The sequence below is a fragment of the Lactuca virosa genome, chromosome 8, assembly GCF_052849685.1.
Source record: "Lactuca virosa cultivar CGN04683 chromosome 8, Lactuca_virosa_CGN04683_v6, whole genome shotgun sequence".
NCBI lineage: Eukaryota > Viridiplantae > Streptophyta > Magnoliopsida > Asterales > Asteraceae > Lactuca > Lactuca virosa.
In genome coordinates, this window is record NC_136433.1 from 16,393,176 (window position 1) to 16,465,264 (window position 72,089).

General features: G+C 37.0%; 4 protein-coding genes and 1 long non-coding RNA gene across 6 annotated transcripts; 2 read left to right on the forward strand and 3 right to left on the reverse strand.

Annotated features, from left to right (window-relative positions):
* Positions 1–13,603: 13,603 nt before the first annotated feature.
* On the forward strand, positions 13,604–17,202 carry LOC145133530 (acyl-CoA-binding domain-containing protein 6-like). Its single transcript, XM_079068466.1, has 13 exons — positions 13,604–13,952; positions 14,578–14,680; positions 14,791–14,868; positions 14,969–15,088; positions 15,196–15,262; positions 15,332–15,393; positions 15,486–15,625; positions 15,717–15,843; positions 15,956–16,070; positions 16,151–16,239; positions 16,326–16,409; positions 16,507–16,857; positions 16,941–17,202. The coding sequence occupies exons 2-13, from the start codon at positions 14,585–14,587 to the stop codon at positions 17,076–17,078; spliced, it is 1,467 nt and encodes a 488-aa protein (XP_078924592.1). The 5' UTR covers positions 13,604–13,952; positions 14,578–14,584; the 3' UTR covers positions 17,079–17,202.
* Positions 17,203–18,356: 1,154 nt separating this feature from the next.
* On the forward strand, positions 18,357–19,643 carry LOC145130119 (RNA-binding protein CP31B, chloroplastic-like). Its single transcript, XM_079064967.1, has 4 exons — positions 18,357–18,363; positions 18,879–19,136; positions 19,228–19,331; positions 19,416–19,643. The coding sequence occupies exons 1-4, from the start codon at positions 18,357–18,359 to the stop codon at positions 19,641–19,643; spliced, it is 597 nt and encodes a 198-aa protein (XP_078921093.1).
* Positions 19,644–30,976: 11,333 nt separating this feature from the next.
* On the reverse strand, positions 30,977–33,130 carry LOC145128501 (putative CoA ligase CCL5). 2 transcript variants are annotated; one of them, XM_079063299.1, is made up of 3 exons: positions 31,614–33,130; positions 31,421–31,523; positions 30,977–31,338 (listed from the first exon to the last, which is right to left on the reverse strand). In XM_079063299.1, the coding sequence occupies exons 1-3, from the start codon at positions 33,077–33,079 to the stop codon at positions 31,213–31,215; spliced, it is 1,695 nt and encodes a 564-aa protein (XP_078919425.1). In that variant the 5' UTR covers positions 33,080–33,130; the 3' UTR covers positions 30,977–31,212. The 2 variants fall into 2 exon arrangements, 1 of the variants encoding a protein (XP_078919425.1); XR_013716941.1 differs by having other exon boundaries at positions 31,323–31,338; positions 31,421–31,509.
* Positions 33,131–46,809: 13,679 nt separating this feature from the next.
* On the reverse strand, positions 46,810–48,929 carry LOC145132810 (putative CoA ligase CCL5). Its single transcript, XM_079067722.1, has 3 exons — positions 47,403–48,929; positions 47,210–47,312; positions 46,810–47,123 (listed from the first exon to the last, which is right to left on the reverse strand). Exons 1-3 carry the CDS (start codon positions 48,866–48,868, stop codon positions 46,998–47,000), a joined length of 1,695 nt encoding a protein of 564 aa, XP_078923848.1. The 5' UTR covers positions 48,869–48,929; the 3' UTR covers positions 46,810–46,997.
* A 15,046-nt stretch (positions 48,930–63,975) lies between these two features.
* Positions 63,976–65,104, reverse strand: LOC145134954 (uncharacterized). The gene is made up of 2 exons (XR_013719437.1): positions 64,417–65,104; positions 63,976–64,342 (listed from the first exon to the last, which is right to left on the reverse strand). It is a non-coding gene; the product is annotated as an uncharacterized LOC145134954 (long non-coding RNA).
* Between the last annotated feature and the right edge of the window lie 6,985 nt (positions 65,105–72,089).

Here is a 72,089-nt window from a genome sequence, read left to right on the forward strand (position 1 = left end):
TTTTGACTTTTGATTTGTGATTCCAAATCTGATGAATGGTCCGAATTTTTCTTTGTCTGAGTTGGTGATCTTTATGGCAAAGTATGGAGTTTGATCAACAGGGTTTCGATAGGTGTTTGGGTTTTGATAATTTGACAGGGAAAGAACGAGAATTCGATGGGTGTTTGGGATTGTGCTTCTTCCACAGGAAAAGGAACAGAAATACCAACGGGTTATTGTTCTTCTGGTTTGCAGTTGTACTCGAGAATCAAGAACTGGAGTGTTCTGGCTTGGATACAGGTTGTCCTTTTGGTTGTTTATGATAGAAACTGATGAGGAGGTTTGTTTTGAATCTGTTTATGTGTATTTTGAAAATTGAAGAATGGAAGGATTGTTTTGATTCTGTTTATGTGTATTTGATAATTGAAGAATGGAAGGATTGTTTTGAATCTGTTTATGTGTATTTGATAATTGAAGAATGGATGGATTGTTTTAATGGGAATCAATGTAGGTAAAGGTGTTTGGGATTCTCTGATAGATTGCAGGAAACAAGGAAGAAAAAAGGAAGGAATAAAGCCATTCCCCTACAGTGTCAATTGGCTGTCAATTTATTAGTGTCCATTGGCTGTCATCTTATTAGTGTTTGTATATTCCTCTATTTGAATTTGATATATTATTGGAAGTATTGGTGTATGTACGTATATAAGGTATTTGGTTTTTAGGATTTTTACACAACACGAAATTTTAAGTGTATATTTATTTTGAATATATACACGTTACATATCCTACATGTATTTAGATAATTGCAAAGGTAATTAACACACACACACATTTATATATATATTTATATATTTATATATATATATATAAATTTGAACTTAATTATATTAACCATGTAAAATTTATTAGTTTGTTAAACCTCGGCTGGTTAAATTAAAAATACAAACACCTATACTTAAGAGACCCCAATCTACGTGCCATTGGTCTTTATTGCATCGCGGCCCACGGGGGTTTGATCGTCGAACTATGACCGAGTTGAACCGGTTTTTACATTATCCCCCTGTTGAAGGGAATTTCGTCCCGAAATTTAAGAAAGAAGTACCTTAAGAGAAAAATGTGAGCGTGCCGGAGTGGTTATCGGGCATGACTAGTTTTGTGAAACTTTGCCCCATTGGGTTAGCTAATTATTTTCAAACTATATTAATCATCAACCGTCTTAACCACTTAGGATGTTAATGATGTATACCGTCGTGGGGAACATACGATGCTTTGATTAGGGATAATCGACTACAAGATAAGTTTTGGTATAGATGAAAAATATATATGGACTTGTTTACGGTTTACAATATTGTTAGGTTTTCATATTTAGCGGTATGAAGTTGTTTGATAGCGACGAGAATGATTGATTTATTCTACTTTGCTGACATGGGAATTAAGGGTTCAATCATTTCTTCGTACATTTAAAATGCTAAAGTATGACATTGTTAGAATTATAACCGAGAAGGGAACTGAATACAAAACATGTTTCTCTTCCAGATGTTATATAGGTATGATAAATCTAGTTTGTCCTTATACGGTTGAGGTCTTCCTTAATGAATATGCAACTCACTAAACCTAATTCTCACTCAAACATAAATTTAAAATTCTGAAACACAAAAGAAATTGACATAAATATTGGTAGTAATGTCAAAGTATGATGTTTACAAGAGGTTATATGAGACGTAACTACTAATGATGTCAAGTTTATTCTATTACCATGACTTGTTGTTATCATGTGAGATGAAGTATGTTGCCCCAAATGAGATGCAAATTTCATATTCTCAGGGTAATCAAAGCTTGTTGCGAAAACGGGATAACAAATTTGTTACTAAAAGGAGATACACTTTTAGTTGCTAGAATGAGATACCAGAGTTGTTGTTAAATTGAGTATACACGATTTGTTGACAAAACGTGATGTAAGACTTGTAGATGTACCAAGTCCCCATTCATGAGTTCATATCCCCAGCCTAATGACCGAATTATGCCCTAGGGACTACTATATGTATCAAAAACATAGGGTATAAAAAGGTAAAATGCACTCAAGCGAATCGTGCAAGTGAGGAGTTGTCTACTTCTGGCTAGCGTTATCCATGATGACCATATACTCAAATGAGTTAATGATTAGTGTGAACTGATTCCAGGGACTTAAATGTGATAAGACCTCATGAATTTACACTAGCATACACATACAAAGCAGCTTATAGCAACCAAGTTTATACGAGTCAAATAATTATAACAAACGTAAGTAGTTTAGCTACAACAAGTCATGTTTTCTTTTGCATGATTGAAGACTTGTAGTATGCAGTGAAAAGAATTTACTCTGAGGTATATGGGAACTGATACGTCGCTTAAAAGTCAAGGATTTGCAGGGTAGACATGTGAAGCATTAAATGCCTGCGGCACCCAAGTCAAGATTGTAGCAGTATATACTGATACGTGTGTGAATGGAAGAAGAGAGTTACGGCTCAACGAATATTTATATTTACTTCATCTTTATTTCTTATTAATTAATTCTCCCACTTCACTTATATAAATCCTCACATTCTTACTGCAACTTTTAATTTCTTCCTCACAAATGGATCCACCTGCAGATCATCAAAACCCCATATATGACCTCGATGGGTTTCCGTGCTTTGATCATCAAGATCTTTTCAGGTAAATATACACGTCACTCATTACCCTATCTTTCGCACAGAAAATGATTTTGTCTATATTGATCAAAACATGGTTTGGATTTGTAGTGATCAAAAGAGTATTTCATCGGGTTGGATTTGATTATCTTGAGTTTTGTTTTTTTTTTTTTTTTTATTTTTTTTTATTTTTTTTTTATTCTGACAGTGGTGACATGCTCGACCATCATAATTACGAGTTGTCAGAAAAATTGCCAGAAGTGCTTGATCAGAACTTTTCCACAGTACTTAACCAAGATCAAAACATCATTTCTAGAAATGAGTTTCACGATTTGGATCCCCTTGAAGACATAAGCTTATGGGATTGTTGGGAGGATGGTAATTTACCATCGGTTAGTTTCAGGGAAGACTATAAACCCGGTGGTGATGCTACTGGTAGTTCTAGTGCTGCCACCACTGATCACGGTGGCCGGAAGGTGGCAAATAGATTGAGACCATTGGAGTTTGAAGAGATAGCGAAGTACTTTGAGATGCCGATAATCATGGCAGCAAAGGAACTAGGGATAGGGGCAACATTGTTGAAGAAAAGATGCAGGGAGCTAAACATAAACAGATGGCCTCATAGGAAACTTAAGAGCCTTGAATCCCTCATTCAAAATGCCAAGGTAACTACTCTAATAACCTTCTATACATTACTCATGCATGTATGCATGCACTTGGTAACCATAGTAGTTTTGGTATTTTCTAAAATTTTAATTATTAGTTTCTTTATAACATAAACATAGGCCTTAGGCATATGCCACATCGAATCAATTGTTTTACTACGATTTCTGATTTATATTTACATAAACTTAACTCATTGTAAATTTTATGAACTCACCCGAAAAATATATTGCATCTACCTAAAAAAAAAACTAGGAGTTGGGATTAAAGGAGGAGGTAGAGACGTTAGCAGGGCACAAGAAGATGATGGAGAAATTGCCAGGTATGGAATTGACAGAAAGAACAAAGAAGCTTAGGCAAGCTTGCTTCAAAGCTATTTATAAGAAGAGAGGACTGAAAAATCCTTAGTCCTTACCTTTTCTTTTAGCCATTTTGTTATAATTAGTGGATTTTAATCTACATTGTATGTGTTTTTCTCTTGATAAATTGATACCCTTTTTAGTTTCATTGTGTTTGTCTATTGATTTTTTTTAATGCAGAAAAGTTTGTATAATTTGGGTATTATAGTTTGTATTATGTATTTAGCTATATTCTAGATTGCCGACACGACTACTCTGACGACTCTAAACCAGAGGTCTATATAAATAGACTTATGAATTTAGTAGGAATAACTTGATTATAATCTTGTGATTTGTTCCATGTCTGATCCACTCATAAGATTCACTCGACATGCCCCCAGTTATGTGTAATTAAAATTTTATTAGACTGTTGATCCTAATGAGTCTACCCTAAGTCCACAACCAAACAAGGAACAAGTCAACTATGAGAAACACGCATATGGACTTGTGAGTTATTTGTAAATTGATTATGGAAATAAAGTTTTTAGATTTGTTGAAACTTCACAAACGTACTTAGGCACATGCTAGTCAAACCCCAGATAATGTAGTTGATCAGGCTACATCTTCCCAGACTTGACTATATGTCTCTAAGCCCACCTGTGCTGTCCAACAATCGTAATATTTTTGTTCTGTACTTGTGACCCTGTTCTTTGTATGAATGTTGGTAGGTATACTTTAATTAAGAAAAACATTTATTTTCTAAAGGTATATTTATTTGGAAAATGCACAAATCAGAGACTAGTAGTCCCAATTGTGTTTATAGTTTGTATATCTTATGTGGTTTGATACACTTAATTCACTATAAACTGTGCTCTGATACCAATCTGTCACACCCCCAAACCGAGGATGGCGGAAACGTCCGGGGGTGGAGGACTTCATGTATAATATCATAACAACAATTGCAATAGTAATTCAAGTAAACACAACCAACATATATATATATATATATATATATATATATATATATATATATATATATATATATATATATATATAATTGAAAAGTTACATCATTATGATTTACATGTTTATAAATCAATTACAATACATGGACAAGATAGGAAATGTTTGACGTCTTAGCATGCCATTCTCAACAACACTTGGTTACCTGTTTATTGATTTCCTGAGAATACAAGTGGTTTGAAAAAGTGTCAACACAATGGTTGGTGAGTTCATAAGTATTTGTTTTGTATTATTAAATGCTTTTCACTTACAAACCTAGTATTAGTTTCCTTTTGAAATTGGCAAACGATTGTATTTGAGATAATGGTTTATAAAATTGAAGGTGGATTAACAAAGGATAACAACAACAAATAGTCCTCACCCTATACATGTACATATGTATATGTATAGGATGGAGCATCTAATCATCATACACACTCAACCACGTGCGATCAATCACCTTAGCGTCCCAAGGTGGGGTGGTAAACCCAATAACGCTATTATTGTCCATAACGTACCTCAAGAATACGGGCATAGTTATGGAGATTAGACTAAAAATGATAATGCACTACAAATACATGTAGCGTAAACAAAACAAAATGACAATGCACTACAAATACATGTAGCGTAAACAAAACAATAATAATAGTGCACTACAAATACAAGTAGCCCAAACAAAACAATATTTATACAAATACTGAGTTATGTATAAATTATAGAAAACTCGTATGGTGATGTGCAAGTAGCCATTTGAAAATCAAGAACTTGAACTACTTGCACCTTGTGTTGTTTTGAAAACTAAAATGTTTAAGTTTACCAAAACCGGTCGTGATTGAAGTTCAACTTTTCTGATGTAATCTATTGAAAACGTTTAATTATGATATTGATGATTTAACTTGTATTCCCCCCCTTAAAACTTAATAAAAATATAAAATGTAGGGGTATGAACTCACCCTTGAAGCGTGAGTTCCATTGGTACGGTATTTGCATTCCTTTGAGAAACGATAATAAACATTCCGAGTGAACCGCAAATTCATAATTCTTGAACCTTGAAGTATTACCAGGACCGTTTTGTAACCGGTTTACAGTATAAGGATTGTTTGTAAATTATTTTAACCAAAGTGGGACTGATTGGGTAAACATAATTTCAAAGGAGGGGTTAATATTGACAATTGAAATCAAAGATTTGGGGTTTGGACTGAATTTGCAAAGTATTTGTAACAAGGGGTTAAGTTTTGATAGTTTAAAAAAAATGGGTTGGATTTCCGTTTGACCGTTGACTGGGTCAAACCCGGTACCCGTTTTCTTTTCGGGTTGTAACCCTTTACCCGACTACGGATCCGATATCTAGAATATTAGGGTCTTTTAAACCCGTTCCAATCAGTTTGATCGCGTAATAAGATCGAAAGGGAAATCGTGTTCTCTTCACAGCCGACTCGAAGAACACCAATGAACGGGGGGGGGGGGGGGAAGACGACGGGAAATCGAACACCGATGAATCGGACGGATCGAGCAAAATCGTCGGTCGATTGGGGAAGGATCGACAAATCGTCGGCTGATTGGGGAAAGATCGAACACATCGTCGGCTGATTGGGGAAGGATCGACAAATCGTCGGCTGATTGGGGAAAGTGATAACTCCTAGAGCAAGTAGAGAGTCCAGGAGAAGGTCCAATACGTCCAATCACGTGTAGCAGCTTTCCAAAATCTGGACCTTCCAGAAGATTATGAGATACCTGAATCATCCTGGGATCGTTCCTCCACGTATGTTCCTGATTTTACGATGAAGGCGTTGGTTCTGTGCCTACTTTTGCTTGGTCTGATAACTCCTGCCGGTGTCCTTCGAAGATTGGTTTAGCAGGTTTTTCAAACTATGATAGAAAACCTGAAAATTGGAGAAAGCACTCAAGCTTTTCATCGCAAGGAGAGCCACCGATCGCATCGGGTTCGCCAACCTCGTCACCCGACTCCGACTTCCTGGCGAAGACTCCCCCTTCGTCGTCTGTATCAACAGCCCGGGGGAACGAGGCAGCAGCTCTGGCGAAGTTCGATGATGAACCGGGGCTTGCTTCGTCTCGGAGATAGAAGCTGAAGGCGGACCCGACGATCGGTAAATCACGAGGGTAGCGGTGGGGTTTCTCGAGGGCAGTCACGAAGGGGTGGATTCTGTCTTCCGGCGGCTAGAATCGAGTGGTGACAGCAGCAGTGTTTTTGCGGCGGTGTTCGACGACTCGGAAGGGGGCAAGATCGATTGAGGTAATAGCTATTCCAAATCTTTCAATTGACTCTGAATCCTTTATCTCATCCTTCATTCTGTACGTCTTTGGGTTTCGATTTACTGAAGATCATGTTACTTACATTTTGACTTTTGATTTGTGATTCCAAATCTGATGAATGGTCCGAATTTTTCTTTGTCTGAGTTGGTGATCTTTATGGCAAAGTATGGAGTTTGATCAACAGGGTTTCGATAGGTGTTTGGGTTTTGATAATTTGACAGGGAAAGAACGAGAATTCGATGGGTGTTTGGGATTGTGCTTCTTCCACAGGAAAAGGAACAGAAATACCAACGGGTTATTGTTCTTCTGGTTTGCAGTTGTACTCGAGAATCAAGAACTGGAGTGTTCTGGCTTGGATACAGGTTGTCCTTTTGGTTGTTTATGATAGAAACTGACGAGGAGGTTTGTTTTGAATCTGTTTATGTGTATTTTGAAAATTGAAGAATGGAAGGATTGTTTTGATTCTGTTTATGTGTATTTGATAATTGAAGAATGGAAGGATTGTTTTGAATCTGTTTATGTGTATTTGATAATTGAAGAATGGATGGATTGTTTTAATGGGAATCAATGTAGGTAAAGGTGTTTGGGATTCTCTGATAGATTGCAGGAAACAAGGAAGAAAAAAGGAAGGAATAAAGCCATTCCCCTACAGTGTCAATTGGCTGTCAATTTATTAGTGTCCATTGGCTGTCATCTTATTAGTGTTTGTATATTCCTCTATTTGAATTTGATATATTATTGGAAGTATTGGTGTATGTACGTATATAAGGTATTTGGTTTTTAGGATTTTTACACAACACGAAATTTTAAGTGTATATTTATTTTGAATATATACACGTTACATATCCTACATGTATTTAGATAATTGCAAAGGTAATTAACACACACACATTTATATATATATATTTATATATTTATATATATATATATAAATTTGAACTTAATTATATTAACCATGTAAAATTTATTAGTTTGTTAAACCTCGGCTGGTTAAATTAAAAATACAAACACCTATACTTAAGAGACCCCAATCTACGTGCCATTGGTCTTTATTGCATCGCGGCCCACGGGGGTTTGATCGTCGAACTATGACCGAATTGAACCGGTTTTTACAATATGAACTTTAAAATAAGTTTGGAAAAGTCAACAAAATTAAATGACGTAAAGATGATCCTATTAGATCAACACTCTTCTAGGTTCACCCAAAAAGTTTAACGATTTTTCGGTAAAAAAAAGGTTATTAGAATGAACGAGGTTATATCTATGATATGGCCATTTTTTCTAAAGAAAATGCAAACGCTAATCAAGTCCATGAAAACACCTATTTTGTGAATTTATTCTTTCAATCAAAATCAAATCAATAGGTATACGTTGAGATTCATCTTTTGCGAGGTTATATTTTCACATTCCCGTGTAGTTATTACAACGATGTAAGTATTCTTGCTAGAGACTCACAATCTACATTTGATACTCGAGAGGTATTAAACCTACTTTTTTCTCCATGCAACTGTTACAAATTTCAATGGTCTCGCTAAAGACTCACGCTCTCTTCCTGACTATTTACGATTGTCGAAGTAACCTCTATTTAAGTTCCAATGAAGTATCCTCTATTTAAGTTCCAATGGATGTTGCAATCTACTAATAATAACCGACGAAACATGGTTTCTACATTTCAAACCGCTAGATATCCAGTAACGGGTATATGTGGACGTTCTAATTTTTGTGTTTATCTGTCTTCTTCGAGTGATGATTCCACTTCCTCAACAAGATATGATCAACATGCTCATCGCAATGAAGAGTCATTTACAAATAGGACCTATTAGAAAAAAGAAACGTTGTTGCAAACATGGATGTTGGAAGTTCTATTACATGCACTACTATACAAATCTCATCGATTAACAAGTTAAATGCTTAAATGTATGTAAAAAAAAGAAAGTTGCCTAAATGTGTACAAAACAAAAAATTAATTACCCTCATAAGTCATTTTCTCTACTTTTAATAACGATTTTATTTTTCATATTTGTTTGTATTATTTTTTTCAAACGTTATTTTTAAAATATCCATAATTTCCTAAATATTAATTAAATATTGATTAATTTTAAGCTTTAATTTTTAATTAATAAATATGTTTTTGTTTTGTGAAATATTTTATATAGCCTCTTATAATTTTTTTCTTTTGTTTTAAGCATATACAATATTTTTAAAGTAAATAATATATAACAATAAAATTAAATAAATTAATCCTTACTACTATCTTATAGTCAGATTTTGGAGGACCCTCCAGGAGAGATCACTATCCTATAGTCAGATTTTTAGGAGACCCTACCGGAGGACTTTTTTATTCCTTACTATGAGTATAGAGATCACTATCCTATAGTCAGATTTTGGGGGACCCTCCAGGAGTTGACATATAGTGCGACTTGTCAGATATATTGAGTCATATGGGATTTCCCCATTTTCTCCCCAATCGAGATATATTTTATTTCGCCCACGAAAGATTTATCGAATCATCAAAAAATTGGAGTGTGAAGTGCAATTAGATCCATTTTTTTGGGGGGGGGGGGGATTCAAATTACTATTATCAATTAGAAAAATTTATGGTTGGCTTAATTGGACTACTACATTGAAGTATCCAGACTCCATTTAAAAAAAACAATTGATAATATATATATTTTATATAATTAAGGATTCCTATTTTTATTTGATTTGAAAGAAATCATTTTTTTTTGTAAGTAGAAGCTAGTTCAAACTCTTATGTTAATCAATTGAGTAATATGCATGAAGCCGTCAACTATTTACGACATGCGTGAATTAAAAAAAAGGCATAAGAAAAAGAAGTGGTAATGGGAGCATTTGTACTATATGTGCAAATCAAAATCGAGCGGATCTTTACCCGAAGCATAAACCTAAAAAGATTAAAGAGGCCTATATAAGAACAAGAAAATAACATCGTGATTTGGGTTGAATCGCGATAAAAGAATTCATCAATGAGAAGTTAATTGGATAAGTTTAATGAATTCTTTTTTGATATTATACATTAATAAGGAAATGAAGACAAACTCGTGTTTAGTGAAAAATCAAAGAAAATCATTTTTTTAAGTAAGAAGGAACTTGCTATGAAAAAATAAAAAGTATTGGAATCTACACATTGATATTTTTTTTTGAACTGTATGCATCAAAAGACATTTGTATGGTTCCGAAGGGATTTGACCCTTATTAACCGAATTTATCGAGAAAAATTACTTTTTTTAGGTCAAGAGGTTGATAGCGAGATCTCGAATCAACTTATTGGTCTTATGATATATCTCAGTATCGAGGATGATACCAAATATATGTATTTGTTTATAAACTCTCCCGGTGGATGGGTAATATCGGGGGTGGCTCTTTATGATACTATGCAATTTGTGCAACCAGATGTACATACAATATGCATGGGATCAACCGCTTCAATGAGATCTTTTATCCTGGTCGGAGGAGAAATTACCAAACGTCTAACATTCCCTCACGCTTGGCGCCAGTGAGGCTTTTATTTGAGAGAAAAAAAGAAGACTATGCCTTCGCCATGTGAAATATGAATATTAAATAATAATAGCATGACACTTTGAATTCAATATAAGAAATTTTGTTTTCAAAACATTAGATTATGTATCGAGAGAGTAATATGAGAAAAAAATATTTCCGATTTTCTTATCGGAAGTCCAGTTCAGCGTCACAAACTTTTTTTCACACCAGAGGTCTCTTAACAATATTTATAGAGCGGAAAAAAACAAGATTCTTTTTTTCCTTAGTTTATTTGATCAAATAAAAAAACAACTTTGGGATTGCTTATTCAAAGACAAATCACAGACAAAAAAATAAAATTAAATAAATATATAAAGCAACGGAGCCATCATGATATTTTTGAATTCCTCCGAAAGGAAGGGTGGTAAGTTGATCATTTACCGATTAGGGTCTGATCGATCCTATTTTTTCTTTATTTGATGAAAGGTAAGGGTCAATTATGTAATAATAAGTATGGTCAGTCTTTTAAAAAAATAAAAAGAAAATATTACTTAAAAAAAAAAAAAAACAAAAAAAAAATCTATATAATGTTAATGTTTTAAAATTATTCCAACTTTTTAATACTTTCTAATTAGAAGTTTATAAACTTTTAAATTTTTTTAATACAACATTTTAAACTAGTATTTAACGAAAGTATTTTTAAAGTGTTATAAAAAAATATTAAATTGTCATACAAAATTTGTGAAACATTTTAAAATGTTGTAAAAGAAAGTTTAGAATAAATGTTTGAAAGTTATAAAAAAATTGTATGAAAATGTAAAAAAAAACAAGTTAAAAACTTTTAAGAAAAATTTAAAACATTTATAAAATATTTGGTTTAAAAATACTTGTATTAAAATTATATGAAAGCATAAAAAAAGTTAAAAAAAATTATTAGCAAAGTTTAAAACATTGTATTAGAAAAACCTATAAGAAAAAAATATCATAAAAATGTAGTAAGAAATTATAAAAAAATCTTAAGAAATTTATAAAAAAAAAATTATTCATATTTAAACAACTTTCTTTTTTTGTAGGCATTTCACCATTTAAATGGTAAAATGCCTAAAAAAAATTACCTAAAGGTGAACAACACCAAAACAAAATACTTTACAGTTATGGAAAAGAAAAGATGGAGGAGAAAAAGAAATATATTATGGATTCTATGTATGAATTATATAATGATTACATTAGAATTCATTATCCAAGTACTACTTCTAGTACTACCGGATCTAGTAATTCATCGTCGATTTTAGGGAAACGCCAAAATCCGGATGCTACGACACCAAAACCACCATTGAGACATAAACTACGAGAAAAGATGAAAACAAACATAATTGAATAAATTGGCGAGTTAGAAAAGTATTTGAAAGAAAGTGTTGAAGAAGATTCGTCAATATTTAACATTTTAGAGTGGTGGAAAGTGAATAGTCCAAGATTTCCGATTCTATCCTTGATGGCTAAAGATTTGTTTGCCATTCCCGTCTCAACTGTGGCTAGGGATGGAAATTTCACCCGACCCGGTGGGGAACCCGGTTGACCCGCCCCATTCGGGGACGGATATTTCCCGCCAAAACGGGTACCGGGTACGGGGCCGGGGATCCCCATTATGCTAAAACCGGGGATGGGTCAGGGCCGGGTATAACAATCCCCAACCCACCCCGCCACCGCTTTGGTGAATATATATATATATATATATATATATATATATATATATATATATATATATATATATATATATATATCGATCATTTATTGAATTTGAATTAAGTCCACTAAAATGAATTTATCTATATTTGACCATGAAATAGAGTCCGTATATCAAATTATGTTCCCAATTCCAAGAGTCCTTCAATCGTCACTTCGTTTGACGATCTGTATACCAAATCGTCACTTTTCGTTTTGATGCTTGTTAAACTTTATGATTGATGTAAACAGAATCTGGTTATGGCATCTGGTTTTGATCGCTTATTAAACTTTTTTTTTTTTTTTTGTGTAAGTTAGAGTTTATTATGTTGATAGATTGGGATTGGTTGGGGATGGGTTGGGGATGGGCTGGGGAAAAGCCCAAAATACAACGGGGAGGTGATTTGATTCCCCGCATCCGTCGGGGATGGGGATGGTGATGGGGACGAGGTTAGACACTCGAGGATGGGGACATGGATGGTTAACCCCGCCCCATTTCCATCCCTAACTGTGGCTTCAGAATCTGTTTTTAGCACTAGCGGGAGGGTTTTGGATCCTTATATGAGTTCTTTGACTCCTAAGATTGTTGAAAGTATAATTTGTACCCAAGATTGGCTTCGGGGTGGTATAAATGTCAACATCGATTTTGAACAAGATCGGTAAAACCTACAAGAAATTGATAAAGGTAGTTGTTTATCTTTAATATTTTGACATGTTATGTTTTGTCCTTTTAATGCTTATACTATTTGTACATGATTGTTAGAAGTTGGTACGTTTAATTAGAGCTCGGATTGGATATGGAAATGAATATGATAATGTGAAGATGCAAGACTTTTTTTTGTTATGTTAAGACTTTTATGTATTGAGTTGGGTTATGACTTATGAATTTTACTCTTTTTGTTATGTTTAGACTTTTATGTTTGGAGTTGGGTTATGACTTATGAATTTTACTCTTTTGTTATGTTTAGACTTTTATTATTTAGTTGGGTTGTGTTTAGACTTTTTTTTGTTGTGTTTAGACTTTAATTATTTAGACTTTTTTTTGTTGTGTTTAAACCTATTATTCCATGCTAATCATATTCATGACTTTTTTTTTATTTTTTATCAAAATTTGGAATGGAATTAAAAAAATACATAACATATTATAATGATTTGTATTGTTATTATATACGTACTTGTTAATTGTATGGAGTATTTTCCTAACAAATTCTTTATCAAACCAACCAACATATAAAAAAAAGTTATCAATAAGTGTCACTTAAGAAATTTTCAGGTAGACCCGAAAATTACCCGAATACCCGAAACCCAAAAACCCGAATTACAATATAGGTTGGGTATCGGGTATTATTTTCTGAAGGAAATACCCGTTCTACCCGAAACCCAAAAATTTTACCCGTTCACACCCCTACTATATAGAGAGGTGATTTTCCCAAAGTCCAAACTCCAAAGTGAACAACTGTTTCCTCCTCCCATCGGCCTTCGCTGGTGCGGTCAGGTTTTACATGACCCGTGCCACATGTCCGACACGTCTTGTGGGTTGGTTGCAGGTTGCAACCCTTTTAAACCGCTGATAACAGGTGGGTCAAATACACATACTCATCTACCTTGAACTCCGATTACGCCACAGTTCCCAATAAACAAACGACGACGACGTTTCACCTCTGCTTTTTCTCTTGTCGACGAAACGTACAGTTTGATTAAGCTGCATCGGGATCGATCTCTTGATTCACGACTTCCATTTTCCTTTACTCGTAAGCAATTCGATTTCAATCGGAAGTCCCGAAGAAACTCTACGACGATTTAGGTATATGCTGCCTTAGTTTTCAGTTTTTGGATGTTTTGAAGATTTTAGTTGTTAATTACGTTTATGTAGTTAAACTGTTTGAATCATAGGTTGCGATGACCTGATTGATTAGTTAATGCAGTGATGGTATTTAATTGGGTTAAACTATTGATCTTTTCGTTTGGTTGATGAGATAGTACTGGCTGAGATCGAATCTACAATTTAAACTCAAATGTGGCTTGAAAGGGGTAAATGCAAGGAATTTTAACTAAGTTTTTACAATGACTCCATTAGATCACCGATAAGAATATTTATTGTTCAAATTAACAAGTCCTTTGAATTTTGGTTTCAAAATATACATTGTTTGATCTCAAAAGTCAAATGCATCTATAATTTTGCAGCCTAGAGTATCATTTTTCTCCCCTTCAACTCTTATTGCAATGATTCTATCATGGGGATTTTGAAGCTAATTACCAGGATGCGAATGTAACTTGAGATTTTTTTTACTTATGCAATGTTACAAGAATACATCTTGCGCAAATAGTTGCAACTTTTTCTTGAAATGTTTCTTTGTTGCACTAAATAGTTACAAAGAACTATAAAACCTCACCTCACCTAGCTGATAATGCTTTTTGATCTCTGGAAGAGCTAGTATGGGATCAGACAATTGCAATTGGCATTCAGATTTGGACTATGATCAATGGGTTGCCCTCCCTGTAGCTGGGCCACGGCCATCTGCCCGTTATAAGGTTTGTATATTATATCAATAAAGTGTATTACATACATATCTTCATCCTTTTACTTATCAAATTACTTTTGTCTTCATAGTTTTATACATCATTTCCCTCTTGTATTGTAGCATGCTGCAGCTGTCATCAATGAAAAGCTATACATTGTTGGTGGAAGTCGTAATGGGCGATACTTATCTGATGTTCAGGTATCAATTATCATCATGCCAAAATCGCCAATACAATTCTGCTTATCAAAGTTAACCATGTTTCCATTGTGGGTTTAACAATGGGTGCTTATGGTTGTAGGCTCTTGATCTAAGAAATTTAATTTGGTCCACGATTAAATTAAGAACTCAGTCAGGGCCTGATAGTATCAAAGATGGTAAATTATTGGAAGTCTTCCCTGCTACATCTGGTCATAGTATGGTGAGCTTTTCTTCCAGAATCATCTAGAACCTTCTCTTATCTACATAGTAGCTTAACTAGTTCCAGTTATCATCTAACCATGGTCTACATTACAACTCCTAATGTAGGTCAAGTGGGGAAACAAACTCCTCCTCATTGGTGGCCACTCAAAGGATACCTCTGATAATGTGGCAGGTTTGTTCTCACAAGCACATGGTTTATGTAGTTTCTGTAGAATCTAATGATTTATTAAGTTACTTGTAGTGCGTTTCATTGATCTTGAGTCACATGTGAGTGGAATAATGGAAGCCAAAGGAAAAATTCCGGTAACCCACAAACTTTTTTTCAACTTTATGAAGGTCAATGTGGTCAAATTGGTCAATATGATCATTGTTTTGCTTGTGATTGTATCTTTTAGGTAGCTCGTGGTGGGCAATCTGTGTCATTGATTGGTTCAAAACTTATAATGTTTGGGGGAGAGGACAAACACAGACGACTTTTGAATGATGTTAATGTCCTTGATCTTGAAACAATAATTTGGAATGTTGCTGAGACTACGTAAGTATTATATTATTATTATTCCCTTTTTATTGTTGTGTGCTTCAAGTTTCAATCTTTTAAAATGCTTTAATATGTTCTGATTTGATAGGTTGACTCCTCCAGCTCCAAGATTTGATCATACAGCTACTGTTCATGGAGATCGATACCTTCAAATATTTGGTGGTTGTTCTCATTCAACTTTCTTCAGTGATCTTCACGTGCTCGATTTAGAAACAGTAATTATTAACCTTTCTTTATGCTTTTTATTATAAGATAAATATATATATATTTTTCTTCAAATATATTTGTTAAAAGACATGACAATTGACAAGTTCTCTTTTACTGCAGTTAGAATGGTCCCAACCACAGATTCAAGGTAACATTGTGTCTCCTAGGGCAGGCCATGCTGGAATCTCTATTGATGAGAAGTGGTTCATTGTTGGTGGTGGAGATAATAAAACTGGTACATATTAAATATATTAAAATAAAATAAATAAATAAATATAAATAGAATGTTAACAATATAATCACTTTTGGTTGCAGGTGCTTTAGAGACACTTGTCCTCGATATGTCTACACTTGTCTTGTCCATCTTGACAAATGTACAAAAGAAAGATCCCCTTGCTAGTGAGGTTACTAAGTTTTTACCAAAAACATCACTTTCCAAAAAAAATATATTTATTAAGTTTTTACCAAAACTTGTAAATAAATGAAACAGGGGCTCAGCATATCATCAGCATTGGTAGATGGCGAACGGTTTTTGATTGCTTTTGGTGGATATAACGGGAAATATAACAGTGAGGTATTGTTTATAAACATATAAATTTTTTAATCATTACTATAGCCTTTATTAAAATATTTATCTTTATATAATCTATTAGCTTGTATATCCTTATTAGGTTTGTGCAATGAAGCCAAAACCAAAGGACTTAAAACACCCAAAAATCTTTAAGTCATCAGCAGCTGCAGCTGCAGCAGCTTCTGTAACTGCTGCATATGCTTTAGCTAAATCTGAAGATTTGACAGCTGTCGATAATTCAAAAAGTAAAGTTGATCTTTCGGTTGAAATTGGTGTTATCAAAGAAGAAAAAAAGGTGTTGGAATCATCTATCGCGTGGGTCAAAGCAGAAAAGTCAACCCTAAAGTCAAAGCTCTATGAAGTCAATGAAACTCATGTTGACTTGTCAAAGGAGTTGCATTCTGTTCAAGGTCAACTGGCTGCTGAGAAATCTAGATGTGCTAATCTGGAGGTCCTCTTTCTCTCCATCTTTTTTTTTTTTTTTCGATTAAAGATTTATAAAATTTTTAAATAAATTTGAGTTTGGTATTTCAGGCACAAATATCAGAGCTACAAGTGATGATGTCATCAATGGAGTCCATAGAGCAGAAAGTTGAAGCACTTCGGTCGCAGAAATCTGATTCTGTTCAGAGACAAACTACAGCTGTATCTTGGAGGTGGATGTCTCCATAGAGTGGTGGATGTCTAAATCGGTCTTTTTACCATGTTTGTTTCCGGTCTTTTTTTTTATTGTTTCGTCTAATTGTTAACAGATTATAAGAATATCTTTTTTTTTATGTGACCATGCATTGGTTCTTTCTTTGCTCCTTTGTTATAAACTGGTACAAACTAGAATAATAATGATATAATTTTTTATAAACGGCAATAGTAATGATATAAGTGATTATGATAAGTATGCAAAATATCTAGAATAAAGTGAAAGTATATCTAATAGTCATATCATAATTAATATGTCAGCAAATTTAATTGTACCGTTTTTTTGAGTTTAATTGTAAATAAAAAACTAGGGATTGATTTTTTCCTTAATATTGTCAAAGTTTAGAAACTCGACACAATAAAACTACATAAAATAGAAACTCGATAAATTAATACGCGATGATTTAATATATTCTTGAAGATATGTTCATCAAATAATTTGTTAAAAGTATTAGATAATTTATAGACCCCATATAAAATATAAATTAATGATTTCTTATATACTATATACTATGTGAGGAATTATTAACTAATATTTTAAATGAGGTCTATATATTTTCTTGTAATTTTAACGAATTATTATTTTGCACTCTACGTCGAATCGGACCTACCAAAAATATTATTTTTAAAGAATTTATTAAATAATCGAGTATTAATTTATAAATTTCTATTTTATGTAGTTTTATTGTATTAAACAATGATGAAATAAAATGGATTAAGTTATGGAATTTCTTAATTGTATACAAAATCAATGTGACATTCGCAAAAGCCTCTAAACTTTGATTCCACTAACGAAAAACCATCCTTGGTTTTTTATTTACAATTAAACCCAGAAAATTGGTAAACATTAGCGTTAGCCGAGTAAACGACTCATTTTGCAAATGTTCACCGGCATCTCGGGCTTAACTATAAGGGAAATCTTCAACAAAAGTCCTTAAAGTTTGGTCCTATTAACAGAAAAGCTTTCCCTGATTTTTTTTATGGATTAAGCCTAGGATACCGGTAAACGTTTGCAAAATGGACTCGTATGCGATACAAGGGCCATTTTGCAAATATTTATTGGTTTTTTTGGCTTAATTATAAATAAAAGAAATCAGTGGTAACTTTTTCGTTAATACGGTCAAAGTTTAGAGACTTTTTTTTTTTTGGAGATTTCCCATATATATTTGGTTGTTTAATGGTAGCCTTTGATCTTTTATCTGCCACTGTAACCGATCTTCTTGGGTGTAAAATAAGACGACTTAGGTGTGAAGAATGAAAAGTGAGTGAGTTTCCACCTTTTTTATAGGTGACCAAGTGAATATCAAATTGTTCTAAATACAATTTACTAAAACCAATTTTAGTCATTTCTTTTTCCATATCTAATTACCACTCAATTTCTTATTACTACAAATACAGTGAATATAATAAGGACTCTCTCATCCCACAATATTTAAAAAAACCATATATATTCCAAAGTATAATTTCTAAAGTCTAATATATATATATATATATATATATATATATATATATATATATATATATATATATATATATATATATATAGAGCTAGGTTCATTTGTTTAAAGTAATTATTGTATTATTGTATGCATAAATGTGGGCCAATCAAATTTTAAAATAAAAATAAATAATTAAATTAATAAATAAGGATAAATAGGTAATTTGATAATTAGTTTCCACAAATAATATCCTATAATTATGGTAATTTGATATTAATCACGTATATTTATAGATGATAATTTTAGGGTTTCAATTTTCCAATTGACTTCTAACCAGAGCCAAGATCAAAATCCCGATTTCTCGATTGGTCACTCCAATTCGTGACCAACACCTCAGATTGGTCACAGCAATTGACACAAGAAACTGAACCAGTACATGAAGAAGATGCAACTAACGAAGAAGAAGAAGAGGAAGCAGAATCATATTCAGAACCACCTGAAGAGGCAAAGCTTTTTGTCGGTAACTTACCCTACGATTTTGACAGCGAGAAATTGGCTAATCTCTTCAATTCTGCCGGAGTAGTAGATATCGCCGAGATATTAATCGATTGACTTTTCAGTAATTTCTTAATTAATTTCGTATGTTGCATCGTGTGTTTACAATGGCCGATTTGATGTCTGGTTTTAGGTTATATACAACAGGGATACAGAACAAAGTAGAGGATTTGGGTTTGTGACAATGATCACAGTAGAAGAAGCTGAGAAAGCTGTGGAGAAGTTCAATGGCTATGTAAACTTAATCTTCTTCTCCATCTATCCATCTTAATTACTACATATTCACATTAATCTGTAATATTATTATGAACAAAAACAGGATTTGAGTGGAAGGGCTCTTACTGTAAATAAGGCTGCACCAAGAGGTTCACAATCAGAAAAACGAGTGGTGGGGACTTCTTTCAAGATCTATGTGGGTAACCTAGCATGGCAAGTGGATAGTGAACGTCTGGAGCAGACGTTTAATGAACATGGGAAAGTGGTCAATGCAAGGGTGATTTATGATCGTGAAAGTGGAAAATCACGTGGGTTTTTGTCAGCTTCGTGACATTCATCTCTGTTACTGTTTTATTTTAATTACTTCAAACTTATATTTTCCACATTTCAGATCAGTATCTACATGATAATCTGTAAGATAACATGAACGTTTTTTCATGAATCCATTAAGATTAATTCAATTTCTCATAAGTTGAAAGCTTTACCATACATACAGTTGAAGTTCCAAGATTTTGATTTTTGTTCAAGTTCTTGTTTTCATACATTGCAACTGCAACAAGACTACAACCCTTCATTCATCTCTAGTTTCTTGAACTCTTGGTAACTTGAATTTGTTTCTTCATTCATCTCTAGTTTCTTTAATTTGTTTCATTCTTTTTTATTTAACACTTCATTTATGTGGACAGTGCAGGATCTTGACAAGGTTGAATTCTGAAAATGTATCAAGTTTGTTTTTGTAGATGATTCAATGGTTGATATTGGTGAGATTCCAATTCTATTGTAATGGAATCACGAATTCCAATTCTGTTGGAATGGAATCACGAATTCTAATTCTGTTGGAATCATAGAAGTTGATGTTTGAAGAACGGACCACAAAATTGAAACGGACCACATTATTCTTTTAGAATGTATTAGTCGTTGTTAGATTTTGATGTAATTCTTAACAATTGTTACCCGTATTCTATAAGAAATAATGTATTTTTTGTTTTTATTCTTCAATTGATTGTTCAAGGATTTGTTATTCTACAAGAAGAATTTAAATTCATGATCAAGAAATAGGTTCAAGAATATTTTTATTATTTATGGTTCAAGAATATTTTTATTTTTGAATATACTCATAAACATATTCTGTCAGAATGTCCGAATTAAAAAAAATTATAATATGTAAAATCAGATTTTTAAAATTAATAGAATCTATGATCACTTAAAAAATGCAATTTTCCTTTATTAAATCTATATTAATTGACTAAATTACCCTTGTAGTTAATTAAGATGATATTTTCAATTATATTTAATTCAATAATATATATTAATCACTTTATTAAAATAAGTAAATTTGATTGGCCCACATTTATGCATACAATAACACAATAATTACTTTGAATAGAATAACCTAGGCCTATATATATATATATATATATATATATATATATATATATATATATATATATATATATATATATATATAGGAAAAAGTTTAATAGAGAACCATTATTAATCAAGGAACCAAAGAACCAATCCAAAACGTCGAAATTTAAAGCGATCAACGGAAAAAGGAAGAGTTATAGACTTTTACAATGGACGCACATGCACCGGATTATAAAAAAACTCACTTCCTTTTTTTCGTTTAAATTTTTTTAAGCCATGTTTTTTATCGAAAAAGAAAACCGAGTATACCGTTGTTCACGATTTCGCGTCCTCTTTCCAAAGAGATCAATGATGATATATAAAAAACAATTTTTTTTTCCGAAAAATCATACTTCATTTTCTTTGTTTAAAAGTTAAGGTCTATTTTTTTATAGAAAAAAATGAATAAATATATCAAAATTCATGCTTTTTGTACTTTTTAAACATACATTCATACTCATGTAAAAAAAACGATATTTCGGTTCAGATTCACATTGTGAATCTGTTCAGATTCATATTCTGAACTTGTTCAGATTCACATTGTGAACCTTCTCAAATTCATAGCGTGCATAATAGTAAGTCAGATTCACAATGTGAATCTGAACTGATCGAGCTTTTTCACATTGTGAATGTTAAAAATTGAAATATTTACAGTTTAGATTCACAGTGTGAATCTACACTGATCGATGTTTTTTTTTTGTGAACCTTTTCAGATTCATAGTGTGCATAATAGCAAGTCAGATTCACAATGTGAATTTGAACTGATCGAGTTTTTTCACATTGTGAATGTTAAAAATTGAAATATTTACAGTTTAGATTCACAGTGTGAATCTCCACTCATCGAGTTTTTTTTTTTTTTTTTTTTTTTTTTTTTTTTTTTTTTTTTTTTAAGTCGGTGTTGATGTTTATTAATAGATTACAAAAAATTAATATTGTTTGGTATAATTAGTTTTTTTTTGATAAAAATAAACTTAAATATTGAAAAAACTAACAAAATGAAGTGAGTTTTTTTTCGAAAAAAAAGTTCGTTTTTTATATATCATCATGGATCTCTATGGAAAGAGGACGAAAAATCGAGAACAATGGTATATTCGTTTTTTTTCGATAAATAATGTGGCTTAAAAAAAATTTTAAACGAAAAAAAAAAGGTGAGTTTTTTGGTAAGAATGTGAATTTTTTTGGTATAATCCCGTGTGTGTGCGTCCAATGTACAAGTGTACATCTATTTCCTTGGCCGTTGATCATTATGATTTCTAACGCTCACGATTAGTTATTTGGTTCCTTGTTAATTATGGTTCTTTATTGAACCTCACCCTATATATATATATATATATATATATATATATATATATATATATTCATTTCACCATAATTTTTTTATAACATCAATATATTTTATTAAAAACAATAATAAAATGCAGGAAGTTGGCTGCTGACACAAATACAATGTAAATAAACTAGAAAAGAAAACTACATAGTGAAAACCAAAATTCAAAATTACAACCTGAGTTCTTACATATCAAACATAAGAGTAACCTAAACAATGAACTTTTAACAACATAAATTTTGAAAGTCTAGTACAAAATAATACTCTCAATTTGATCCGGAACCATCAATTATAAGTTTAGACTTTGAGACTGACTTGGGATTTTGGGAGCATTAGCATATGCTTTGCATGCCTTCATGTTTTAGTTATCTTTGTAAGTTGATATTTTGATTTTATCTTATAATATTTATTTCCCTAATTTGATCCTAATCTTTTAATGTTATAAAAAACTATTTTGGGCATTTGAATTTGGGTTTGGATTGATGTCTTATCCACTATATTTAAGATATTTTGAAATGCATTCAAATTAGGAAAGCTTGCGAGGGATGATTTTAAAAGAAGATAAGACATTTAAAAGACTATGGATATGTATTAACAATTACTTTACTTAATATTTGTTTTGTAATAATTGTGAAGACATCCTTTAACTAAATGTGAAAATATTTTGAATTTAAACTTTTATATTTGAATTGGGAGAAATTAAATATCCTCATACTTTTTGTTCCTATAAATCTTCCTACCCAATTAAATGATGACATGTGTCATATTAGTATACTAAAATATCATTAAATTTCATTAAATAAGCATTAAATGTTACATATGTCATTATTTAATTGAGTATGAGGATTTATAGGAACAAAAAGTAGGATGATATTTAATTTTTCTTAAATTGGTGATTAAAAATAGCTTAAAAGAGAGGAACAATACACACCCACATTTGCTCCCACCACCGGGTCACCATTGACCCCCCATCGAGACTTTTTTTGGGCGAGTTGGTGACAAGAATTGCATCGCAAACAAATTAGTCACTTCACTGATGGACATCTAGGAATTTGTGTTCTTATTATTGATATGTAACCCCAATAAAATTTAGGTCAAAAATAAATTGATCAATAATTGTAATTGGGATGGACAAAGTGGTAGAGATTGTAACAAGGTTTCCAAAAATATAAAGAACACTGAAATCCGAGTTATAACGAAGAAGTTATGACCAATCAAAGATCCGCGACGAAACCGGCAAAACACTGTTCAGTGTAAAAAGTGAATTTTCAATACAAGGCTTTTTAGCCATAACAATCTAAATGAAAGTTGTAGATTATGTTAAACCGAGAACTTTCATAAAAAGAACGTCAAAATCTGACTTCATATGAGAAAGTTATGATTTTTCTAAGTTTCAGTATAACAGTATACAGCTAAAAACTCGAAATAAAGATCGAATGATTTTTAGCCGATACAACCTAAACGAGAATCGAAGGTCTCGTCAATAGTAGTACAACGGTAAAAAGACAGACGAAAACAGACTTTGAATAAAGAAGTTATGAATTTTTAACGGATTTCCTATCCCGGTCTATTAAAAATAATAATATTAAAAATAAAGTCAAAATTAGCCGACGAAGACTAAACAAAAATCGTAGAGTATAACTTTACCTACGCTTGCATATAAAGAACGTCGAAAACGGAGCTCGTATGCAAAAGTTATGAATTTCGCAAATTTTGGGCACGAAAATCGAAAAATGTTGAAAACCGGGAAATTTCGCATGGTCACCCTTCAGCCACGTCACCTCGCATGCGAGGCTTCTCCGTGTCCACCCCGTGTCCGTATCTGATTCGACCGAAGTGCGGCCCAATGAGAAGCAGACGCGCCTCGCACCGGTGGCATCTTCCGAGCTCGCACACGCGCTTCGCTTCTCCTTCTGCTGCGTGTCTAGCCTCCCTTCGCACGTCCGATGCGTGGCTGCCGACTCTTCTCTTCGGCCGAACCCTCGCAACCCTATATAAAGGGTGCAAGATCTCTCGGATTTTTGACACATTTCACCCAAATTTTCACCTTTCTTCACATTTTCTACCCCCACAAGCCTACTTACAACCCCCCAAAGCCCCGATATCATATCTAAAACCCAAAGCAAGCCCCGAAGCCCCGAAATTCTCTAGAAGCTAACCTCTTTCCAGTCGAAGTGCTGCCCGCGTAAAGCCCGGTTTGTAATCAAAAACTCGCGGTTTCTTCGAGAAAGATCATTTATAGAAACGAAACGCTGCCCAAATCACCACTTATCAAGTGAGTTCATACCCCTATAATCCACCTTTTTAATGGTTTTAAATGCTTTTTAAGGGGGGGGGGGGAATACAAGTTGAACACAATCTAAATTGTGTTAATAATTGTATGTGATAATAATCACACAAAGGGTTTCCTTATGCTTTTAAGGATTACCAAATACTTCCAAAATGACTTAAAGCCATGTTAAATCTTTAAAGTCATGTAAACTCTTTTAATACTGTTAAATTCTTCGAAAAAGGTTTTATAAACTATTTCAAATTATAATTATCAATATCATATACATATATGTATAAGTATATAAATAAAACTTAAAGGGCTTAGGACTAAAGAGTTGCCTTATCTCCTTTTCCTTATTTGGATGTGGATTTGAGGTGAGGTTAATTGTCCGAAGGTCGTTTCCTTCTTAATTATATATGTTATACATATGGGAATATAAAATGTTACTTCAGTCGATATCATTACCTTCGTATCATGCTGAGCAAAAGGGTATGTTCAGGAGAGATCATGCTAATCACATAAAACGTATAAATTATGATAGGTATAATTTATGATTCAAAACTAAATATATTAAAGAAGTAATAATACATCATACTGGGTTTGCATTAACAGGGGTACAAATACAACGTACCAGGGTTAGCAATCACGGGGTAATAATACATCATACCGGGTTTGCATTAACAGGGGTACAAATACAACGTACCAGGGTTAGCAATCACGGGGTAATAATACATCGTAATCTCGTTGAAACAATAAATTTTGTGAGACACTTCATGGTGTACTTATCTAAGTACGACCTTAAGTCCTGACTTATTAACCAGAATCTCCTGGAGGGAGAGCGTGAATTTGTGTATAGATCTATACGGGACTGACAATCCCGCACCTTAGCTGTTCGCTACAGTTTGGCCGGCAGGCCTGGGGTGACAAATGTCATATCGTTTCCGACGCCTGAAGAACGTCACATCAGGCATATCAGTCATATTAGTATGGTTAATAGAACTCACATGAATAAAACAACGATTGAATTACTTAGTAATATACTTCTCTTAAAACAGTAAGAAAAGATAATTACATCCTATCTATTTTACTGACCAAATATACCTTTCTGTTAGTTTTTACTTATAGTAAAAACTACGTATCATGAAATCAAGTATGACAAATATACTTGTACTTTTGGTTTTGGAACGTTTAAAACCACAAATCAGTATTATGGATAATATAATATTTTCCAGGATTAATACCAATGTGTTATTGTAGAACGGATATAACTAAGAATACTTTTACAAATGAAACAGTTTATGAGATTAAACTACTTTTACAAATGAAACGGTTTTATGGGGATTTATAACTACTATTCAGAAACGGTTTTATGGGGATTTAAAACTACTTATCAGATGGAACTTAGTCATTAACTCTCTTTAAACTAGTATAACATAAAAGACCTTTAGTGGTTAATTCTATAATTCCTTAGTTTTTACATCAGAGTTATATATAAGTAATATCCGATTGACAGTGAAATGTGTGACTTCCGCCTTACTTCCTGTTCCTTGTTTGGTTGTGGGCTTAGGGTAGATTCACCCATTTAACTGTCCATTCGATATTATGTTATATATAACTAGTATCAACTAAGTAATTGCAGAGGGAACTATTGAGGTTATCTTTTTTATCACATCAGGAAATATAAGATTTTCTGGAGGAACCAGCGAACTTTTCCAAAGAACTTAGAGTATACTTTATAAAACTAAAATACTTATGAACCCACCAGCTTAAATGCTGATCTACGCTTTCAAAATAACTTGTATTCTCAGGAATCCAGTAGACAGGTACACTCCCGAAGCTTTTGAGAAAACTACCTAGTACCGTACTGCGACTCTTGTTTTCTACTGTATCTACTTTGATGTTTGAATATGTAATGTTTAAACACTTATGTAAAACTTATACTTATTAATGCAATGGTTGTTTGTACTTTGATTACTATATTGCATGTGTTGTGATACTTACATGAAGTCCTCCGCCCCCGAACGTTTCCGCCGTTCTGGTTTGGGGGTGTAACATGATATGACCCCTCAAATCTTGAGCTTTATTACCATTATACTAATGAAAGTATATATGCCCTGTTATAAAAAAATCAAATACATATATACATTATACATATTTCTAGTATACAACAATACAAATGTGTGACAACCCGAAATTTCTATTCTGTACAACCATTCACTTCAATAGAAGTCAGAACTGTTTCTGCTAACTTTCAAGCTTTTAGGAATAAGTTTGAGTGTTTTTAAGTTAGTACTTCAGGAGATATCAGGAGATAGGATGCCCTAGGGTTTATTGTGCAACAATAATATTCCAAAAATCCAAGAGTTTGGAGTTTATGGCCTAAACAAGGGTGTTTACGGCCGTAAACCCTAAAAAGGGGTATAAATATGACACTTAGTCATATTTTACCACTTTTCACATTTTCAAGATCCAAAATCAAATTCTCTCTCAAGTATCATCCAACAATTCTTCAAGATCTTCAACTTGTAAGTGTTTCTAGCCCGAATAAGTTGATATATTACTTAATCTAGTGATTTAACACACTTCCATCCGTGAAATCATTCCAAAAGGTTAGATCTTCAAGTTTCACCAAGAACACCAAGAACACACACTAGTGTTCTTGGACTTTTAGCACCTTTTCAAGCCTCTATCTTGTAAGTACTTCTATCCTAGAGTATAATAAGGCTTGTTACACTTCTATACATCAAGAAAACACCAAGGAAACCAAGGATCAAAGGTGTTTACGGTCCAAGAACACCTTGGACCGTAAACCCTAAAAAGGGTGCCAAAGTGTGCCCTAGTCCCTTCTAAGCCTTGGAAACTAGCCTAGATCCCTTCCTTAATGTGTTTAGGACTTGAAAACATCAAAAGACCACAAACCATTTGGGTTTACGGCCATAAACCCAAAGGGAAATGGTCCAAGGACCGTAAACTCCTAAAAAGGAGTGAAATGGTGCCCTAACCTCTTCCTATGGCTTAAACATGAAGTAGGAATGCTTCTTGTGATCTTTAAGACTTCAGAAAACAAAATGGTCAAGAAACATGAGTTTACGGCCGTAAACTCATGGGTTTACGACCGTAAACTCAAGGAGTTATGGTCACAAAACCGTAAACTCCAAGGAAGTTTACCCTTGAACCCCAAACTCAATAGCAAGGTCCTACCACCCTTAGATGTAATCCTTATGACTTATAGCACTTAAATCAAGTGTTTTACATGTCTTAGGATGTCTTAAACTTGGTTAATTAGTTGTTTTATGACTAATTGGATACATATATGTGATTATATGTTAACTAGGATCATTGTGTGTGTACAAGTCTTCACTTGACACTTAGGATCCTACATCATTCAGTTCATCCACAACCACCCACTACAGGTGAGTTCATACCCCTTAATCAATCTTTTAAATGATTTTAAATGCTTTCATGGGGGGAATACAAGTAGAAAACAGGAATTTATAGAATCAATCACATGTGATTTATAACTGTGTTTTCAACCAACTGATTTCACATACTTCAAAATGTGATAAATACAATAGTTTTCGGCTGTTTTATACTTTGTTATCAAATGATTTACTTTTGAATCTTTTTATAAACTGACATCAAGTCATCATTATTTATTGTTCAAAACTCTTAAATGTTTTACAAAACCTCTTTCAACTTATTGTTAAAAACCATATCTATACACTTATGTTTCATATACATATGTATTGATATGAGAGCTTTCATTCTTTCTTCAGTTCCAACACTCTTGTGTGGCAAGGGTGTATAAACCTACTTGGACATTCAATTTACATTCCAGTAAAATATTATAGGTATAGTTTAGGGGATACAAACTGCTATTCCTATTACAAGGAATTACACAAGAGTCAGTTCATTCATGAGTCTATACTAATACATTACATGCAATATGAAGAGATACTATTACATGGATACCATTACATGGATAGTTTTACATGGATTCTATTACATAGATACTATATGATGAGATACTATTACATATTATATGTGTAGATACTATTATATATGTACGGGACTAACCATTCTACACCCAGCTGTTAGCTACAGAGGGAAAATGCACATCGACGGATGTCTACGGTTAATACTATTCGGCAATTACTATGCCGTGTTTATCCTAGTACCAAAGGATAATCCTTAAATGATTATATAATTTCCCTTTTACTTTTATTTTGTGACACATTCACATAAACGATGAGGTAGACTATATATTTATAATAATAGTCACATAGGGGAAAAAACTTTCATTGATACAGAAATGCAACTTTCAAGGCATTCAGGTCTTGGTAGAAGACTACCTTTTATACTAGTAGGAAATATGGGATTTTCTAGGGTTTTCACACTTATACTAAATGTTTCATCAAATATTTACAAGTCTTTCATAATAGCTTTTCAAATCAATGACACCATAATACTTATGAATTCACCAGCTTTATGCTGATCTACACTTTCAAAATAACTTGTATTCTCAGGTCACCAGTAGACAGGTACGATGACCAGGTTTTGAGAAGACGGAGCACAGACAAGACTCGTCTTTTATTTTGATTACATATTTTGGTGTCTTATTACTATGAAAGAACACTCATGTATTAAAACTTTACTTTTAATGCAATGGATGATGTTGTTGCTTGTTTACTACTTTGCACTGTTATGATACTTTACATGACGTCCTCCACCCCTGAACGTTTCCGCCGTTCCGGTTTTGGGGTGTGACAAAATGAAACTGAACGAAAAGAAAACTACGGATGAAATGCTAGAAAATGGTTGCTTGAGATGTTGTAAGTTATCATATTGTAGCCGATAGCCATTAGATAAAGATCGAATGTCTTCCTACCGTATTCATATTAAGCACAAAACAATCAATTCTTCAAATAAAATGTCCGTTGATGTTTTACTATACCTCTTTGCCCTAATCTATGCTTCTAGCAAACGATAAAGACCCAACCCAACTCCATAGGTGACAAAAACTCGTCTGCATGTCGTTATGCATACCCGTCTTTAATAGATATGGATTGTTTTGATTGAGAGATCAAAAGGAACCATATCATAAGGCTTGGTATATGTTATTTTTGGACTTTTCTAGTAAAAGATCCAAAGGATTTGTAGAAAATGGTTCCCCGGTAGGGGTGGGAAGGGGTTGTTGGTTAAAAACCGACATCAAATGAAGGGTTAAGGTGGATGTGTGCATAGCGAGTCTAGAATAGAAATATTTAGATATATTAAAAAAATTAGGTGGGTGCTAAGACATATTTTGCTTATAGCTAGCCTCGCCCCACGGTGTGTGTCGCTGGTCATGGAGGTTGGGGATTTAGGGTATTCAATGTGGTAAGATGGAATGACAGACAACTATGTTGAAAATGTGTCACTATCTAGATTGTTGCAGAGCTTGAACAAGAGGTGGATGGCGACCCAATTTATAACACCACCACTACAACAAGGGATGATGACATAAATCTGAGCGAATGAGGATACAATAATGTTTTTGAAAGTATTAGCAAAGGATGGGAAAAGTGGGTATGTGTTCCACTTAAAAAGATAATATAAAAAGACTTAGAAACATAAAATAAGACCAAATCCGTAAGGAGACCTTGTCAAACTAACATATTTACAAGTTGAAAACTTTTTGGATTTCATATAACAGTGTTATTTTTAAGTTATCTAAAATCCATTTGCAGAATGGTGAGAGATTATATTAAGAGAAAAACAATAGTATAACATCTTGCTCAAAATATTTTATAGGAAAGGGAAAAAAAGTTTGTTTTCTAGAAACAATATTTGTAAAAATCAATAAATGTAGGACTAAAAAGTAATTTACATAAAACCTCTCGTGTAAGGTTTTAGTTTAAATTTACACTTCGTGTGCATAAGATTAAATTGTTTCGTTTGAACTAAAATAGTGTTTAAAAAAGTTGTCTCTTATTATTAGTTAAAGTTAAGGCATAAAAAACAACCGAATGAAACTTATGTCTTATAATAATTAAATTTCTTTTACATAACTACATACTAGTGAGACAAGTGGTCGGATAAAACTTGGTGTTTCATTGTCTACTTCTTATCGTATCTAAAGTTAAGGACATATAATTTTCACTAACTAACATTAAAATAAACCAAGTTAAAGAGACTCATGTTGACTAATTACTCTTTTTATCTTTATATATAAACCTTTTGTAAATATTTATTTTGTCGACATAAGTATAAGCAATCGGTTTAACGTATCGATAAGATTGATTGTCTTTATAATGTTTTTAAATTTGTGTCCTATATAATATAAAAAGGTTCCTATTATATAATATGATAAATTATAGTTTTCGTCGATGGTATGGTACATATTTTATACAATTGGTTTGTATTTTTATTTTTAACATTTAGTGTCCCTATAAACTTTTTTGTCACGTCTTTCTTACATGGCATCAATGTTGTATAAAATGGATTAATTAGCCTACAAATTTATAACTTGTACTTATTACGGAGTATATATTAATACTATGTGATTATAGTTGTGGACCCCACCACCCCTTTCCTCAACTCACGGTTCATCTTCCGCGGTCAAACCTCCAGAATATTTTTGAGTGACCCATGCATGTTTTTATACAAATAAAACCAATTAAAATAATATATTTCCATAACCAATCGAAATCATGTTTTATACAAATACTAAAACCGACAGGAAACGTATCTATTCGTTGAACGTAATAAAAGCGCTAACGTGTTTTATCATGGACCTTGCTGATTTCATTGAGAATCGACTAAATAATATTCAGTTAAATTAAATATTTACATATATTCTATGATCTGCTAATCGTGAGTCAGCTGGGGCATGGTTGTATCATTTTATCTTTGTTACAGTTTGGATTGAATGTGCTGTTTACTTTGCGACCTTAAATCTTTTCGCAGAATCTTGCCAGCAGCCGACTTTGGTATTTCGTTTATGAAAGTTACTCTTTTAATCTTCTTGTATGGAGCCACCTGTAAATACAATCAACTACCATTAATACACATGTCACTGCTCTTGGAGGAATTAAGATGAAACAAAAGTGTATATACAAACCTGGCCAGCAACAAATTGCATGACTTGCTCTTCACTGAGTTCCGAACCAGTTGCCCTAACTATGTACGCCATTGGTACCTCTCCTGCATCTTCATTTTCAAGTCTACAAAATTAATTATGAAGATTATAATCTCACTGAATTTTGTTACACTTACACACAAACATAAACGCTTTTTGAAATCAATGAACTCACGGAATAACTGCTGCATCAAGTATATGAGGATGATTTAGTAGTATCGCTTCCAGTTCTGCGGGAGCTACCTGATACCCATTATGTTTTATGAGCTCCTTGATCCTATCAACGATGAAAAGATAACCATCTTCATCAAAGTAACCAAGATCACCGGTCCTCAACCACCCACCGGAAACAATGGTTGCAGAAGTCGCAGCCTCGTTTCCTAAATAACCCTTCATCACAGCCGGTCCCTTCAACCATATCTCACCTTCGCTATAAGGAGGCTGAGGAATCCCTGACTCGAAATCAACCACCTTCGCAGAAAAAGTTGGAAGCAAACCTCCTGAAGCTGCTGGCCGAGCTTTGGCTTCTTCACTGGAAAGAAAGACAGCACCTGCCGCACAGCTCTCGGTCAGCCCATATCCAGGCTTTAGGCCGACCCATGGGAACTTTTCCCTGAACCTACTAGCCACGTCCTTGCTCAAGGGTGCAGCACCTGAGGCCACTCTTCTCAAAGACGACAAATCATATCCACCTCCATTGTACTTCACCATTGTGAGTATAACAGGAGGAACTGCTGGAATGTTATTGACTCTATAAGTTTCTATTGCTTCTAACATGGCTAGTAAGTCGAATCGATTCATCAACACTGTTGTGGTGCTAGCACATAGCAATGCGAGACAAAAAAATATTAAACCGTAGATGTGAAACATGGGTAGAAAACATAGATAAATATCATCTTTGGCTGATGTTACTTCAGCAGCCCATTTGAGTAGTGTTATCGTACAGATAAGATTCCCGTGTGTTAGTATTACACCTTTGCTCGTCCCCGTAGTCCCCGAGGAGTACAGTACGGCTGCCGTGTCTGACTGAGTCTGTTTGTTGTCCGGCAACTCCATCGATTCACAGGAATCGATCAATTCTTCCACAGAGGCTTCATTGCTTTTTAACGGATCACGAATAGTGACGATGGTAGGAATTCCAGTCGAGAGTAGTTTATGCATCGCTTCAGGAGCAGCGATGGCTAGTTTTGCACCGGAGTCGAGAACTTGCTTGGTTATCTCTGATTCTGTGTTGATTGGATTGGACGTTGTAAGAACTCCGCCGACCAAAAGTATGGCTAAACATATGGTTGGATAGATGATTGAATTCGATGACAAAACAAAGATCACATCGCCCTTACGGACACCGAATCTTTGGTACAACCCGGCTGCTAACGAGTGGATTGATCGTCGGAGTTCCCTGTAAGTGAGCCGGCAGTTTGTGGCGGAGTCTATAAGCGCGACCTTCATGTCGGCTTTGTTTAGAATCGGGAACTGAGATAACACAAACGTAGCAGTGTCAAGGTTGGCAGTAGTAGGGATTTTGTGGCGTTCTTCGAGCTGAACGAGGGAGTGATAGATCCCGGTTTTGGGGTCGTAGTTGCTCTTCCTCCGGCATGACAACATGGACCCGGTACCGGGTTCGTTTCTTGAAGTGTCCATCCAGCCTTACTTTCCGCCGGAAATATCAAATGGAGGTGAGCTGTAATCATACCAAATGAATATCTTGGTTTATATAATATGGGTAATATATAAGGGGAGTTAGGTGTGCAATGATGTACATCTGCATCAGATCTTCAAATATTTTTTTAAAACTTTCATCAAACCCTTTTGATTAAAATATAAAGCAGAGTAAATTAGATGTTTAACATGTGATACATCTATCTAAACATGTCGAATTGTTTCTCCGTTGAATTGTTTTACGTTGTGTTACTGTTAGTATATTTTTAGTTGAATTCCCAAGTGACTCCTCACATAAAGATATAACAATTTGTTTACCATTATTCAATTTTTCGTGAAATAGACTAATAGAGTACCATGTAGAGTTTAGGAAACACAGTTAAAAATATTGGAAAAAAAACTGTAAAAGACATTAATATATTAATTTACATCAATTTTGACGTCTTTATGGGGTGTTTTAGATGCGCATGTGCACAGATTGTTTTCTCGTTTACTGGATGGCAATATGCAACGAAACATTAGAAGTCCATTCTTAAATGACATAACCTGCTATTAGTATTTTATTATTATTATTATATTTTTATATATCAGTTTCATTTAAATTATGAACCACGTAGGTTTCTGTTCTAGACTCGTCACCGGTGTCGGTGGTCATGAAGATTAAGGATTTAGGGTGTTTAATGTGCACTATCTAGTCGTTGTGGAGCTTGAACAAGAGGTGAAGGACCAACGAGTTTAATACACAACCACTGCAACAAGGGATGATGACATAGATTTGATCTGAGGAGGATATGACAAAGGTTTTTAAAGTTTTAGCAAAGGATGGAAAAGGTGGGTATGAGTTTAAAAAGATAATACAAAGAGTTAAAAACATAAAATAAGGATAAAATAGTCAATTGAAAATAAGTTTACATCTTAAAGCTAACATAGTTAAACAAAAAGAAATGACTAAACTGCACAAATGGTCCCTGTGGTTTGCTCAAAATTGCCACTTTGGTCCAAAAAGGTTTGGATAGCACCAGAGGTCCAAAGTTTTCATTTTGTTGCTTGTTTAGTCCAATCTGTTTTGATTTTTTTCAAAATGACGGATTTGTCCCTGTTAATATGATTTTTTTTCTTAATTGTTTTTTCTGATTTTCAGATTTAAAAAAATAAAAATTAAAAATAAATAAAAATAAATCTCTCTCTCTCTCTCTCTCTCTCTCCAAATACCCATCTTCTTCTTCCTGAAAATTGTCCAGGTGAACAAAAAAAAAACACCAAGAACAAAAAAACACCTAGAACAAATTGTTGAACTCGTCGATTCTCAATGGAGATGGAGAATAGAGAATGAGAAATCATATCTAGGGTTAGTCTTCTCCATCTGTTTTCAGATATGTTCGTCTTCTCCATCTGTTTTAATATTTGTTTGTGTTCTTCATCATTGTCAGGATTGGTTTACAGCACCACCCCCTTCTCAGTTCATCTTCTCCATCTGTGGCTCGATTTTCACTGTTACCGGAAAACCCACCCCAACCACACCCTCCAGTACCACGATAAATCTTCAACATATGGTTTATAGACCACAATCAACCACCAAACGCAATCAACGACCACCGCCTCTGGTACCACGGTTGAAGTTCGCTTAGGGCACGCTGTTACAAGAGCACGCTGATCCTTGTACTCAAGATAACAAACCACTGATTGCCAACGCCGAAGTTGTGAAATCCCTAATTTATTTTGTAAAAACTGGGACTGTCAATCGGAGCTATTCCTCCATTGGGGTTTCAGCTCGAAGCTCCCGCAACAAAAACCTAACCCTAAAGTTTCAGGCGGCGACACATAGATCGAAGCTAGGGTTTCAGATTAATTGAAGAATATGTGCAACGATTTTTCATTTTGATTTTGGAGATTTTGCTTCAATTGAATGTGGACTCATGGATTTGGTTTGACCCCTTTTCACTTCTGTCACCGACTCCTTTTCGGACTTATGGTTTCAACAGGTAGTGATGGTGATGGCAGTGTTGGGGCAGCGGTGGTGCTATTGAAATGGTGAAGACGTTTATTGTGGTGGGGCTCTCCGGATGGTCGAAATGGCAGCTTTGGAGCAAAGGTTTTCATGATGGTAGAGGTATTCACGATGGTGTATGGTGGTAGTTGTAGGTTTGAAGGATAAAGACTAGAGGAGAAAAACATATCCTCCTTCAGATTAAAACCCGTCTTATTTTTTTGTTCGCATGTATAAGAACATGGAATGAAGAGGATGAAGGTTGTTTACAGATCTGGAGCTTCGTCGAGTTGCAGCAGAGTTTTTCAGATGGACGGCGGCGACAAGATGGTGATCCATGGAAGGTGGTGGGAATCGATTATGGTTTTTTGTAGGTAATGGCGGCTTTTAGATTTGTCGTAGGTAGGTGGTGGCGGTGATGATAGAGGTTGAAGGTGGAGCTGAAGGCGGTGGTGGCTGACGGTGATGACAGTAGTGGAGTCGACGATGAAGGGTTCTTGAGAGCCATGAAGAATAAATGAAGGAAAGAGAAATAGTGGAGAGAGAGAGAGAAATTTATTTTTATTTTTTATTTTTTTATTCTGAAAATCAGAAAAAACAATTAAGAAAAAAAAAGCATACTAACAGGGGCAAACCCGTCATTTTGAAAAAAAATCAGAATAGATTGGACTAAACAAGCAACAAAATGAAAACTTTGGACCTCTGGTGCTAGTCCAAACCTTTTTGGACCAAAGTGACAATTTTGAGCAAACCACAGGAACCATTTGTGCAGTTTAGTCTTTAAAATAATTTTAACTTACAAATATATTCCTTTTGACAAGGTTTCCTTATGGATTTCTTTTGACAAAACTGGAAAATTGGTCCTTGTGGTTTGCAAAAAACTTTGGATAAAGTCCAAAAAGTTTCTAACTTGCATGAAAGGTCTAAAATCAGAAATTTCATGTGAATTTAGTCCTAAAATTAGAAATGTCTTGTGAATTTGGTCCATAACAAATTTAAAAAGACTATATTACCCTTATCATTTATTTTTTTACATTTTATTTATTTATTTTAGTATTTAATCAATTATAAAAAAAAGTGAAAAGAAAATCCCACCCCACCCTACCCCTCTCCAGTCTCCGCCGTACCCCACATTCTCCCTAACTCTCTCTTTGACTCTATTTCCCATCTTCTTCATCACTCATCACCTGCAAATAAAAAGTTACACTCATACATATGAACATAAAACCCAACTAAACCCATATGGGTTTTGATCATCGATCTAATGAAAAAGAGAAAACTGAACTAGAATCTCCATTACAATTCAACTAAGCTACAATCTTCACAAAATAAAAAAATCAATTTGATTAAACTATAATCAAAATTAGTACAATTTTTAACATCTCAAGGCCTCCTCTTCAAATAAACAACACATAATCATTATCTTTGATCCTTCATCTTCGTTCACCATCAAACCCATTTCGATATCAAAATAAAAACATCAAGAACACTTTGGAGTATTAAACCCTAAACCATCAGTTACCCCAATGACCGCTTCTGAAAACCTTAAATCCCCTTCACCGGACCTGATAGACTCCGCAGATGAAGCTCCCCTTCCACCGCCTTCGTTCCAATGACGGTAAAGTCTCGACTTTTAGTCAAGGGTCAAAACTTTCCTTCCAAGAACATATACAAACTCTAAAAATCTACAAACTGAAAAAAAAATTGACTCCAAGTTGGACACGATAACCAGGTTCTTGTGGTGATCGGAGAAATAGGTTCCGGGAAGACAACTCAGGTGACTCTATATCTAGCAGAAGCAGGGTACACCACCAAGGGTAAAATTGGGTGCAAGCAACCCAGTAGAGTGACTATCATGTCTGTCACAAAAGAGTTACAGAAGAATTTGGGTGTCGATTGGATGAAGAAGTCGGAACATGATATTAAGTAGATGTCACCGATGGAGGCTTGGCTAGAGGCGGCAGATGGCTTGGTCTCGTCAGAGACATTTTTGAAGATGAAGATCGAATAGGCATCTGGGTTAGGTTAGAGAGAGAGAGAGAGAGAGAGAGAGAGAGAGAGAGAGAGAGAGAGAGAGAGAGAGAGAGAGGTGGTAGTGGGGCCAATTTTTTTCTTCTCATTTTTAATTTATGGAGTATTAAAATAAATATGAAAAATATATATATAAAAAAAAGAAATAAAAAGGGCAAAATGGTCATTTCAAATATTTTTGGACCTAAACCACAGGAAATTCTTGATATTGGACTTTTAATGCAAGTTGAAAACTTTTTGGACCCAATCCAAAGTTTTTTACATACCACAAGGACCAATTTTACAGTTTTGTCTGGTACAAATGCTAGATATTATATTGGGAGAAGAACACCACTCTAGTCTGCTTGACATCTTGTTCAAAATATTTTATAGAAAGGAAAAAAAATGGTTTTCTAGAAACAATATTTGTGAAAATCAATAAATTTCAAGGTCAAAAAAATGTAATTTACCTAAAACTTCTCGTGTAAGGTTTCAGTTTAGGTTTAATCTTCATGACCATAAGGCATAAGATTAAATTGTTTCGTTTTAACTAAAATAATATTTTTTAAATTTTTAAAATTTTAAATTTTTGTCTGTTATTAATTAAAGTTAAGACATATAAAACAACGGAATGAAATTTATGTCTTATAATAATGAAATTTCTTGTACATAACTGCATACCAGTGAGACAAGTGGTCGGATATAACTTGGTGTTTCATTGTCTAGCTACTTCTTATCGTATCTAAACTTAACGACAGATCATTTTCCGTAAATAAAATTAAAATAAACCTCAAAGAGACTTATGTTGACTAATTACTCTTTTTATATTGATGAATAACCTTTTGCAACAAAAAAAATATTAATGACTAAATGTGCAAAAAAAATATTAAGGATTAAATGTGTACAAAATGAGAAATATATTACCCTATTAAGTCATTTTTCCAGCTTATCTGAAGTAGTCGGTCATAAGGACTGAATGTATAAAATGGAACAAATTGAAGAGGTAAATGTGGACGAAAAACACTCAGTGACCAAATGTGTACAAATAAAAAAGTATACTGCATTTTAAGTCATTATCCGTAAGTTTAATTTGTCCACAAATTGATAACTTTGACATATCATTATTGGGATAATGACTTAAAAGGGTAATATACTTTTCGATTTGTACATATTTGGCCACTGAGTTTTTTTCGTTAACATTTACCCCTTCAACTTGTTTAACTGTACACATTTAGTCCTTATGACCGGCTACTTCAGGTAAGTCGGAAAATGATTTAAAAAGGTAATATATTTTTTATTTTGTACACATTTAGTCCTTAATATTTTTTTTGCACATTTAGTTCTTAATTTTTTTTTGTTGCAAAATAAGTCTTTGTTGTTTTTGTACACATTTAATACTTATGACGGATTTTTTAGGTTTTCTCACGACATATTATGCGGGACAATCATTAATAAGGTGTTTGAGGTTGTTCATGCTTATGGTCACCGCGACATCGACTGTTTGGTTTCTTAGTTCTTGTGGTTTGGCTTAGGTCTTATATTCTGAACGTCCTAACTTTTTCATATGATCAAGAATTTTAACGATCTTTATATCCACACATTCGTATTTGAGTCTACTATAATTTTCGTTTAGATTATTCCCGCTAAATGAAAATATATTTTTAATTACAATTTTATAAAAAAAAAAGTTTCATACATACATTCATAAAGAATGTATGGATATAAAGATTGTAAGTAAAAATGTATTACTTTTTAATGGAAGTAATCTAAATGAAAGTTGTAGTAGACTCAAATACGAACGCATGGATATTGTAACATCCATAAAATTCATGAAAAATTTAAACTTTTAAAACAACTTAAAAGTCATCATTATTTACAAATAGTTTTCAAATCAGGTTTATTATCAGAGTAATCCCCAAAATCATGAAACAAATCATGAGGAGGTGCACGATCAAGCCTTTGCCTTCCCACGATCATCTGAGGTACCAGAAACACAACCGAAAACTGTAAGCCTAAAGCTTAGTGAGTTTCCCCCAAAATACCAATACATAAACAAATAGCACAAATATAATAACAACATACTATGGGTCCAATCAACCATCGGGTTGGAATACCCCAGACCCCTCAACCGTCGGGTTAGAATGACAACATACTATAGATCCAATCAACCATCAAGTTGGAATACCCTAGGCCCCTTAACCATCGGGTTGGAATGCCAACATACTCTGGGTCCAATCATCCTCGGGATGGAATACCCTAGGCCCTCAATCTTCGGGTTGGAATGCCCCGCCCTGTTGGCTTACACACAAAGCTATGAAGCCTCAACCACCGACCGACCATGTGCACATACAACAGGTAATCATGTAACAGTCTACAGCCAGACACACAGATCTACAAATCACTAAGCATAGCAACATCCTAACGTCCAGAATATCGATCTAACAGAGCATAACAATACAATAGCATGCAAACCAGGATATCAATCCAATGGGCCGGCATTGGTGCCTTCGACCTGCAAGTATAGTGAGGACAAATCACCTCACAAACTGAGTAGAATTGATGAGGTCCGACTCCGAATCTCAGCTCTCTACACGATACCTAATTTCATCAAATGGCCAATTTCCATCAGAAATCTGAAATTCCCAAAATACCCTCAAGGTCAAACTTCGTCAAAGTGAAAGTCAATGGTCAAGGTCAACAATCCATGTTGACCCAACACGCCATGTTTACTAGCAAACACGCCGTGTTTCGCTAGCATTCACATGGTCAGGGAAAACCCCAGCCAACACAACGTGTTGGCTTGCAAACACGCCGTGTTTGCCCGAGTTCCAGCAGCTTAATACATTCGGCTGTATTCTTCGATTCCGGGGACTCCAAGGCTCAGATCTAGACCCAGATGCTATCAAGAAGGATAAAGTTTCCAACTTTATCCATTGGAACTACTCCAAGGGCCCAAAAACCCAACCATAAGGCTTGAAGATTCAAGGGCTTAACCAATAAGCACTAAATCCTTGAAGTCGTAAACCCATCTTTTCCAGAAGAGATTCTAGCACCAAAACCATCCCAAAGGTCGGTGCTTTACAAACATGCATGCCCAATGCATGTCTTGAACCCAAAATAGGTCAAAATGGGGATTTTATGACCTACTCTCCATGCACCACATCGTTTTCCAAAGGGAAATCATGCATAAATGGAATAAATCTCATATCTGGAAATCGGGATGTTACAACTCTCCCCCACTTGAACTAGACTTCGTCCTCGTAGTATGCTGTGGTGAACAAATCTGGATAATGCTCCTGCATCTCAGCCTCCGGCTCCCAGGTTCACTCGGAGTCCTTCCGGTGCTGCCATCGTACCTTTACCAAAGGTACTTCCTTGCTACACAAAACCTTTTCCTTCCTTTCCAGAATAGCTACCAGCCTCTCAACATATTCCAGGCGCTCATCAACCTGAATATCATCCAATGAAATCACTGCGTCCTTATCCAATGCGCACTTTCACAACTGCGAAACATGGAAAGTACTGTGAATCTGACTGAGCTCCTCCGGAAGATCCAATCTGTAAGCAACCTTGCCAACCCTGAAAATCACCCGAAAAGGCCCAAACTCATCACCACTTAGAATAATCACATCTACTTAACTTGAAATCTGAAGTCTCAAATCGGTCTGATTCCATGGCAGACCGCCCATACTGAACCATTGCTAATTCCATTGTCTTCCAGATTTACTACTCAACTTCTGATTACCTGAGGATCCCACTAGAAAGCAGAATTACAAACCACATACTGATGTCAGAAACTTTTCACTTGACCGAAGGAACAGATATTCCCTCGAGAAAAGGCTCATCCTGATGATAACAAATCCTATGGATATAATGAACAATGCGAGACAAGTTGGGCGATAAACCTTCTAGTGCTGAATAGGACACTATTTCCTTTATCTGCTGAACCAACATGTCGATGCTGAAAATTCCGAGCCCCACATAGATAGAACCAACCAAAATACAATCACAAGAACCTGATCTGCCATCAAAACTGAAACCATCATTCAATCCTGAACCCTTCCACTGATACCTTTGGCGTACATATTCCTTAATTCAATTTTACAGAAGCAAAGACCTTGCACACCACACTCACGATTACCAACGCGAGTTCCCCCAAGAACCAGCTCGGTACGTAATTCACAACCAGAGATCCAAGGTTCTACACTTGTATTCTTCCCGAAATCTTTTGATTCACGACAACCCTTCACTAAACCTGGATATAAAGATCCCTAACCACCGCTGATACTTCCAGTCTCACACCTAGCCTAGTCATCAAGTTCCTAAGAGTCTAAAAGACAAGGCTACCATAGCCTAAGCATCCCTCTGCGCCACTCACTGCCCACATAGTTATTCCTATTAAACCAAGACCCATTACTTCTACCCAACAGTCTCTACCTGGTCCCACCTGTATTGTCATATACACACGGGCCTCGACCACGTGTCCCACCCAAACTAGAGTTACATAGGCCCGACTCTGCCTCGGACCCCAAGGGTCCTTAACCTGAAACAGAGAAATGATCTCCCACAATCCTGACCGGCGTGCCCAAGGCACGAACTGATCCCTCTTTATACTTACGACCACCTCAACAATTTTCTACCTCAAACTGGTGAATGCTACGATCCCATCGCAGTCTTACAACACTTCCAATCACCCATGGTTACCACCCATGGTCTTACTACACCAAAACCATTACACCCTACTCATTCTGAGTCGAACCCGCATCCAACTGCATCCGATCAGATGTTTGGGTCATGCTTCGAACCCCCAAAGTCTTCATTAAACCACAACAGGCAGCGAGGTTCCAACATAACCCTCAACTTGAATCCATCCACAAGCCTGCTATACATCATAGTGGAAACGTTGACCAACTGTTGGAAGTTTCCTGAACTCCCAACTTACACAACTTCAATCTAGACATCCACTTGTGTCGCTTCCCTCTTGACTGGGATGTGAAACTTACTCTAGTTCCATACCCGAGTCAGCTCCCGAAGATTCTGATCGATTCTTACCCACTTGGATTCACCGAATCTCTCCCATCCCACGAAATTTGTTGGATTTCCAATCCATCTTATCCTCACAAACCTATGACCTGCGCTTTCCCATACTTGCGTTCCAATACTAGCCGATCTCGATGATTGTCCAACTCCTGAATTCCCAAAGAATACTCCCCAAAATCCTAGCAAGTCCGATGATCTCAATCACTTCTCATGATACCACACCAAATCCTTAAGTCCTTTATGCTGGTGACTAAAACCACAACCCTTGCTCTGGACTGGCGAATCGTTACCCTAAATTTCCGTCCTCAAATGAATCTCTGAATTCTAACCATCTACAATCCCCTGGCACTTCCGATGACCTAACTACTCATGCAACTGACACCACCCTCTCCTTGTTATCGCTCCTTCCTTAGCAACGATAGTGAATGACCACAAAGGTTCTCCCCTGGACAACTGTCGATCCTACCGAAACAATTGCTATCACGTCCGAACTCCGACTTCGCTGACGAACTATTCCTGCTACTTTGAACATAGATCTTCCAACCCATACCCTGAACTGGATCCATCAAAGGAACCGAAACAATCCACTGAACAATTGAATCCCGCCCAGCAAGATACAACCCGCCGATGACTCTTGACATGCAAAATGGCATATGAAGATTCACAATACATAAATAAGGCAAAATAGAGAACTAACCCGAAGATACTACTTACCCATACCCAACAAGATTCCAAGGCAGATACAATACCGATCAAGAACAATTTCACCATAATATCATTACAAAATTGTGGTTCAAATTACATACTAGAGATTTCTTGCGGCTCAACCTTGACCTCCTGAGGAACGATGAGCATTGGGACCTGAACTCCCTCCGCCTCCAAAGCAGGACAGCTGGACCTGAAACGACATGGCTGGTGACAGTGAAAGCATTTCTGATCCTTATTACAATCCCGTTACACATGCCCTCTTTCTCCACACTTGAAACACCTGAACTTGTAACAAGAAAATCCGCGAGTTCCTCCACAGTTGCCACATACCTCATGATTCTCCTGACTTCTAGTACCCATGTCAGCAGCCTCAGTGTCCTCGTCCTTTGCTGAAAGAGCGCTCTTCCCCTTTCCTAGTTGTGTCCCCACAATCAGATCTCCCCCAGTAGCCATCTCATTAGCAGCACCTCTCACAGATTGCAAAGCTGCAGTTTGCTCCTCGAGCCTGGCAATTACCCTGCTAGTGATCCGATCTACGACACTGGACAATTCTTCTTGCAAAATCTAAGAAACCTTCACGGTGATCATCTCTCGCATCTGATCAACGGACATCACCGGCTTATCATGGCCACCAGCTCCCGATCCTGATCCGGATCCCACCTCCAATCGTCTCGTCATCACCATACTGAACATAAACCAGGGAGATATCAGATGAAACGCATAACATACCAGTGGAGCCAACTCCTAACAAAACCCTAGGGGTTGTGACTTCCTTGCTACGCGTACGGTTCCTGTGCTTTCAGTAGTACGGGCCCATACTACCTTTCACACCTACCCGTATTTGTCTCAAAGGATCATCACAATAACCCTACCAATACCCGCACACTAGCATACTCATACACTCTATCCTCACTTCCTAGAGGAAGGCTAATCATAACGCAGCTGGCCGACTGCCCCCAGATAACTCACCCTACCTTTAACTGCCACACGACCCTCCATTGATGCCAGATAACTATCGCATGAATACAATCACATGTCGCACAACTTAAACAATCTTAGACTAAGAGGTTCAATCCTACAACGGTTGGACTCAGACAAGAGCTGCGCAGCAGGACCAAATCCCTTACCCTAAGATTGTTTAACCCATGTAGCATGTGACTTAGCGTATTCACTCAATAGGCAGATCACACGTGAAAGAGTCATACAATAATCAATCAAGTATTCTATAAGAGATAAAGCATCATATATCAGACAATTCTATCATACAGTTCCTGAAGATCCCTATCCTATTACTAGCATGCTGTTCTAATATATCATAACATCATCTCAAATAATTGTGTGGTAATTTGGGGTCACTTACTGGCTCCGGATGATCGTACACATCGCATCCTCCTTGATTATTTTGAAAACCATTTGAAAATTGTTTTATAAATCTTTTTCCTTAGTTTGAGATTGGATTCACACGAGTGTTCCTCCAATTCACTCAAACCAAGGCTCTGATACCAACTTGTAACATCCACAAAATTTATGAAAAAATTAAACTTTTAAAACAACTCAAAAGTCATCAATGTTTACAAATAGTTTTCAAATCAGGTTTATTATTAGAGTAATCCCCAAAATCATGAAACAAATCATGAGGAGGTGCACGATCAAGCCTTTGCCTTCCCACGATCATCTGAGGTACCTGAAACATAACCCAAAACTGTAAGCCCAAAGCTTAGTAAGTTTCCCCCAAAAATACCAATACACAAACAAATAGCACAAATATAATAAGAGCATACTATGGGTCCAATCAACCATCATGTTGGAATACCACAGGCCCCTCAACCATCGGGTTAGAATGCCAACATACTATGGGTCCAATCAACCATCGGGTTGGAATACCCCACGCTCCTCAACCATCGGGTTGGAATGCAAACATACTATGGGTCCAATCATCCTCGGGATAGAATACCCTAGGCCCTCAACCATCAGGTTGGAATACCCCGGCCTGTTGGCTTATGCACAAAGCAGTGAAGCCTTAGCCACCGACCAACCATGTGCACATACAACAGATAATCATGTAACAGTCTATAGCCAAACACACAGATCTATAGATCACTAAGCATAGAAACATCCTAACTACCAGAATACCGATCTAACAGAGAATAACAATACAATAGCATGCAAAACATGATATCAATCTAATGGGTCGGTATTGGTGCCTTCAACCCGCAAGTACAGTGAGGACAACTCACCTCGCAAACTGAGTAGAACTGATGAGGCCCGACTCCGAATCTCAGTTCTCTACACGACACCTAATTCCATCAAATGGCCAATTTCCATCAGAATTCCGAAATACCCAAAATACCCTCAAGGTCAAACTTGGTCAAAGTCAAAGTCAACAGTCAAGGTCAACAATCCATGTTGACCCAACACGTCGTGTTTTGTAGAAAACACGTTGTGTTTTGCTAGCATTCACATGGTCGGGAAAACCCCAGCCAACACGTCGTGTTGGCTTGCAAACACGCCTTGTTTGCCCGAGTTGCAGTAGCTTAATACATTCACCTGTATTCTTCGATTCTAGAGACTCCAAGGCTCAGATCTAGACCCAAATGTTGTCAAGAAGGATAAAGTTTCCAACTTTATCCATTGGAACTACTCCAAGGGTCCAAAAACCCAACCACAAGACTTGAAGATTCAAGGGCTTAACCAATAAGCACTAAATCCTTGAAGTCTGAAACCCATCCTTTCCAGAAGAGATTCTAGCACCAAAACCATGCCAAATGTCGATGCTTTACAAACATGCATGCCCAATGCATGTCTTGAACCCAAAATAGGTCAAAATGGGGATTTTATGACCTACTCTCCATGCATGGCATCAAAACTCGATCATAGGCCAGATCCACGACTCTATAAGGTCACCTAGACCTGGAGATTCATAAAGTTGCTAACTTTATAAGATCCAACCATTCCCTCACTCAAGAACAACAAGTAAAAGGGGAAAAACTCAAGATATAGCAACATAGAGGAATAAAAATCGGATCTTGGACACTTACAAAGGTCCAGTGGAGTGCCAAACTGAAAGATGAGGGCTTGCTTGCTGGATCCTTGCTTCTTTTTGCGAACTTCTTTCTTATTTGGCTCCAAAAACACCACACTAGCTCACAAATGAGAGGGAAAGATGATTAGGGTTCTCAAGGGTCGATATGGGGGTTGGAGGCTGATAAAAGACCAGCCCTTGGGACTTAAGGAGATTATATAGGGTGCAAAACCCTGAAAATTAGGGTTTTCTCAACCAGCCCCCAACACGCCGTGTTTTCCCACCAACACGTTGTGTTGGTCCATAAAAACACGCGGCCCAGAAGTTCCTCAACACGCCGTGGCGAGGCTTCACCACGCCGTGTTCCAAAGGGAAATCATGCATAAATGGAATAAATCTCATATCTGGAAATCGGGATGTTACAGATATAAAGATCGTTAAAATATGTAATGGTTTGAAGAAGTTTTGACGTGCAAAACACAAGACCTAAGTCAAACCAAAAGAACTAAGCAACCAAGCAGCCGAGACAACGATGACCATAAGCATGAACATCTCCGAACACCTTATTAATGATTGTCCCGCGTAGGATGTTGTAAGAAAAACCTAAAAAAACGGTCATAAGTACTGAATGTGTACAAAAACAACAAAGACTTATTTTGCAATAAAAAAATATTAAGGACTAAATGTGAAAAAAAAAATATTAAGGACTAAAAATGAAAAAAAAATATTAAGGACTAAATGTGACAAAATAAGAAATATACTACCATTTTAATTCATTTTTTCAGAGTTACCTAAGGTAAGGTTATTACTTATTATCCCTATCATTACTATAGGACAATCCTTTCCTCAACTCACGGTTCATCTTCAGCAGTCAAACCTTTATAATTTTTGGGGGACCGATGTTTTTATAGAAATAAAACCAATCAAAATACTATATCTCTACAATTAAATCGAAATCATGTCTATATTTTATACAAATAAAACCGACAGAAGGACTAACATGTTTTATCATGCACCTTGCTTATTTCATTGATATTCGACTGAATAATATTCAGCTAAATATTTACATATATTCTATGATCTGCTAATCGTGAACCAGCTGGGGCATGGTTGTATCATTTTATCTTAATTTGTTACAGTTTGGATTTAATGGTCTGTTTACTTTGAGCCATTAGATCTTTTCGCAGAATCTTGCCAGCAGCCGACTTTGGTATTTCGTTTATGAAAGCTACTCTCTTGATCTTCTTGTATGGAGCCACCTGTAAATACAATCAACTACCATTAATTAGTACACATGTCACTTCTCTTGGATGAGTTAAGAAGAAACAAAAGTGTATATACAAACCTGGCCAGCAACAAATTGCATGACTTGCTCTTCACTGAGTTCCGAACCAGTTGCCCTAACTATGTACGCCATTGGTACCTCTCCGGCATCTTCATTTTCAAGTCTACAAAATTAATTATGAAGATTATAATCTCACTGAATTTTGTTACACTTACACACAAACATAAACGCTTTTTGAAATCAATGAACTCACGGAATAACTGCTGCATCAAGTATATGAGGATGATTTAGTAGTATCGCTTCCAGTTCTGCGGGAGCTACCTGATACCCATTATGTTTTATGAGCTCCTTGATCCTATCAACGATGAAAAGATAACCATCTTCATCAAAGTAACCAAGATCACCGGTCCTCAACCACCCACCTGAAACAATGGTGGCAGAAGTTGCAGCCTCGTTTCCTAAATAACCCTTCATCACAGTTGGCCCCTTCAACCATATCTCACCTTCGCTATAAGGAGGTTGAGCAATCCCTGACTCGAAATCAACAACCTTCGCAGAAAAACTTGGAAACAAACCTCCTGAAGCGGCCGACCGAGCTATGGCTTCTTCACTAGAAACAAAGAAAGCAGCTGCCCCACAGCTCTCGGTCAGCCCATACCCAGGCTTTAGGTCAACCCATGGGAACTTTTCTCTGAACCTAGTAGCCACGTGTTTGCTCAAGGGTGCAGCACCTGAACCCACACTTCTCAAAGACGACAAGTCATATCCACCTCCATTGTACCTCACCATTGCAAGTATAACAGGAGGAACTGCTGGAATGTTATTGACTTTATGAGTTTGTATTGCTTCTAACATGGATTGTAATTCGAATCGATTCATCAACACTGTTGTGGTGTTAGCGCATAGCAATCCCAGGCCAAAAAATACTAAACCGTAGATGTGAAACATGGGTATAAAACACAGAAAGATATCATCTTTGGCTGATGTTGTTTCAGCAGCCCATTTGAGTAGTGTTATCGTAGAGATAAGATTCCCGTGTGTTAGTATCACACCTTTACTCGTCCCCGTCGTCCCCGACGAGTACAGTACGGCTGCCATGTCTGACTGGGTCTGCTTGTTTTCCGGCAACTCCATCGACTCACATGAATCGATCAATTCTTCCACAGAGACTTCATTGGTGTTTAACGGATCACGAGTAGTGACGATGGTAGGAATTCCAGTCGAGAGTAGTTTATGCATCGCGACAGGAGCAGCGATAGCTAGTTTTGCTCCGGAATCGAGTACTTGTTTGGTTATCTCTGATTCTGTGTTGATTGGATTAGACGTTGTAAGAACTCCGCCAACCAAGAGTATGGCTAAACATATGGTTGGATAGATGATTGAATTCGATGACAAAACAAAGATCACATCGCCCTTTCGGACGCCGAATCTTTGGTATAACCCGGCTGCTAACGAGTGGATTGATCGTCGGAGTTCCCTGTAAGTGAGTCGGCGGTTCGTGGCGGAGTCTATAAGCGCGACCTTCATGTCGGATTGGTCTAGACTCGGGAACTGAGATAACACAAAGGTAGCTGTGTCAAGGTTGGCCGTAGTAGGGATTTTGTGGCTTCCTTCGAGCCGAATGAGGGAGTGGTAGATCCCGGTTTTGGGGTCGTAGTTGCTTTTCCTCCGGCTAGAGAACATGGACCGGGTGCCGGGTTCGTTTCTTGAAGCGTCCATCCACCCTTACTTTCTGCCGGAAATATCGAATGGAGGTGAGCTGTAATTGTAACAATATATAATCCCCTCGTACTTGTATACTTGTATCTAATGAAAGATCATGGGTTATATAATATGGGGAGTTGGTGTGCAATTGCTGTACATCACATTCAATCAAATATTTTTAAAGCTTCCATTAAACCCCCTTATAATATAAAGTAGAGTAAACTACATGTTTAGATTAGATTAGTGATACAAGTTGAAAACTATTTATACCCTATTTATAATTTTTTACAAACCATACAATTTACTCTCTATCTCTCTAAAAAACATATTTTAACCGTTTCATATGATCCATGAGATCATATGAATTTATTGAAAGAAAGTAGAGTTGATTTTTATTTTAACCGTTTCATATGATCCATGAGATCATATGAATTTATTGAAAGAAAGTAGAGTTGATTTGGACCTTTTATTAAGAACTTAAGTTTTTCCTTAACAAATGATTACTCACTCAAGTGGAATTTGCATTGTTATTCCACTCGATCGAGTTTTAAGCATCTAAAACATGTCAAATCAGTTCTAAACCCTTCCTTCAACTCCTAATGACTTTGCATGATTACTAACATTCGTTTACTTGTTTTAAACACTAATTAACATCCTAATTTCACCGGTCCAATGATTTACCAGCTAAGAATATAGATCTAAGTGATTTAGATCCAATTTTCACAAACGAGTTCATACGCTTCATTTTAAAGTGTTAATCCTTAATAATTAAATGCGGATTACAATTCTGGCTCCAAATTAGGGCTGACAAATATGTACCACGGACAACCAACCAACATGTTACCAACCAAACCAATAAAATTGATAGCCAACTTGTTTGGTAACCAATATATTTGGCTGATAATATCATGCCAATTAAGTAGTCTTGGTATGGTAACGGTATAAAATTTTGAATATCATGGTTGTACCATACCAACCAATTATATATATATATATATATATATATATATATATATATATATATATATATATATATATATCAACTAATAAATTAGAAGAAATTATTGTATCTTCATGTTTCAATTAGAATAACAAACTAGAAGTGTTCCCCCCGCGTTGGAGGGGGGGGGGTGTTTAGAATGTGTTGCTTTTGTGTGAAACTATAATACATTGTCTGAATTTGTAGGCACAATAATGTATGTTGTTATTCTCTGCAATTCGCTCATTTACAAACGTGTACATTGGTATTGTGATGCTTAAAATTATACCAAGTGATTGGGAACCCAAAAAAATAAATAAAGGACATTTCCCTTTCCAGAGAAAAGGATCCAAATTACAGAAAACTAAACATTAAAATGAAAGTAGAATGCTCTATTATTTAAAAACACCATACAAACCAAACATTAAATCATTTGAGAAAACTTAATCTCTTGAGCTTGAGCCTTGTAAAAGTCTAGAAAAAAAAATGAAAAGTACTCTTCATAATCAAATAAAGAAATCAGTTTAAGAAGAAAAGTATTTATTTTTTTAAATTCATGTAAGAATTATGAGACTGTTGCATACTCTTGACACCCAAATGTAAAAATCTAGAAAAAAAATGAGGCAAACAGATGGTGTGTGCAGTTGTAAAGAGAATCTTTCTTCATTTTTTTAGTTGGAACTTTTATCTAGGATGTTGGAGAAACGGTTGTGTTAAATATTCTCGTGCCCATCCTGCATAAAAAAGACAATACCTATAAGAATAAGCGAATATATAATGTATCATAAAATGATGGAATTAAACCTGCAATTGACGGGGAATCTAACCGAATGCGTTGTCAAGATTTTAAAAAATTTGGATTTTTAAAATAATGTAATTAACAACAATCAACATGGGAGAGAAGATTATATGAAACCTACCAATCTAACATAATCGACAAAAGAATGACTGAATGTTGAAGCCACGAACTAACACCAAATATAAAAATTGTGGTATAAATGCAAAGCTTTAATACATTTGGTCCAAATTTCATTTTACCGCAATATTGTCCATACGCTTTCATGTTACTATGGTTTTGGTCCTTATACCATTAAATCTAACCGTCCATCTGTTAAATTTTTTTAATTAAAAAATTGAGCTTTTTTTTTCTTAGCATTATATTACTTCACACCATCCCCACCGAATCTAGAATCATCAAATACCTCCTCTACTTTTCCCTGGAAACCCATTCCTTTACGATCATCAACAAACGACACCAAAAAACTGAAGCAAGCTACTATATCGGACCAGCAACCAGAGATTTATCTGTGAGATTCAGCAGTCTGAGGTGAGTTTCCTCACTATGTTTAACGGTTCGAAGGCACCAATTTCGGCCCATGGTTTATTAGGTTAGGATGCTAGATGTTTATGTACCTCTTGCATGTGTATGCGTTGGTATGTATACTGATCGTGGCTCGATGTCGGGTGGGGCCTGATGACTGTACTGTATGCTATTGTCTTTCTGAATATCGCATGTGTATGTATGTTTATATGTTTATATGTTTACCGAGTGGGGCCCGATGTAAGGTGGGGCTTGATGACTGACAGAATTGTATACCGGGCGGGGCCCGATGCCGGGCGGGGCCCATTATGTGTTTATTATGTATGGTATGCGATATTTTGGGGAATTCACTAAGTTTTGTGCTTACAGTTTTCAGTTTATGTCTCAATTACTTCTGGTTCGAAGGGGAAGAGCCCGGGATAATTGCAGAGCACACATCATCTCATTCCGTATTTTGTGATTTACTCTGATATTTTATGATGTATCGATACACTTGATTCACCTTGGTTTTATGACAATGATTTGGATTATTGTTTTATTAATTTAAAAATGAAAAATTTTGGGTCTTATTTTTTTGACGTTACAAGTTGGTATCAGAGCCTTAGTTTGAGGGATTCATATATACTCTCAGGTGTGTCTGAACTCAAACTGAGGGTTTGGTAAAAAATTCAAAAAGGAAATGTTTTTTTTGAAAAGGGTTTTCTAAAACAAGAAAGGGTGTGGTGCATGCAATCGACCGAGCTCAAGTAAGTTTTCCCAAAATACCCATACATGTTATTTGATATGATTTGATTTGTGAATCTGTGAATCGCATGCTAGTTAGGGCTCAAGATTTGTATGATAGAATGCTAGGAGGGATGCCTTTGTATGCCTATTGTATGAGCTTGTAGACTTGCATGCTAGTACTGATCAGTCAATGATAGGATGGCCTGATTAGGTTGTGCTTGGTTCTGATTAATTGATGCTTGAATGCTACTTGCTTTGTGCTTTTAGGAGTTCTCACTAACATCAGCTAACTAGTAAGTGAATATGTTAAGTTACATATTACTGAAACTAAATAATTTTAGAAGGTTAGGTTTTAACTCTATTGCGCAGCTCTTGTTTGAGTCCAACCGTTGTAGTGTGAGACCGCTCATTCGAAGAATTATCTGGTTTTGGTGATATGTAATTGTATTCGTGAGCTAGTTAGAGGAAGTTAGTAGGAGTTCCTTCTGCAACTGATGGCGGGGAGTGATGTGGAGCTTACCCTAGGAAAACCTAAGAAGAGATTTAGTGTTGGGAGCGTTATCTTGATGAGGTTAATTGTATAGATAAAGAGTGACTTGGCGGATTCAAGGCAATCCATGAGGAAAGTACGGATAGATGTGGAAGGTAGTATGGGCCCGTAATACTGGAAGCAGAGGATCCGTACTCGAGTCAAGGAGAGTTGCGATGAAACCAGGAAGCTTGTAGAGTAAGAGATCCCTCGATATATATATTTTGATTCGTGTTCTGATGGTTTATATGGTCTATTTTCAGTATGGTGACTCTGCGAGGTAGACCGGTTGGAAGTTCTGGTGCGGGTGAGGGCTCAGGCTCAGGTTCTGGAGCCGAGCAACTGGATGATCAGACGCGAGAGTTCATTTCGTCTAAAATTATGTGTTGCATTCTTGAGCAGATTCCTGTGATCTTTGGTACAGTCAAGGAAGGAATTCTGGATATTTTGGATGAGCGTTTGAGCTCTTTCGTTCTGAGATGGTGGCCCTGATAGGGATGCGTTCATTGACCTTCAAGGAGTTCCGAGCATGCAGGGCTCTGGATTACCACGGGAAGAAGGATCCGAAAACGAGTAGGAGATGGTTAGCGGATGTTGCTAACGCTTTCCGTACCAGCAGTTTCCCCGAGGGGGCAAAGGTCAGACTTGCTTCATGTATTCTGAAGGACAGGTCACGCGACTGGTGGGATAAGGTGGGACATGCCTTGGGATGCGAGGCGATTGAGTCCATGTCATGGGATGATTTTGCATCAGTGATTGAGGTGCAGCAGTTGGCGCGGGAGTTTGAGGATCTCCGTCAGACTACTGAGACGGTGGCTGAGATCATCGCGATGTTTCGTGAGAGGGCGCTTTTGGTTTTGTAGTATGTGGCGGACGAGGAAATGAAGAAGGCGAGTTATCACGAGATGTTGAGGAGCGATGTACGGCAGTTTGTGAGCCGATCCAGTTGCAAGACACTGGAGGATATGATAGCAAGAGCCAGAGAGAAAGAGATTGATATTGAGATGGAAAGGAAGAGGAAGACGGATCAGGCTTAGGTTTCAGGGAGATCGGGAAAGAGGCCCAAGGTGTTTGATTCCAGGTCGAGAGGCCAGTAGGGTCGGAGCCGTTGTGGCAAGTGCGACAAGATACATGATGGGGCGTGCAGGGTGGGTGGTTCTGGCTGCTTCAAGTGCGGTTGGATGGGTCATATTAGCAGGGATTGTACTGCTACCACTACCACCACCCTGATATCTGATCTGATTTGCTTTCATTGCAATCTGTGGGGCCACAAGAAGGCCCAATGTCCTAGTTTGACTTCAGCAGGGCCGGTGTCAGCACCTGCTCCTGCGACTCTACGGATCACTGACGGCCACCAGGGCAAGGCGGATGCACCTGTGGTGAAGAGCAGGGCTTTTCAATTGACGGACGTGGAGGCTCGCGCGACACCTGATGTGGTGACGGGATCGTTCCTTGTGAACAATATTTCTGCTTTGGTATTGTTTGATTCGGGGGATACCCGATCCTTTGTATCGCTTGCTCTTAGCAAGAGGTTTTCTGGAGCTCCGGGGGAGCTGGATTGTCATCTAGATGTCGAGATTGCAGATGATCGATCTGTCCGGGTAGCGAGGGTTCATCGGGGTTGTATTCTTCAGATGTTCAGCGAGCAGTATCCTATTGATTTGGTTCCCATTCATTTGCGTGGGAACATGGTTATTGTGGGTATGGATTGGCTGAGCCCCAATGGGGCAGTGATCAATTGTGAGCAGCAGTTAGTTTAGATTCGAACCCCAAGTGGGGGAGAGTTTGTGGTTCAGGGAGAGGGAGCTCAATGTGGGCCGATCTTGTGTTCAGTAGCGAGGGCCAGACGCTATATTCAGCAGGGTTGTTCCGGATTTGTCGCCTATGTTATGGATACCCATGATAAGGGTAAGGAGACTGTGGAGGATGTGCCTATTGTACGGGAGTATCCGGGTGTGTTTCTCGAGGATTTTCCTAGGGTTCCTCCGGAGAGGCAGGTTGAGTTCAGGATTGATCTGGTTCTAGGTGCGGCTCCGATAGCCAAAGCACCGTATCGGTTGGCTCCTCCCGAGATGCAGGAGTTGTCTACACAGCTGCAGGAGCTGTTAGACAAGGGATTCATTCGACCGAGCAGTTCGCCATGGGGAGAACCGATCTTGTTTGTGAAGAAGAAGGATGGGTCTCATCGTATGTGGATTGACTATCGGGGGCTGAATAAGGTAACGGTGAAGAACCGTTATCTACTCTCGGGGATTGATGATCTGTTTGGCCAGCTCCAGGGTGCATCTTGGTTTTCCAAGATTGATTTGCGTTCGGGTTATCATCAGATGAGGTTTAGAGATGAGGATGTGCAGAAGACGACCTTCCGGACTCGTTATGGTCATTACGAGTTCGTAGTGATACCTTTCGGCTCACCATTGCTCCAGCCGCGTTCATGGGTCTCATGAACCGTGTGTGCAGGCCGATGTTAGATCGGTCTGTGATTGTATTTATTGATGATATCCTGGTCTATTCCAAGACCCAGGAGCAGCACAAGGAGCACCTGAGGGAGGTGCTGGAGACTTTGAGGAGGGAGAGACTTTTCGCAAAGTTCTCCAAGTGTGAGTTCTGGTTGCGCGAGGAGCAGTTTTTGGGGCACCTTGTCTACCATAATGGTATTCTGGTCGATCCGGCCAAGGTTGGGGCTGTGATGCGATGGGAGCTTCCTAGGTCTCCATCTGAGATTCGGAGTTTCCTTGGGTTAGTAGGTTATTATCTAGAGATTTATCCAGGATTTATCCAAGATAGCAGTTCCTCTGACTCAGTTGACAAAGAAGACGGTCACATTTTGCTGGGGGCCTGAGCAGCAGGCATCTTTTGAGACTTTGAGACAGCGGTTATGCGAGGCATCGATTTTGACCCTGTCGGAGGGTGTTGAGGATTTTGTGCTTTATTGTGATGCGTCGATCACGGGTTTAGGGGTAATGTTGATGCAGAGGGGTCGCATGATCACTTACGCTTCGAGGCAGCTGAAGCCTCATGAGGTAAACTATCTGACGCATGATTTGGAGTTAGGGGCAGTGGTTTTCTCCCATCAAGAATTGGCGATACTACATCTATGGGGTCCACTATATTATTTACACAGATCACAAGAGCCTGAGGTATTTGATGGATCAGCCAAATCTGAACATGAGGAAGTATCGGTGGTTGGATGTGGTGAAGGATTATGATTGTGAGATCCTTTATCAGCCGGGGAAGGCCAATGTGGTGGCCGATGCTCTCAACCATTAGGTGGTCGCGGCTCCAATCAAGGATATATGTTTGAGGATGACAGTGATTACTCCGCTATTGGAGCGGATTCGTGAGGCTCAAATCGAGGCTACGAAGGAAGAGCATCGGAAGAATGAGCGTACTTTGGGTCAGGTGGCTTCCTTCTATTATGATAGTTGTGGGTTGCTGACTCTTCATCAGAGGGTATGGGTTCCGTATTGGGGCAGTGTGTGTCAGGTTCTGATGGAAGAGATGCATAAGTCTAGGTTCTCCATTCATCCCGGGGCGATGAAGATGTATAGAGATCTTCGTCCCGACTATTGGTGGCCCTGCATGAAGCGGGATGTGGCTTGGTACGTGGATAGGTGCTTAACTTGCAGGAAAGTCAAGGTCAAGCATCAGTGACCTCACAGCAAGATGCATCAGTTGAATATCCTCGTATGGAAATGAGATGAGATTACCATAGATTTCATCATGAAGTTGCCTCGGACTGTGCGTGGAGTGGATTCAATTTGGTTCATCGTGGATCGGTTGGCCAAGAGCGTGTATTTCATCCCGATTCAAGAGAGTATTTCTGGTGAGAAATTGGTTGAGGTGTATATCAGGGAGGTTGTGGCACGGTATGAGGTGCCGATTTCGGTGGTTTCAGACAGAGATGTCTGGTTTATGTAACACCCTATCTTTCAAGTAACTTCAATTCATCCCTTGGATTTTAATTATGTCATCTTTGGCCCTTGGTTTAGAACAAGTGTTAAAGGGTGGCCCTAGTGGCAAAATGGTTATTTTGGGAGTTTGAGTAGTACGTAGGGCGTACATGTGAGTACACTAAGCGTACTAGGGTGTGCCCTAGTACGCTGGGTGTACATATATGTGCGCTAGGCGTACGAGTGCCAGAGTGAAACCCTAACTTTTAGGGTTTAGAGGGTATTTAAGCACCATTATGGATCTTTTTCCTTCATTCTTTCAGCCTCCAAGTCTTTGAACCATTCTTAGCAAACCCTAGCCCACGAGAGAGTTTTTTAGAGCCTAAAGTGTGATGTTGGTGTGGTTGAAGAAGAAGTTAGTGCATCAAAGGAGTTAAGGAAGGAATCAAGCTTGTAGATCTGGAGTTATCACCATCTTTGGAAGCTTTAGAAGGTATAAATCTTCTACCTTTATGCTTGGATTGGGTAGATCTTGTTTTGGTTACTTTTTGGCATTCATCTTGTCCCAAGAGTCCCAATATTGTGCATGCTTTGTTTTGGTCGAGTTAAGTTGTCCTTTCAGACCCTGGGATGGGTCCTAAGGCATAAAAATGAAGTCCCTTGAGCTAGTTTGGTCCCTAGTTCCTTGCAGGAGGTCTTAATGTATTAAGAACTTGAATTAAGCCCTTTTTAATCGACCAAAGTCTTAAAGTTTGAGATTTTATGGTTCCAGAGCACATTTGAGTAGTGGATCTGAAATTTAGGCTTAAGTGCTTAAGCCATTAAGCACTTCTCATGATTTTGGCCTCTGCGAGGGTACGCCCTGCGTAAGTTGTTGTACGCCCCGCGTTCGGAGTCAAACCCCCCGTAATGGGTCAATGAGAAGCGAGGTACGCCCAACGTACCGAAGGGGTACGCCCCGCATACGACCCATGTTGGGCTTCAGACTTTGAGCTTCGGGTATTGGGCCATCTGTTGGGCTTTAATACTTGGGCCCTTATGGTTCATATGGATAGGTTTGTCTTGGGCTAAGTAGAGGATCAGACCTTTGGATAAGGCCCAATAAGGAGTTGGTCCCAATTTGGAAAAATTGGCCAAGTGTGGGCTTGAAGTGGTTTGGGCCTTTGGATCAAGATTTGGGTTTGGCTTGCATTGGGTTGTGATAGACCGTCTAGGATTTTATAGTTTGGGCTTTTAGCTTGCTGGATCTTCTTGAGTGAAGGCCATTAGGCCCAATTTGGAAAATTGAGCCATAATTAGACTTAAGGAAATTATTTTGATATTGGATCTTGTGTCATTTAGTTTGGGCCTTGGTTTTGGGCCAAGCTTGAGGAAGGGTAAAAAGGTCTTTTACCCTGTATTGGATTTATAGCATGAGTCAGCGGTTAGATATTGATGGATTGTTATTTTGGAACCTATCAGCACATGTGTGATAGCGAATATGCAGTCAGAGATTATTCATGGAATTAGCTTTGTTGGGACATTGTCTTGATGCTGGCGGTTCGGGATCTGGCAATCAGCGGTCAGGGATCGTTTGCGTGTTCGGCAGTGCGAGGTGAGTTCTTCTCACTATATCAACAAGGTCTAAGGCACCAAGGCGGCCCTTTTTGGATTGTATCTTGGTTATAGGATGATGCTATGTTAGTGATCTTCTAGATCGGTATCCCCGTTATAGGATGATGTTATGTTTAGTGATCTGTTAGATCGGTATCTTGGTATATAGGATGATGTTATGATTAGTGATCTGTTAGATCTGTATGACTATCTGTACATGCTAGCTAGTATTGAGGCGGTCCTGCTTTGTGCTCTAGGCCAACATACCCAGGGCGGCCCGGATAGACTGCAGACCCATCAGGGCATACTAGTCAGGCTGAAGGCCCGGAGAACGGTCCAGACAGGCTGAAGGCCCGGTAGGGAGGACCAGACATGCTGAAGGTTCTGAGAGTGGGCCAGATAGACTGAAGTCCCGGTGAGGGCGGTCCGATCATACTGTAGACTCTATATGCATGCTTTGTGTGATGATATTGTTCTGATTTGTATGGCGTTGGTATTTTAGGGGAACTCACTAAGCTTCGGGCTTACAGTTGTTGATTTTGTTTCCGGTACTTCGGATGATCGTGGGAAGGCGAAGGTTTGATCGTGCACCTCCTCACATTTTATGACTTTGATTTCTGGGATTCTCTGATATGAAACTATTTTGAAAACATTTTGTAAAAAATAATGGTTTTTGGGTGTTTAAAAAAGTTTTAAATTGGCATGAATTTTATGGATGTTACAAGTTGGTATCAGAGCCTTGGTTTGAGTGAATTGGAGGAACACTCGTGTGAATCCAATCTTAAACTAAGGAAAAGATTTTTAAAATGATTTTCAAATGGTTATTTGATATTGTGATATGTTAGAATAGCATGCTAGTGATAGGCTAGGGATCTTCAGGAATTGCATGGTAGAATTGCCTAATTATATGATGCCTGATAGCCTAGGGTTCTTCTATATATGAAATAGACATCATTACTGTAGTTGCTTAGTGTATGCATCATAGTTGTGTATAACTAAGATCTTATAGCCTGAGAATGTTTGGTTTGGCTTTATTTCCTGTTCTTGTCTAATGAAGGGCTTAGGGTAGGATCAGATATTCGAATGTCTATAGGTTCCAGCGTTATGTATGGCTAGCATACACGAGTGCTGCAGGGTTGGTGGAAGTTTCATGGATGAGTTGTGCGGGGTCCGCCGGCCAGTCGCGTTGTTGGAAGATGGCATGTAGCTTTCTCGGAGTGGGTGCAGTGTATATTGGATTAGCACGAGGAACGATTAGCCACTCTTGGAAGAGTGAGAGCATGACGGAGGTGCACCCAAGATATTGGGAGTTAGAGATCGGGAATTTCATGGGATAATATGTCTGAGGTTATTGCATCTAGTGCTAGTCGGTTACTCTGCTCGAATGCTGCTTGTTTTATGCTTTGTGGAACTCATGAGTGATGTAGGTTAACCATTAAGTGAATATGTCAAGTCACATGTAAAAATGGTTGGATAATCTCAGAGTGACGGAGTTGACCCTATTGCGCAGCTCTCGTTGGAGTCCACCGTTGTAGGGATGAGTCAGTTACTCGAAGGATTATATGAGCTTTGTCGCATGTGATTATGTTCATAAAACGGCTAACCGACATTGTGAGGAGTTCTTCAGAAGCTGATAGCAGAAGGGTGTGGTATCCTAGGATAGCCTAGGGAGTATGTTAGTGCGGGTGTTTCGTGATCGAGCAGGTTTCAGGAGTGTTTTATGACTAGGACTTAGAGTACCTGTGATGATTCTTGAGGAAAGTATGGATAGGTGTGGAAGGTAGTATTGGGCCCGTACTACTGGAAGCACAGGATCCATACTCGAATCAAGGAAAATCTCGGAGATTCTAAGGGTTAATCAGGGAAGGTAGCATGGTTGGATACCATGGTTCGCGGCAGTGGTTCTGCTCCTGTCAATCTTTTGGTTGTGGTTGCTCGGACATGAGGATGGTCCTGGTATTTGGTGCGAGCCCAGTGGCGTTATCGATTTTGGTTGTTTGGTGCAGACCTAGTGAGTGTTGGTTTGAGGCTTCGGGGGTTTTGTTCGAGGCCGGGATGCGAGTCGCAGGACTCAGGAAGGGAGTGATGATTATGATCGGTTGAGTTTTGCAGCTGGAAGTAGAATGGTTGATTGAAGGATTGGAATTTCATCATCTATGGCAAGGGATGTACCCTTTCAGTTTTTTTGAGTTCGAAGGAGTGAGCAGGCTTGTGACCCTAGGGTCAGGTTGTATTTCCAGCTCGGGGTTGGTTGATCGCAGGGGTTAGCGGCAGTTTTTCAGCGCTGGTAACCGCAGGTGAGTCAATGTGGCATGAATCTTGCGAGGCAAGTTAGGTACCATATTCGCAGGTAGGCCGGGTGTCAGATTGTCATTTGGATTGCGAACAGGAATTAGTTCATGTCACCTGGGATCGAAGGGGAGTTTTCCTGCGTACCCTCAGGTTGCTCAGGGTAAATCAGGAGGAAGAAGTCAGGGTTTCTTCAAATGCCTTTGAGAATGTGACACCTCCTGTATTCTTCGGGATGGTATCGGGAATTGTATTGTGTTGGAATTTTGATGGATTGGGTAAGTTGTATCCCGGGTTGACTTTTTGCTATTCTTGGGTTATTGGGAGTCGTTATATGCCGATCTGCATACCGGGAGTCTTCAGCTGAAATTCAGGTTTCTCTTGGGTTTCGATTAATCTGAATCGGGAAGGATCATTTGACAAACGTTATTCATTCCATGGTCAGGAATGATCGTACCTGGTTGAGCCGGTTTGAGTTGTGGTTTGATTTCTAACCAGTGGGTGGTAGTTAGAACCCTAAGTGGGGGAGAATTGGAAATTCTCAAGTTGAGCGTCAGTCATTGAAGGTTTTGCCAGTTGCTACTCGGATTGTTGTTTTTAGAATTGCTAGGCAGATGTTGATCGGTAAACCTTTTCAGAAGCGGGTATGTTCAGCTCCAGGTGGGTTTGTGATTCTCTGGTTTAGGTGTCAGGATGTCCTCGACCATTGGTCATTGAGTTCATCTTTCAGCAGAAATTCCTAGAAGGATTCAAGAGGCGACAGTTAAGAGCAAGGAATGTGTCGCCCACCCTCCAATGCAGTGTGTTTATGTTTCCCTTGGTCCTTGGGTAAGTTCGCCCTTAGTGGTAGAGTGGAATTTCTTATTCATAGTAGACTCGGGTTTGGCAACCGTTGAGATCATCTTAGAAGTCTTCTCGGGCTAGTTTCGTGTGGGTAGGATCTGTGCAGTCTTGATCAAGTATGGGATCTTGTTTCGATCGGTGATATGGACGTCTTCTGCTATTGATGGAGGTGGTGTGTTGCTTTATCTCGGGAAATCTTTCCTTTTGGATGAGGTTTTGTGCCCCTAAGAATATGCATGGTTCTGTTGGGTTATGGCCTTCGAATTGGGTCGAGAGTCCGACCAATACCCTATCTTTGGGTTGTGTATGACCATGAGTTCGTAAGGTTTTGCTTGGACAACAACTTGTTCTATAAGTGAATCATACATGGTAGGGTTGCAGCATAGTGGTGCGCGTTCAGTGTTGTGTGGGACGGTGATTAGGTCCCCTCAAGGCAGTGAAAGGAGGAGAGTATCTTTATTCCTGTTTGTTCGCAAGTTGTTGTTAGGAATCGGATGAAATGCGGAAGTTCTTGGTTTGATCATCTTCTTTCGTCGCTTCGAAGGTTGATAATGGCATGGCAGAGAGTCAAATGTATACTAAGGTTTTGGTGTATCATATGGATTCAGATTGGTAAAGGTTCGCTATCGACCTGTTTGAGGATCTTTTTTCTGCATGATCTGTGGTATCTTCAGTCAGAAACTTGGGGTGGATACATGGATGGCCATTTCGGGATGGCTTATAGTGGAAACTTGTGTTGAGAATCACAAGTGTATCCGTGTGAGGCATGCATTCTGGAAGTCAGTGAGATAAGTGGCGAATCTTTTGGTTTGTGGTGTGAGTCGCGAGTTTCAGGCAAAAGGTATGATGTTATCGATGGTGAAATCGAGGTTTGTTGGGTTAGAATGTCCCTGTCCTTCAGGTTATGGGAACCGGGCTAGATCTTTCTCCTGATTGTCTATGGCGACACATTGTATTTGGGAGAGTTGAGGCGGTCCTGCTTTATGCAGTAGGCCAAGATACCCGGTGTGGGCCGACTGAAATTCATAGGCACGGAGGCTCAAGAGGAGTGGCAGGGTTGAGGCGGTAGGCCAACAAACCCTGAGAATTTCAACGCGATGGTTGAATTGATTCGACATGTTGGTATTCCAGCCTGAGGCTGATCGGGCCAGTCATGGGTATTCGTGGTTATGAGCTAGCAGTGATGTGTATAATGGTTCGGGGGTTAATGGAAGCACTGTCGGTCGGCACAAAAAGGTTCATCTCCCAGTTTGTCTCCCATTGTTCGTCATATTCTGGGAAATTTTGTCATCAGTGTTAGCTTTCTCTGGAAGGATTATCGAATCTCTGTGTCCAGTAAAGAGTTGTCGGCAGTAGAGTATGATCTGCGGTTTTGTTTTTTGGTAGGAATATCAGGTTTCCAGGGTTGAGTAGTCCGTTTAGGGGATGAAGGGAATGAAATTAGCGATGGTTAGTATGGACGGTCTGTCAGGGAGCCAGGCCAAATTCAAGTTTCCGGATGACAGATTTTCAAGGTGAAGTAGGGTTGATTGGCTGCATGGGACTATGGATTTATTTTCTTCGGATTGGAATTTTCCGTTAGGATTTGTCTCCTTAGAAGACCGACGTACGTCATGGTGGTGGATGTGCCCCTCAGGATGCTGGGTTGCCGGGGATGGTAATGAATGATTTCGAGGACGAAATCGAATTTAAGTGGGGAGAGTTGTAACACTCCATCTTTCAAGTAACTTCAATTCATCCCTTGGATTTTAATTATGTCATCTTTGGCCCTTGGTTTGGAAAGAAGTGTCAAAGGGAGACCCTAGTGGCAAAATGGTGATTTTGGGAGTTTGAGTTGTACGGAGGACGTATATATGAGTACGCTAAGCATAGTAGGGCGTGCCCTAGTACGCTGGGCGTACACATATGTACGTTAGGCGTGCGAGTGCCAGAGTGAAACCCTAACTTTTAGGGTTTAGAGGGTATTTAAGCACCATTATGGATCTTTTTGCTTCATTATTTCAGCCTCCAAGTCTTTGAACCGTTCTTAGCAAACCCTAGCCCATGAGAGAGAGTTTTAGAGCCTAAAGTGTGATGTTGGTGTGGTTGAAGAAGAAGTTAGTGCATCAAAGGAGTCAAGGAAGGAGTCAAGCTTATGGATCTGGAGTTATCACCATCTTTGGAAGCTTTAGAAGGTATAAAGCTTCTACCTTTTCGCTTGGATTGTGTAGATATTGGTTACTTTTTGGCATTCTACTTGTTCCAAGAGTCCCAATATTGTGCATGCTTTGTTTTGGTCCAGTTAAACTGTCCTTTCAGACCCTAGGATGTTCCTTGTAGGATATTCTCCATATTTCGTGGATATAAAAACGTCCAAAACAGAGGTCATATGAGAAAGTTTACAAAAATTAGTATTTATCTGATTTTCCTGAAACAAACCGTGCACTGCCTCGTTTGTAATAGCTACGAACCTCGAAAATCGCTTTTGATCACGTTTTAAAATTCAGACCACGGTCTATTATTTTATTATATTTTTATAATATTTTTAATTTCAACCAAAATCAGATTCGACAAATCCGAAAACTATTAATCATGAAACTTTAAATGTTAATTCGCGGAGCTCGATATACTCGAATTAAATTCCATATGCGTTTCTGGAATCCCCACAACTAAGACAAAAAGCAGGCACATTAAGAAAAATTTTCATATGTCGGGATCTATCGACACGCAAACCAAGAAACAGAAACGACATCACAAATATAAATCGTGCATATTTAACGCCCAATAAAACTGTAAAAAGTCAAAGGAAGACTTTGACTTTTGAAAGTCAACCAAACTTCAAATTGAAATTACCCTTTTCTTTTTTAAAAATCCTATATCACTCCCGATTATTTCCTCACACTCATAGTTCAATCACACATACATTAGATTTTTTTACAAGATCATTCCCAAGAATTCTTGTACACAAAGTTATCATCAAAATGAACTAAAAATCTGATTTAGATCATCACACGTGACTACAGTCAATGACAAGAAATACACACTCTCACACGTGGGCAATTTGGTGTTGTACCTCCACAATCCTTTAGAGATTGCCAAGTACTTCCAATTTCTCAAGAACTTCTAAAAATTTGTTTTTGATCACACAAAAATTCACTCAATCTTCCTCCTCACTCATCTCGGTCTCTCATTCTCCAGTTCTTCTCTTTGAAACCAAAACAGAGAACCAAGATGGAGGCTGCTACCCTCCTTTCGATCTAGTTTTCTTCCACCTACAATTGTCAAGGTTAGCAAGCCTAAACATCCCTGTTCACTGCTACCTCTTCTCCTTCTCTACCTGCAATTTCGTAAATCCTAACTGTCAAACACCCCTGAAATATTTGAGAAAAACAACAAGATAAACACCCTTACCATTGACTGTTGTTGTTTTCTTTCATCCAAACTGGTGCTGTCGATGTTGAACCCCCATTCGACCACCATCTCTATCCTCCATCTTTTCTTCGTTGTTGATCGGAGCTAGCCAAACACCTCAACGGTACTGCTCTTGATAATCTCCGGTCACGACTTCATGATGGTGTCGTTCAATCCACCCTCCCACCATCGCCATTGCAGCCTTCCCTTGCTCTCGTTGTGTGCTGCCGGACGGGAGAGAAACCCGCCGGAGAAAGCGATGTCGCCTGCTGCTGTCGCTGAACAACCCTTCGTCACCACCTCCACTTGTTGTTGCTACGGTAGAAGTCCGACTGGCCACCACCACTGTCTTGTCACTAATGAAGGTATCGATCAAGAACCACCACCGTCGCATCTTTATTTCTCCAAATCAGACGAACCCCGTTGTAGCTACTCCGATTCACCCACAGTCGGCTGCCCCTCCCTTGCTCGCGATTTGTTAGTCACCACCGGTGCATCTCGAATGGTTATTTCCGTTCGTGTTTCTTTCTTCCCCGATAAACAGAGGACCGAAGTCCTTTCCCCTCCCTGGTTTCAGTTGTTGTCTCCGATTGATTGCCGTTCTTGATCAGACGAAGCCGATGCCCCATCACCTGCCTCCGTTCGTTTCTTTTCAGCCAATCAGATGCAGATATGAAGAAGAACGCGATCCCCTTTTTATTTGATGAATGTGGCAAAACCAATCCCCCTCCTTTTGTATTTTAAATCAAAATTACCCTTGTAGAGATAATAAATCAAATCAGGTCCCTTCCCAGCCCCTTAATTTTATCAATGGGTCAAAAGCAGTCCCCCTTTTGGGTTATTTTATCAAAAGCAGACCTACACATATTTTACAAGATTTAAAATCAACATTGAATCATTACAAAATCGATCCATTTAGTTTTGAATATTATAAAACAAACCTCAAAGTGTTTCAAAGTTCAAGAATGTTTATTTTGCGGTTATTCACGAAAAGCTTCACCAAAACCGAGCCTAGATCGAGATTACACATCGAATGTGAGTTTCTACGGCCCCTCTTTTACTGTTTTAATGTTTGGGGAGAATACATGCGTGTCTATTAAACTTTTGATGATTTTCATGTTTTATACACAAAATAACATCATACTTTGTTATTGGTCAAAAGTTTATGAAATAGCAATCTAAATTGTATAAATCATATAAGTTATAGTAGAATGCCATAAATGATATAATTACACTTCGTTGTGATATATTAATTAATATTAATAAAAATCACAAGATGTTATGTAGATTGCTATAAATATGTAAATATATTTGACGAATCACATATTATAAGCATTTTCGTATATATGCATGAACATGTGGAGAAAGCATGAAAATACATTATTCAAATAATCAAATACGTTATTCAACATAACTATGTACAAAAGAAATGTACATTACCTTAAACGATTGACAAACGAAGATTGAACAAATACATAATAATTAATTGAAAATATTCCAAAAATCAATTATTATTATTATACTCTCGATCGTCACATAGAAATGATTTTAAATAAACGATATATTTTATTTTTATATTTTTTATAAAAATATAAATTATTTTACTGTAATATGAAATCCGTCATATATGAAAACATAATTGATTCTCGGATTTTAAGAATCATTACCAAATATATTATATATCGTATCAATTATGCAACTTATTGAATGTTATGGGAATTGTTGGTTTCACATTGATTGAAACCTGAAAAATATTATCAAAATAGCCGTTATGCTGTCTAAATTTCGTCACGACAGATAATAAAATTTAGAAATATGTTAAGTCTTACGAATCCCAAATACCATAAGACTTCAATCAATATTGATTCCTAAACAACAAAATTATAAATAATCAACAATCTTATAACGAGAAGTTTAGGATTAGGATGTCTAGACATTGTTACGATCCATCACACCCACGGGACGTTCTATATGAGCTTCGTTTGTTTCTAAAAGCTTTATGAGTTAGGATCATTTCCTAAGCTTCATGGGCTATGTTTGTATCCACACTAAGACCGTACATCTTAGCAATAATCTCTCTGTATCATGACCGTTAATTCGTATGGAACGAGGAACGTCGAGTATAATTTCTGGATCACATACTTATACGGGTTGACATCCCGCTATCGGTTGCTAACTACAACCATCAGCTGACGAGTCGAGCATGGGCATTGGCGTTTCCTTCACTAATTTTTTCATCACGTCATCAAAAACGTGGTGTGGGCTTTCAACACAACCTTTCAGTGTTGGTGCAGAGGTGTTCGTCACAGTTCGGTTATGAACTCATTATAGATCCCAAAATTGCCATGTTACCGTATAGAATTGATATTTTGTTTATACGTGGTTTTTGTTCACTTATACTAGTTGAAAGTGATTGTATGTAGTGGAAGAGTTTGTGATCCAAAACGATAAGTTTAATACCATAAATTAAGTTGTATAACACTTAATTAATATTATGACACGGCTGATTAAGGTTTAATAACTTACAATTAATAAGTTATCTATATAAACCCTTTGTTTTTCATACGAAAACACCATAGTTATGTGGGAGGAGTTCGCCCTATTGGTTAAGTGTCAGTTCCCAAGTTAAGTAAGATAATACTCAATTAATACTACGCCACGATTTTACAAAGTTTATAAATTCGAAACTTATGAGTTTTACATACAAACTATATGAACGCTTGTACAAGGTTTCAGGAGTAGAATTTGACATGTTATGATTTCACAAAGGGTGATATGACTTTACTTTATATAAATTGGTATTCAAAATCCTTATATAAAATGCATTTTGGTCATGGGAACCGTAAAGTTTGATATAAGTTTGTTTTACTTATGTGTATTTTTCCAAACTTTATAATTTTAGATTTGAACAAATTGTATTTATAAATGAGTCCAAATACATTTTTATAACTCAATTATCTTATAATTTTGATAGAAAGGTACGTATTTATAAATACCGGTCAATTAGAAAATTTTATAAAATGCTTTTGGTTATAAAAATACTTCATGTCAAAACCTGTAGAACTCACCAACAATTTTGTTGACGTATTTTAAATGCATGAATTCTCAGGTTTATTAACAGGTTGGAAGGAATTGTATAGAAGACTTTTCATTATTTTACTATACCATTGTAAACGCCAATCTTTTAGGTGTGTGTAGCGATTTAGTAATAGTCATTGTCAATGTAATTTCTATTTCGGTATTAATAGAAGATTATACTTATATTGTTTAATGTATATTCAGTAATTGTGACTACTGATTTATGTCGCGCACCTCGGCGTTTCCGTCGGCTGCCGGGGTGTGACAGATTGGTATCAGAGCTATTGGCTATAGTGAACTAGTACTTTCTTAGGAAAGCATGTCTATAACCTAGGGCTTACTCTCTTACGTTAAGTATATTCCTTAACCCACAAATATAGAGTTATATAAACTCAAACCCTTGAATGCTAATACAACGCAAGATTTTTGGTCAAACACCTTAGCTAAGTTGATTGTATGTGGGCCGAACCACAACTAGACGTAGACTGGTCACCTATGTTTAATTATGGTTAGATCGATGAACAACCAAGATTGGATTCGTTTGTTGGTAGACTAAAACACTTGGAATCCCGAATATGTAAAGGAAATCACAGTTCAAAAACTCTTACGAACTCTCGAAAATTTTAGTGAACACTTAAGAATATATGGCAAATATTTACCTCAATTGCTCATGAAACTATAAGTATCATAAACGTAAATCATGTCCGAAGTTTATCTCGGAATACTAATTACTCAACTATAATATTCTACAAATGCTCCTATTAGATATCTTTCAAATACATTGAAACATTTGTGCATTCGCGAATCTTTTCGAATTCGGCTTATGTATTCAATCAATCCATTTCATTTTGTTGTGAACCGTCCAACTTATGTTTGAACCATCATAGTTCAAAAGAAGGCCACATATACTTTTAAGGACACAAATTTTACCGAGTAGAACTATTATGTGTAAATCGTGGGCATCGACTCTGTTTATGCCACGACTTGAGAAACACTATAGGTGATGCTCATAGGAGTATGCTACCAAGAGATGAAATGCAAAAATTAGAACAAACACTAGTTAAAGAAAAGCTTGTTATGAATATAGTGAAACTGCCCAAGACTGAAGAACCAGGAGGTGACAACTCGATTCAGAGAAATCGTGATCGGAACAAGGAATGAAATCCAGGAAACATCAGTAGTAACTGGTGCGTTTTTTATTAAGCACTTGTATGCTAAAGTACTTTTAATTAGGATATGCAAAAAAATCCTTGCGAACCCAAAACTTAAACCTATTATGAGTCCTGAACCCAATAGTTTAGAGAAAACCTGTAGAGTAAAGACAACTAGTGAGCTGTCAGAAATCTACTAGCGAAATTTTAATAAATTTCATCTTAACACTTACCAAATCATGTTGTCACGTCAATCTCGTGCGTATGCCACCGAAAGTCCAATATCGTTGTCTATATGACACAGTTTTGTTAGCGTCACGCCAGGTCATATACGACCCCTTTAACTGATAAAATAACCATGAATGATCGATCTTTACTTATAGACTTCATGCCAATTCCGAGAGGAAACTTCGACATTGTCATAGGTATGAATCGGCTACCTTCCCATTGTGTCTAGATCAGTACTACAAGAAAACAGTATGACGGAGCCTACCCCACAAGAAAGACATGGTCATTTATGATGACAAGTCGGAGAAGAACCTAAAGTTGCTTTTTACCCTAAATATCAAATGTGAAGAATTTGATAAAATGTGAAGGATTTAATCAAATAAGAAGGATTTGATATAATGTGAAGGATTTAATCAAATGTGAAGAATTTGATCAAATGTGGAAGTTTAAGTGAAGACTTCTTCCCAAGAAATGAACACTGGAATTTTAACAACAAAAAAATATTTATGTTGGATACTACCAGTGATCCACCAGGAACTTCGCTATGGTAGCCCATCTGTCAACTATGTTAACGCCAAAAGGAAACAAAGTCCAACTGGAAAGATAAGCGAGAAATTATATTCCAGAAGTTGGAACAACTATGGTGTAATGCACCAATCCTACTGTTCTGAAAGAACAGAGAACTTGTTCGTATACGACGACATGTACATAAAGGATTGAGTTGCACATAGATGAATTAAGACGAGGTTTTTGCCTATGCTTTTGGTTGAATGACATAAATGAGAAATTTATTGTCATCATGATACGTGAGATTCTTTAACATTGTAATGAGATTGACATAGTAGCAAATGTTTTGGAGCCAAAAAGAATGTACCAAACCCCGCTGAGTACGAGTATTAACAATGAATATCCATTCACAACCTACAACTCAAATTCGAGAAGTTTAACTCGAGACTCTGAGTGAGGAAAGGCTTCGCGAGTGAAGCTATGTGAAGATTGGATAATCAGATCAAGCATAGGGATGACGGGACGTGATACTTTATGAGCCGAATTTGTACGCCTAAGTATGGTGAACACGTGAGCATAGTTTTGAATAAAGATCACAGGTTGGAGTGTCCCATTCATCCAGGATCTGACCTAATATGCTTAGATTTGAAGGAATTGAAATGGTGATCATGCTCGAAAGCAAAGATATCCCCTTTAGTGGGCAAGTATCAAGCCTACATCGAAGACAGAATGTCAGGAATACTCAAGGTTAGTGCAATAATGAGAAATACCCAAGTAAGAGTGGGAACCAACGTCAATGGACCTCATACCAAAGCTATCCAAAGAAACATAATGGTTTCGATTTTATTCAGGAAGTGGTCCACAGATTGACTAAGTCTGCCCACTTTCCAATAATCTAAGAGCCATGTGAAATGGAAAAGTTGAACAGAACATGACAAAGAAATCGTTAGACTGCACGAGATGCCGATCTCTATCATCTCTTACTAAGTTAGTAAATTCATCTAGCAATTATGACAATCATTGAAATCTTTGAGTGCGCGCTTAGACGTAAGCATATCTATTCATCCCCAATGGTTAGACCGAATGAACCATCTCGACATGAGTAATATGCTCTGAGCATGTATGATAGACTTTGGATATTACATGGAATACTCATTTTCGTTAATTGAGTTTTTCCTGCAACGATAGTTATCACGCCATCATCAAGGTCATACCATTTGAAGCCTTATATGGGTGATAGTGCTAACCCTCGACATGTTGAACAACGATTGGAGTTACGAAACTGAGCGAAGAACATGAATATGATATGCTGCATTTGGATCCATGAATCACTTACGAGATCACCGAAAAGATTGTGTGAACCGGAAAAAGATTTTAGACTGATCATAAATCATAAGAGAGTTATGTGAACAAAAGATGTAAGCCTCTCGACTTCCACGTCGGAGACTGTGTGGCTTTAAAATGCCTTCTCTTTTAGAGGAATAATTCGGCTTAGAGAACGAGTCAAGTTAAACCACACCTCAAAGGACCTTCGAGATTCTTAGACCAAATTTGGTCCTGATAGTTATATCAAGTTATCTTGAGAACTAAACGATGTGCACGACACTTTTCATATGCCAAATCTCAAGGAGTGTCGGTCCGATGACACACTTGTTATCTCTCTTTCAATGAAGTGAGCTACGAAACCGTGCTAATGTTTCATTATTTGTGAAAGTACATGCGGTAGAATCGTATGTAAGATTTGATAACCTTTAAAATACTTAATGCAATCTTATCCCCTATTCCTTTCTTTTGAGGATTTAAAATAGAGTCATATATTCAACGAGTACCCAATCTTGGGTAATGCAATTGAAAACGACTTTAGAAAGATCATTTATGGATCAAGAGAAATGAAAATGCCACCAATTGTTTTATGATATTTTATCTACACGTTGAATTTCGGGACGAAATTCCTTTCAACGGAGGGATAATGTAACAACTGTTAAAACACGGTCAGAGTTCGGTGGTCAAACCACCGCGAACCACTAGGTATTAATGACCAATTGTGTGTAATTTTATGTTTATAATGTATATTAAATATATTATATTTATAATTTCTTTTAGAACATCTCAAACTGCTCGAACCATCTATCGTTGAAGATCGAATCGAAAATCATCAAAAATTTAATTTATTGGTGACGTTAAAAATAAATTTTTGCATCAAGTATATCTGAGAGTTATGGAAAAGACATTTGAATAGATTATGTTCTCCTAATTTCGTGGATATAAAGAACATCCAAAACGGAGGTCGTATGAGAAAGTTACAAAAATAAGTATTTATCTTATTTTCCTGAAACAAACCGTGCACTGCTTTGTTTGGAACAACTATGAACCTCGAAAATCACTTTTGAGCATGTTTTTGAATTCAGACCACGGTCTATTATTTTATTATATTTTTATAATATTTTTAATCTCAACCAAAATCAGATTCGTAAAATCCGTCGAATCTGAAAACTATTAATCGTGAAACTTTAAATGTTAATTCACGGAGCTCAATATACTGGAATTAAATTCCGTATGCGTTTCTGGAATACCAACAACTGAGACAAAAAGTAGGCACATTAAGAAAAATGTTCATATGTCAGGATCTATCGACACGCGAACCAAGAAACGGAAACGACATCACAAATATAAATCGTGCATATTTAATGCCCAATAGAACTATAAAAA

What these genes read in the sequence shown, in the direction of transcription:
- LOC145130119 (XM_079064967.1), top strand. An exon ending in CGGAGTAGTAGATATCGCCG is followed by an intron (nt 19,137 to 19,227) that starts AGATATTAATCG and finishes ATGTCTGGTTTT; the next exon opens with AGGTTATATACAACAGGGAT. An exon ending in TGGAGAAGTTCAATGGCTAT is followed by an intron (nt 19,332 to 19,415) that starts GTAAACTTAATC and finishes GAACAAAAACAG; the next exon opens with GATTTGAGTGGAAGGGCTCT.
- LOC145132810 (XM_079067722.1), bottom strand. Translation starts at nt 48,868, where the DNA reads ATGGACGCTTCAAGAAACGAACCCGGCACCCGGTCCATGTTCTCTAGC. An exon ending in CTTGATGCAGCAGTTATTCC is followed by an intron (nt 47,313 to 47,402) that starts GTGAGTTCATTG and finishes TTAATTTTGTAG; the next exon opens with ACTTGAAAATGAAGATGCCG. An exon ending in TGCAATTTGTTGCTGGCCAG is followed by an intron (nt 47,124 to 47,209) that starts GTTTGTATATAC and finishes TTGTATTTACAG; the next exon opens with GTGGCTCCATACAAGAAGAT.
- LOC145128501 (XM_079063299.1), bottom strand. Translation starts at nt 33,079, where the DNA reads ATGGACACTTCAAGAAACGAACCCGGTACCGGGTCCATGTTGTCATGC. An exon ending in CTTGATGCAGCAGTTATTCC is followed by an intron (nt 31,524 to 31,613) that starts GTGAGTTCATTG and finishes TTAATTTTGTAG; the next exon opens with ACTTGAAAATGAAGATGCAG. An exon ending in TGCAATTTGTTGCTGGCCAG is followed by an intron (nt 31,339 to 31,420) that starts GTTTGTATATAC and finishes TTGTATTTACAG; the next exon opens with GTGGCTCCATACAAGAAGAT.
- LOC145133530 (XM_079068466.1), top strand. Translation starts at nt 14,585, where the DNA reads ATGGGATCAGACAATTGCAATTGGCATTCAGATTTGGACTATGATCAA. An exon ending in GATACTTATCTGATGTTCAG is followed by an intron (nt 14,869 to 14,968) that starts GTATCAATTATC and finishes TTATGGTTGTAG; the next exon opens with GCTCTTGATCTAAGAAATTT. An exon ending in ACGGGAAATATAACAGTGAG is followed by an intron (nt 16,410 to 16,506) that starts GTATTGTTTATA and finishes TATCCTTATTAG; the next exon opens with GTTTGTGCAATGAAGCCAAA.